The 67,162-nt window shown below is 45.5% G+C and overlaps 3 protein-coding genes across 5 annotated transcripts; 1 reads left to right on the top strand and 2 right to left on the bottom strand.

Annotated features, from left to right (window-relative positions):
- Nucleotides 1–24,705: 24,705 nt before the first annotated feature.
- Nucleotides 24,706–32,752, bottom strand: exoc5 (exocyst complex component 5). Its single transcript, XM_037486298.2, has 18 exons — nt 32,572–32,752; nt 32,141–32,235; nt 30,897–31,044; nt 30,575–30,769; nt 29,117–29,181; nt 28,799–28,827; nt 28,598–28,707; nt 28,430–28,474; nt 28,183–28,323; nt 28,017–28,099; nt 27,731–27,940; nt 27,478–27,625; nt 27,264–27,372; nt 26,432–26,552; nt 26,229–26,315; nt 26,030–26,138; nt 25,654–25,869; nt 24,706–25,216 (listed from the first exon to the last, which is right to left on the bottom strand). The coding sequence occupies exons 1-18, from the start codon at nt 32,596–32,598 to the stop codon at nt 25,028–25,030; spliced, it is 2,127 nt and encodes a 708-aa protein (XP_037342195.1). The 5' UTR covers nt 32,599–32,752; the 3' UTR covers nt 24,706–25,027.
- Nucleotides 32,753–32,817: 65 nt separating this feature from the next.
- On the top strand, nt 32,818–38,567 carry ap5m1 (adaptor related protein complex 5 subunit mu 1). The gene is made up of 8 exons (XM_037486299.2): nt 32,818–33,025; nt 33,165–33,825; nt 33,926–34,153; nt 34,220–34,359; nt 35,189–35,274; nt 35,372–35,484; nt 35,690–35,786; nt 35,875–38,567. The coding sequence occupies exons 1-8, from the start codon at nt 32,958–32,960 to the stop codon at nt 35,955–35,957; spliced, it is 1,476 nt and encodes a 491-aa protein (XP_037342196.2). The 5' UTR covers nt 32,818–32,957; the 3' UTR covers nt 35,958–38,567.
- Nucleotides 38,568–42,214: 3,647 nt separating this feature from the next.
- On the bottom strand, nt 42,215–56,640 carry slc35f4 (solute carrier family 35 member F4). Of its 3 annotated transcripts, none has more exons than XM_037487323.2 (7): nt 56,223–56,640; nt 45,157–45,457; nt 44,496–44,715; nt 44,259–44,384; nt 43,980–44,172; nt 43,442–43,531; nt 42,219–42,950 (listed from the first exon to the last, which is right to left on the bottom strand). In XM_037487323.2, exons 1-7 carry the CDS (start codon nt 56,458–56,460, stop codon nt 42,706–42,708), a joined length of 1,413 nt encoding a protein of 470 aa, XP_037343220.2. In that variant the 5' UTR covers nt 56,461–56,640; the 3' UTR covers nt 42,219–42,705. The 3 variants fall into 3 exon arrangements, with proteins under 3 accessions (XP_062413419.1, XP_037343220.2, XP_037343221.1); XM_037487324.2 differs by lacking the exon at nt 56,223–56,640 and adding an exon at nt 48,694–49,119 and having other exon boundaries at nt 42,220–42,950; XM_062557435.1 differs by lacking the exon at nt 56,223–56,640 and having other exon boundaries at nt 42,215–42,950; nt 45,318–45,455.
- Nucleotides 56,641–67,162: the final 10,522 nt, after the last annotated feature.

Raw genomic sequence — 67,162 nt, 5'->3', positions numbered from 1 at the left:
GGACTGGTGGAACCCCTCCCACACACCAGTGCCGTTGGCACTGCAAGATCCGTGGTAACGGTAAGGAAAGGAAGACTTCCTGTTCGCCTTTGTAATCCTCACCCATACAGTCTGTCCATAGGCCGATACCAGAAGTTGGGGACTATCAGCCAAGTAGAGGAGGCGGACTTGTATGGAAAGGAGAATTTGAGCCTAACACAAGACTCGGAGGGGGTAGTTCAGGTTGGCGTTGTGGAGGCCTCTGAGGTCCCAGAAGGTAAAAATCCAGACTGGTGGGTTAACAATTCGGTTGACCGGCCTGATCTAACTGAGCAGCAACGGGTGGACCTTGGTGTTCTATTAAAGAAGTGGAGTGATGTTTTTGCCGCCAACGACGATGACTTTGGTCGGACTAACATTGTCCAACACAGAATACCTACGGGTGATGCGGCTCCAATTCGAGACCGGTTCCGGCCCTTACCTCCAACTCTGTATAAAGATATGAAGAGTCTGCTAGCAGGTATGCTAAATAACCGTGTCATTCGAGAGAGCTCTAGTCCATGGGCCTCACCTATTGTGCTGGTTCGGAAAAAAGATGGAAGTTTGAGGTTCTGTGTGGATTACAGGAAACTGAACTCTGTGACTCATAAGGATGCGTTTCCCCTCCCCAGAATTGAAGAGACCCTTACCACCCTATATAGGGCTGAGTGGTTTTCAACCTTGGACCTGGCAAGTGGCTACTGGCAGGTGGAAATGGACCCCCAAGATCGCGAGAAGACCGCCTTTACAACACCGCTGGGTCTTTTCGAGTTTGATAGGATGCCATTTGGCCTTTGTAATGCCCCTGCTACTTTTCAGCGCCTTATGCAACGATGCCTTGGCGGGCAACTAACAGAGTCTCTGCTGGTCTACCTGGATGACATCATTGTTTATTCAAAAGATTTCCCCTCTCACTTGCAGCATCTGGAAGAGGTGTTTAAAAGACTGCAGAAGTATGGTCTGAAACTTAAAACCAGCAAATGTAAACTCTTGCAGCAACAGGTGAAGTTTCTAGGCCATGTGGTCGACCAGGAAGGCGTCCGTCCTGATCCTGAGAAGGTGTCTGCAGTCACTGAATGGAGTCCCCCAACGACCACCAAACAGGTTAGAGCCTTCCTAGGGTTGGCAGGTTATTATAGGCGTTTTGTATCAGGGTTCTCAAAGATTGCCCGACCCTTGAATGCGCTTTTAGCAGGTATTCCCACTGATAAAAGGTCAGGGTCTCAGAAGGTGATTTGGACAGAAGAATGCCAATCTGCTTTTGAACAACTGAAGGCTGCCCTAACCCAAGCTCCAATCCTAGCTTATGCAGACTTCACGCTGCCTTTTGTAGTGTATACTGATGCCAGTAACAAAGGACTGGGCGCAGTCCTTGCCCAAGTGCAAGGGGGCCAAGAGCGGGTAATCGCTTATGCTAGCCGTAGCTTGCACCCGGCAGAACAGAATGATTCAAACTATAGCTCTTTCAAGTTAGAACTTTTGGCCCTAAAGTGGGCTGTTGTGGAAAAGTTCAAAGACTACCTCACCGGAGCCAAGTTTGTAGTATTCACAGACAACAACCCAGTGGCTCACTTACAGACTGCTCGTCTGGGCGCTGTGGAGCAGCGGTGGGTTGCACAACTTGCCTCTTTTGATTATACTGTGAAGTACCGCTCTGGAAAGGAGAATGCTAACGCTGATGCCCTGTCCAGGTTCCCCCAAGTGTCCATGTCCACAGGCAGAGCATCGGCTAGGGTCGACCTCACCACTGCTAGGCTCGACCAAGAGGACGGAGTGGCACTGCTATCTGGAGAGTGGGGAAGCTGGCAACAGGATGACCCTGACATTGCCATCGTCAAGAGGTATGTGGGCCAGGGACTTCCTCCACAAGGACCAGAGAAAAGGGCTATGACCGATAAGACCAGAAGGATCCTCCAACAATGGAAGAAATTGGTTATCCGAGAACAGGTCCTCTACCGGGAGGTAATAGACCCTAACACTCACGAGCTACGATCCCAAATTGTGTGTCCAACAGCTAGGTGCCAAGAAGTCTGGCAGAAGTACCATGTGGCAGCTGGACATCCAGGGGTTGAGAGGACCTTGGCCAATATTCGACGCTGTTTCTACTGGCCTTGTATGGAAGAAGAGGTGCAGGGGTTTCATTCGGGGTGTGTCATGTGTAGCTTGAAGAAAGACAAAGTAGAGGCTAAGGCACCCCTGAACCCAATTGTTGTGTCATACCCTCTTGAGGTAGTTGCCCTTGATTTTCTTTCTCTTGGTAGGCCTACAGACGTGTACCAAAATATCCTTGTGATGACTGACATGTTTACCCGTTACGCATGGGCTGTACCAACTCGAGACCAGACAGCGAAGACTACAGTCAAGGCAATATGGACTCATGTCATTCAGACATTCGGCTGCCCAGGTCGTTTCCATTCCGATATGGGCCCAAACTTCGAATCCACTTTGATGCAGCAGCTTTGCGCTATGTATGGAGTAGCGAAGAGTCGAACAACCCCCTATCATCCAGCCGGAAACGGTAGGGTAGAAAGGATGAACCAGACTCTGCTAAACTTATTGCGCACCTTGGAGGGTGAAAGGCAGAATAGGTGGGCAGAGCATGTTCCTGAGTTGTTACAAGCCTACAACAATACTGTCCACAGTTCTACAGGTTTTGCCCCAGCCTACCTTATGTTTGGCCGCCATCTAAGACTCCCAGTAGACGTCGAGCTGGGAGTAGCGCCCCACCAACCCGAGTTGACACTTAGTGGGTGGGTGGAAGACCATCATCATAAGCTAACTTCAGCCTACAAGCTCGCAAGAGGTAGGATGGGTCATGCTGCTGAACGTGATAAGAGAAACTTCGACCGTAAGGCCCAGGCGTTATCCTTCCTCCCAGGTGAACGAGTGTGGGTAAGAGATAGGAACAGACAGGGGCAAGGGAAGCTACGGTCATGGTGGAATCCAGAGCCCTATGTTGTAGTTAGCCTTGTGGGCGATTCTGGAGTGGTGTATAAAGTTAGGCCAGAGCGTGGGGGGGAGGAAAGAACCCAGCACAGGAATGCTTTGAAACTTTGTATAACCCCTGTCCATGTCCCCCCTGAACCAGAAACTAGAATCGAGACAGGGGCGGAAGTAGACCCTGTATGTTTTGGATTTTATGTGGTGCCCCCAGAAGCAGGGGCAGACTTTTTGCCTCAACAACAACAACAACCAGCAGGAGTAGTGGAGAATGTGCTCCGCCGGTCGACACGAACTACCCGTGGACTACCACCAGGCCGATATCGAGACTAGGCTTGTCCAGTGGCAGGGACTGCCTACATTTAAGTGGGGGGGTATGTCACGGGGTGGACAATTGCATGTTTATTGGTTTATTTTATTGATATTACTGCATGGTTTTTGTTGTTTGCTTGCATGATTTGTGTGGCAATTTGTGTTTGCAGTTTTAATTGGCATGGTGTCCTTAATTGACAATCTGCCCCAGTGACACACCAACAATCAGCCGCTAATTGGCAAAGGGACCAATGGACAACTGCCAAGGGCGGGGCTGTTCCCTTTTTAAGACAGGTGGACAGAGACTGGGGGAAGCAGAAAGAACAGAGAGAGGACACGTGGCAGTGTGGAGCTGGAGCTGGAGCTGGAGCTGGAGCTGGAGCTGGAGCTGGAGCTGGAGCTGGAGCTGGAGCTGGAGCGGGAGCTGGAGCTGGAGCTGTGGTGGCAGCAGGAGCAGCAGGAGCAGCAGGAGCAGCAGGAGCAGCACGAGCAGCACGAGCAGCACGAGCAGCACGAGCAGCACGAGCAGCACGAGCAGCAGGAGCAGTAGAGGGCGGCTGTCAACCCAGTGTTGTGGCTGGTGGGAGATCTACGTGCGGGACTCTGCTGTGGTGGCCTTGGATGGACTATTTTAGGGTTTAGGATACATTTTAAGCATTTATATTAAAATAAATACCTTTTTATTAGTATTTCCGCCCTTGTCTCCTTTTGGGTCATTATGTCACTGCTCTCCCCCAAATATAAAGAACCTGGACTTTTGTTTTAGTTGAGTTCCTAGGGCTCTTAGCCTTTACCTAGGTGGCGTTGTTGGCAACATAACTTATTTTTTCTTCACCTCGGCCGCTGACACACACACAACATTTGTGGTACAAATGGCATTTTTTATCCCTAAAAGTTCATCTTCCATTCAGCCCAAGGACATTGCTTGTGTCTCCTCCTCCTCTACCCTTCCCAACAGTGGGCCAATGACAACATAAACACAGAAAAGGCAATTTAGCTCCTTCTTTTAGAACTACTTTGAAAATAAAGGAATTTTAATTATGGACACAATGAAAAAGAAAAAAGGACTAAAAAGGGAGAAAACATTCACGCACAGTAAACAAAGCTGAAACAATTATCTTCTGGTGACCAGTCTGTGTTTTTAGAACAGTCATTTTAATCTTTTATTTACTGCAAAGAGAGAGAGGGGGAGCGAGAGAGACAGAGAGGGGAGAAGAGGGTGTACGAGAGAAAGAGAGAGACAGAGGGAGAGAGAGGGGGGGGGGGTAAAGGGGGGAGACATTCTAGGGTGAAAGAGAGAAAGATAATATGCATATATTTAAAATATCCCCACACTCACAATCAAAAGATGCTTTTTTTTTTTTTATTAGAGAAACCATTTTGCCACACACCCGGTGAGAGGAGGGGGTGGTTTGTCATTTGTTGTTGTTGGAAATTGCTCGCTGTCAACCCCCCAAAGACGACATTGCATTTCTCCGTTCATCAGTGAAAGGGAACAACAGAGTGACATTGTGAGTTTCCTCTGGTGGGATGAAGCCAAACAACAACAACGACACAACAACACAATGCAATGTGATGATGGCAGAGTGATTTTTAGTCACCGGCATAATTGAACCTAGAAGTAGCCTTTTGTTGCCCTGTGTGTGGATTCACAGAGCGGGCCGGCAGGTTATAATAGTCAGGTAATTGACATTCACATTGATTCAGATGACCTAGCAGGCACAATGCATTGCATAATAGTTAATAATGGTCAATTTCAGATGATAAACACCTTCACGCCGCCCGTGCATTACGGAATCACCGCTGTGCCCTGCAGAGGGAAAAGAGGAGGAAGACTGCCGAGGCCTGTTCTGTTCAGCAGTTGGGACACAGTGGAGGAGGTGTGTGGTGGTGGTGGGGGCGCCAGTGTAAGTGAAATATAATGAATCTATCACATCTATTCCAAATGAGCCATTGACACCTTCCCTTTGAAGGCGTGCTGCTGCGTGGATGTAGATGCGTATCAGCTGTGTCTGGCCCCTGGGCGCCTCAGATACAAACATTCCCTCCACCGGATGCTGTTATCCTCCATTGAGTGACACTGATGCTGTTGTGTGGGATTGGCCAAGATAGCAAGGCAAAAGCTACAAATCTCCATTTGCAATGAGGAGAAAATTCCATAGGATTAATTTTCTGTTAAAAGACCCCTGCCCAGACCCCCCCACCCAACCCCCCACCCTGTCCACAACTTCAGCTGTGCAGCCCGGTGTTAAAAGACCCCGAGGAATACTGTCTTTGTCATCCTGCCGTTTGGGGCCGAAGAATAAGAGAAGTTTTAATCCCCATTGTCCGCGAGTCTGGTGGGGGGGGGGGTCGGCGGCTGTAAGATGATCCAACCGGCCACACTAATCCCTCCATACCACTTTCGCCTTCACATCAAACCCCCCCCCCCACGCTCCCACAAAGCAGCGGTCTTGTGCGTTGGACCCCAATGTGCAAATTTCTAAAGAGGAAAATGGAGCAAAGAAAAAAAGTTGCAACAACAGAGCAGAATAGACTTAAAGACAGTTGCACAGAAGATAGGGTGAGCTGTGGGGCGAGGGAGGGGGCACGGTGGGCTCCATCCCCGCAAGAACACACGCTCCCTCCGCTGCCAATCTCCCCTTCAGGGGTCGGGCCCTGATGCCGCTGCAGTTGCTCTTTTATGGGTCTCCTTGGCAACCGAAATGTTTCCCTGAATCCTCCGTGTTTTCCATTTTTCTAAAAAAGACTACAAGCCAGGGGGAAGGGGACAGGTGCCACTCAGCCGAATGCACATGGGCTTACCATTGTAAACAAATACCGACTGTGATACACCATATTGTTTCTTCCTAAATCCTGCTGGATTAGCCAGTAAAACAAAAAGGCAGCCAAATATGAACAAACAGAGAAAAAAAGTGCGGATTGTGGCTTTCGAGGGCTCTCTTTTTCTGGAGGATCAAAAGTGATTTTTGAGAAATCGTCATCAAAATGTGAATCTCATTTCGGGCTCCTTAAACGAGAGTTGCCTACTTGACTGATGCTCACACGGGACAGACTGGTCGCACGCCTTTGTAATCGAGCTGTAGTTATTCATGGTTTTGCACCAAATTGGAATGTTGTTTTAGCCATCTGTAGGAAACACACTGCCTCCGAGATCCCCCCAAAACAACAACGATGATGGTGAGAGTTTAGTGTCATACGAGGCATCGCAGTTAAATGAGATTCACTTCCTCGTGATGGTTGGTGCCCTTAAAACAAGTTTATGGCCTAAGCTCAAGGCCATTGAAGTCATTGAGACAATGCACTGTGTGGCCTCTTAGGGTACACACATCACACACACATCACACACACACACATCGATGAAGTTTGCTGTAGCAGAGAGTGTGTTAGGAGTCAGGGCCGGGGCAGGGAGAGACGACACAGGGGGGTGGTGTGTGTGTGTGGGTGTGTGTGGGTGTGTGTGTGTGAGGGAGCCAGGAGACAGCCGTTTAAAATTCTGTTTCCTGCAAGTGAGGAGGCTAATCCTGCCCCCATAATTCCCTGCAGCCAAAGTACCCCTCCTTCCTCAACACCACCACTCCCTTTTCCCTCTACCTCGCTCTCCCTCCATCTCGCCCATTCTCTCTCCCTCTCTCTCTCTCTCTTAGTGCACACTCCATGAGTGACAGCACAATGCCCGGGCCCTCGCACGCTTATCTAACTCTAGCAGATGGTCGACTTGGATCAATGCGCACACGCCACGATCAATGGCTGCGATAAAGAGCAGCAGGGACGGTACCCTCTCGCTGGCTCCCTCTCTCTCCCCTTCCATCCGCCTCGCCTCATGCCCATCTCTGTTGCCCCCTGTCCAATTGTTTCTCTCCGACGCTCCCGCACCTGCAGCGGCGGGCCCCCCGGCCGGAGCCCCGCGTGCCGTCCGACTCTCGCGACCTCGTCTCTGGGAGAACTCTGAGCCCTCTTTGCGGCAGGCTTCATGGCGAGATGAATGCTTCATCTCCTCAACTTTCCTCACTCTCTCTCTCTCCTCACTGACTCTGGGTGAATCTCACATGTTGAACTTGTCCTCTTTGGCCGTACACGGTGCCGCCGCCTCCGACCCTCCGCGCGGTTCTGGAAATACACCGTTTTTAACATGTAGTTTCCATCCTCCGATGACCCCAACCGCATGTCCTTCGTCTCCCCAAGGAATAGAAGATTTCGCTTCCATATCAATAATTCCTGCAGTTTTGTTTCACCCAATGTGATCAGATGTAGTCCTAATGTGACGCCCGGTGGAGAATGAGATGAATCAAAGTGGGTCAAAGACAGAGCTGTAAGGGGAAAGTGGAGCAGAAGGAACTATGGTTGGAACTGGGCCAGGGTGCACGCTGCTAAACAAATCTAAATACGATCAGCTGAGCTTGTATTCAGAAACACACACGGATTCGCCCACAAGAGTCAAAACACAGGTAACAACAACGTAAAACTGCTGTGGAGATTCAATCAGATTTTTCAGATCTCCACAGGAGATCACGCTGGCAGCCGTGTGTGTGTGTGTGTGTGTGCGTGTCAGTCTGTCCTCATCATCATATACTACTGGACGTGCTTTGTGTTTATATTTAACTCTCCTCATGCAAATGACTGAAACGGAACCGAGCAATAACAATAAACACAAACGTTTATTGGGGTGCTACAGCGATTTAATGGCACCCATAGGACCAATGCCTCCACTTAAACCAAGACCTGTCAACTGCATAAACTTTGCCACAGAGTAAGCTCTCCCTTTCCTCTCGCACGTAAGGAATTTGTAATTTGCCGTTGGTGATGTAATGCGGTTCATAATAAGCCCATTAAAGCCTTTCTCTGTGCTGATGGAAAACGCAGTGGCAATATGGACACCTCCGCTATTTATACCTCCCAAATCCTCATGCATATTCACACGGTGCAGGGACGGGGAGAGAGCAGGCAGACACCCTGACAAATAAGGGCCCGGATCTCATTTCTTTCGGGGCTAAGGGATGATCGGCCTGGAGAGCCTTTGTTCCAACTTTTACCTGTGTGGAGACGTGATGGAGAAATACCCGAGCGGAGAAGGAAGGAAGGAAGTCGCTCACCCTCTGTGTATTTTGTAATCAAAGCCTCTTCTTGCTTTGTTTGCCGATTATTGTGCATATGATCGTGACCCCCCCCCCCCCTGCCCCCCCTGGTGAGCTCGCTGCCGCTCTGAACTGCAGCCAATGAAGCTGATCCTAGTTTGCGCTGTTTTAGCGGCGTTAAAGTCACCGCTTCAGGCTTTGCAACCATAAAAGCTTTTCACGTTCATTTAGACATCAGTGTGTCCTGCAGACCGGGTAAACAATTAAAATGAGAACCTAATTTCTGGAGACCATCATCTTGAAATCACCAAATGTAGTATATTTTAAATTTAAAGCATGGATAAGATTGACACATATCTGCTGGTGATCGTAAGACGACGTACATAACTTAGATTTTTCTATTTCTTCCATAAATAAAAAGGTTGTCAGCTGCACCTAGATTTTTTTTTTTTTTACCGTGTTAATTCAAACTGACGTCAGGGTGGGATTTGTCACCAGCCGCTAATTGGTCGGGACCAAGCAAACTAAAATGGGCCTCCTCACATCCAATGAGGAGCTAACCTGAGCACGTCGGGTTCAGGTTGAATAAAGAAGTTCAGTCTGATCATCAGGTTAGTTTTTTAAAAACCTGCCAAAGTGCATTCCAGCTGCTCTTGCAGCTCTCGGTAGCCCAACACCTCACTTAAACACGACCTTTCATTTTTTCACGACCCTTGTGTGCTCATAGAGGGCAACCTCACAACTCACTGCAGGACTGATCTGGCTGACCACACTCAGCTGCTGTCACATGAGCTGCGGTTCTGAAGAACGCCGGTGTCCCTCTGTGTCCCCCTCCGCCCCCACCCCTCCCTCCCCCCCCCCTCTCCTTAATCCTGCCTAATTTGAGTGCAAAGAAATTCACATGTGCCAGCAAGAACATTTACAGAGTACACTGCCTCTATTTCCCTCCCTAAAATAAAACAGAGCTTAAGCACTAAGCTTTATTGATCTTGCAACTTGATAGTGTGATTAAATAAGTAAACACGTTTAGGTTACAGGCCACGTTGCGCCGCTTTTAACAGGGAATTCAGGAGCATGGCTGCAGATTCTGCATCAAGGACACCTCGGTGTTTTGACGCCTGTATGTGAAAATATGTCTGTGCAGCGTCATGTGCTCTTAGTGTCCAATCACTAACATTGACCTGTCATTGTAGGCGAGGGGGGGGGGTGGGGGTATTTCAGGTGTTTAGGGACAAAGAAACACAGAGAGGGGAGCCGTGGGCTAGAGAGATGCAAAATTTGTCCCAATGGAGATTTGAACACCTCCGTCCTGTGGGTGGGCAAACTCACGGAACGACACGGAGCTAAGGGGCTGCACGGCCACCCGGTAGAAGAAACTCCACACCCTGGCGATGGGAGGCATTAGTTCAGCACCAGCTCTTCGGCTCACACTCACACGCACACACACACACACACACACACACACACACACTAACAAACCCAAAGGGTGCAGAAGTAACAGCTTTGATCACTGAATCACTGGCAGTGACGACATGAACACATCCACCAGTTCCATTTAACCCACTTCCACTGAATCACAAAAACTCAAAAATTCATTTTTTTTTCTCCCTCTCAACATCAAAGTATAACAGAACAAGGCTGTTTCCTCCAGTGAGGTTCCATCTCCATTTAAAAAATGACAAAGCACCATTCAGTGTCCGCATATACAAGTGCCGTTTGGAACTGAAACTTCATCTATTAGATGTACTGACAATTTGAACAAAAGTAAAAACCCACACCAAGAAGCTGAGAAAAAAACTGTTCCATATTTTCCAAAGATTTTGTTCACATTAAGCCAAAAAGGTAACAAAAATGAAACTAAAAATCCTCAGTTGACAATGGCACTATATGTCATTGTTTGCAATACTGAATGTAATGTCTCAGATCTCATTGGCATCTTTCTCTGGCAGCTTCACTCGCTTTCCTTTTTGTATTTTCATTGTGGATTATTGTTTACTGGCTTCGGCGTCTTATATCAGTGCCTCTCTTTCCTCAAAACACCTACTCATTTGAGGAGTGATTCATTCCAGGCTAAGTCATATTCCCGAGGGATTAGAGAAATCTAATTTGGTGATATTTCTGTCATGCACACTGGATGTAGTATTCAAACAGTCTTCCCCTCCCCCTTCGCCACAAGGACAAATACACAAATAAAAAACAAATACACATTGAGTGTTTCTTTCCAAGCTAAGTATGTTCTCATTTTTGTTTTAAGAATATCATGTTCATGTATTTATTAGTCATCTACAATATGGTTTAAAGGAGAAATTAGGGTTCAAAATACACACAGGGAGATAAAGAGACATAAGTATTTCACAAAATGTCATGATGGAGAGGCACATTGGAGCCAATAGACCCAGATAAGAGAGAGAAAGTGAAGGCTGAGAGTTCAACAACCGGACCTGATCAAAAGAAAACACTTTTTTTTTACCTGACAGATGCGGGAAAAACATCTGGTTCAAGATTAATTTCCATGAATTAAAAACATCTTCAGGGCAACGTTGCAGTTCCTTTCATTTAAACTTCAGGTGAACAATGTTCAAGTCTATTGAAATAGAAGACCATTGTGGTCATTATACAGTATATACACATTATATGATCATATTGTTTAACCCAAATTTTTCTCCCATTTTTCCTGAGATTTCGTACATTACCTTTTTTAGTTTTAAATAAGTGAACTTATAATTTCAAGAAAAATATATATTTTTTAGCTTATTATTTAATCATTGTGCCTGACCAAACAATAACCCCACATAACCCCCCCACCCACGTGTGCTGTGGTTATATCATGTTAAATGCTGAATTTAAAGGGATATTTGGTCTTTATGCTAAGCTAGGACAAACATTTGCTGATGATATTTTCACATTTGGGTTTTATTATCATTTTCATCTTCTCATGCAACCCAAGGCAAAAACAAGCATATTTTTCTAACATCTTGAACTACTATGGTTTCGTCATTATACCTTGCTTATTTTATTGTAGGAAATTGTTTGTTTGATCACAATTACTAAAAAGCATGTCCAATGCTACATTTAAATATTTCTACTCATAGCAGTAAGTAAGTAGAGTGATGCCAGTGGGTATCAGGTTAATTATTTTACAACTAATTGGGTTAATCAAACACATATAAAGAAATAAACAATAATTGAATCTAATCTGTAAAGTAACTGTAGCTGTTTTATTGGGCTTTGGGTACTTTTTCAGGTTCAAACTTTGCAGGGTGTTTAAACAAAAAAAAACTCATTTATTTTTTGTTCTGTTACTGTAGCTGCTCCGGGCTATGCATCAAGTTAACGAAACAGTCATATTTTTCTCACTCTAAGAGAGTTGTTTACTTCCAAAATTCCCAGAGAACTCTACAGGCACAGGAAGAGAGAGAGAGAGAGTGTCCAGGTGTAAAGCACCTCCTCCTGGAGCCACTAGAGTGTTGATGCGGTTTCTCCCCGGTGCGCCCTACTTTCCACACGTGACAGTGATGGATAGCTGTGAGCTTTGGTACCAATAAGGGCCTCCGAGTGGTCGATCCGAGGCCCAGGGCTCCGGTACATGGGCCCTCCAGGAGACCCACTCTAAATTAAATCCTCTGCAGTCCGCTGGGCCATTATGACGCCCCCCCCCCTCCCCCCCCCCCCCCTCGTGCCCTCCCTGCGCCCGTCCTCAACCGCCGCCTCCAGCCAGCCTCACTTTTGTTCCCCCATGAACAAGTTTTTCCTGCCTTAATTAATTCAACAGGAAAGTAATTAAACCTTAGCATTTTACCGGCGCCCCCACGAGACACAAAGCAAAGGTGGGATGAAGGGAGAGGGGGCGAAAGAAATTAAGAACACTCAGTGCCAAATGACCGTCGGAAGCAAAACAATATTAGCCCCCCCCCCCATCATAATAAAGGAATAACAAGAGTGGGCATGGAGTCCAGATGAATGCTCTGCGGTGGTGGTGCATGTTGCATTGTTCGGCAGAGTGGGGGGGGGGGCTGAGGTGGACGGCCACGTCCGCACCGGGTCTGCTCTTTAATTTGCTGAGTGTTGTAAGTCCTCGGGGAGGGGGGGGGGGCGGTGTTCGGCCCCCGAGGGCTAATAATGCACTTGGCACCCTCTCCCCTCTCTTAAAAGCTCATAATATATGTATATATTTCGTTTTTGTGTTTTATAAAGAACATCAGAAGTTTGCTTTGGCAATACGTGTCTCCAGTGGTACAAAACAATTTTTTTCAGCATAAGAACAGTAAATATTTATGCATTTTCTGTTCATTGATTGATTGATCAAGGTTAAGGTCAAATGAGTTGTGTCGTCGTTGGTATCTTTTGAATAGTGGTATCAAGGTTGTCTTTAGGAAGCTGATTTCTGACATTTTTAAGATTAAATAATGAATCAGGATAAGAATCTCTGAATGAATCAAGAATGGATTTCGTTCATCAGCCTTTTACAGATCGAAGACACATTGTATGAAGAGAACAAACCAGACCTTAGAGGGGAGATAATATTGCAACATAAAATAATTACGATTTCTTTTTTCCAATAATTGAAAGTTGTGTATGCGTTTGAGTATTTATTTTCTATTTTATTTATTATTTAAGCCTGTTACTCAATTGAAACTGTTACTACTCCTAATATAATATTACCAGAAGTAGAAGAAGCTCTTTAGACAAATAAAGGGTCAATGATCAGAATTATTTTCTTACTAATTGAAAGAATTTTCACATTTCAGAAGTAGGAATTTCACACATTCTTTAACATTGTGGCTCATATTTTCCAACTTCTTTCATCACTGCATAAGGTTTGTGTTTTCCAGCAGTGTGAGCGCTAATCCACAGTATTCTTTATGTTCTTTAAAGCACCATGATAATTACTTAAGACTCAATGCGCCACTAAAAACACCAACACTCGACTTGCATTCTTAGCATTTGAGCTCCAGGTGAAGCATGAGTTCAGATCAGTTACCATTGCCAAACCTTACATGCTATTTGTTTCCTTGCTGGAGGCTCTAAATGATTCATGTTCTGTGTACTGGGTGTGGTCCGGGGACGTCTTGATGGTTTGTCGAGTAAAGAGAAAAGTTGGTTAAGCCCATGTCTTTGAACTGCGATGTTGGGTCAGACAGCCAAGGCAGATATTTGCCCAGCAAATATTTTAATCCCCAACTAATCACTTGGTGAGTCCGGTGGATTGAGGTTTTTTGGGGCTGGGGCGGGTATGAGGGAGGGGGGGGGGCTGGGGGGGGGGGCTTCTGTGGTGGCCTGACACATTCTTCCAGTCAGTGACACGCCCTTTTGTCCAAGGGGATTGTGGGAAGAGTCAAACAGGGCGACCTCCGGAGTGAGCCGCTGCACGGCCTGCAGAAGAAGCCACGTGGGTGGGTGGGCGGGTGGTGCATCCATGCTGGCACCTACAAATCCACCTGAACTCCCCTGAACAATGGACTGTAATCAAGAAGAGATGTGACTCCGTTTAAATGTGAAACCTGAGATAGAAATGAACACCTCTTTCATAAAGAATCGCCCCTCTAGAAGCCCCTCTCTCTCTCTCTCTCTCTCTCTCTCTCTCTCTGTGCTCTGGATTACATTTCCTTTGAGTGAAAACGCTGCGTGTGCACCCTGCTCGCTCTAAACATTTTTTTTTTTCTTCCACTGATGCAGAGGAACACGCTCTCTCTCTCTCTCACTCTGCGGCCCTCCACACTCCTCAGCCGTTTCGGCGACTCTCGGCGTTTGCTTATTATCGGAATATTCTTAATCACAGCGGAGACAGTGCCAGTGGAGACAGCGAGCCTGAGAGAGACACGTCAAAACATCTTCAACCGTAAAGGAACCAGACAGCAAGCGTGATGGGCAAATTAGTCAGAGGCGAAATGCCGAAATGGATGGTGAGGGCACAGGGGGGAGAGAGAGAGAGAGAGGGAGGGAGGGAAGTAAAAGTGTGTGTGTGGAAATCGGCGAGGGAGCAGAAAACAGAAACGTAGGGAACCTTCTCCATTTCACCATTCAGCACTGCCTCCTGTTCCCGGAGCACTTCGCCAGATCCACAACCCACTAACTGATAGAGAAATAAATTAAGGGAAGGCTGCTCAAAAAGATACGATTCTGAAGGAGATTTAAGGAGTGGAACTGATTGTGCATGTCTGATTTTCCTACGCTTCAGAGTCCTCACCCGGGGGGCTTGGCTTTCAAAGCTGAGTGACTTGCACAGAGAAACACTCCATTAACAAAGTTCAGCTCTCCTCCGAGCCCCCCTTTACCCCCCCCCCCCCCCCCACTCCCCTTCCTCCCCCCTCTCCCACCACAGAAGGCCTCTCCCAAGCAGCACGGTTTCTTTTCCTTCTGGTGATGTTTCAGGGTACCCTGCCTGGATAAACAGGAAGAATAAGAGAGCAAGAGTTTGAAAAGAGAAGTGCGGTTGATTTTCACTTTGGTTTTATTTTCTTAGTTTTGTGCATTACTTCTGTCAGGAATCCTAACACTGTACTCGTAGTAGTTGCTGTGATTTGGGAATATCACCGTTGGCATCCCTGTGATGTGTTGTCTGTTGGGTCGAGAAACAGAAGCTGTGAGACGATTATATGGGCGGTTTTGACATCCAATAATTTATCCATGTATGTAAGTGCACCTTAATGCAAATTCAAATAGCCCACACAATAAAACATATCATTCTTCAAACATATTGTTATTGTTATATTTACTCTTTTAAACTTTAAACTGATCATCTTGAAAAGTGAGAGGCTAACTTTGCCCCAGATTTGAGTCACTATGCTAAGCTAAGCTAATGTGGCTACTGCTTTAGCTTCATCTTCATCACATGTTTGATATCCGTGAGAGGAAGAAAAAAAATAATCAGAAAGGTGTAATACTTTGTTCAACCCTATTATTACCAAAAGAAATGACACGTCACCTGGAAAATAAGACCAATATTTGTAATACACCCGTTCTTTAAATTCCTATTTGACTTTCTTTTCTTTTCTTCTTAAGTCCTGTCCACTTGGTTAATGGTAAACAATGCATTCGCATGCCCATTTACTGAATTGTGCTAAAGGGTGAACACTGGCTGAGGTAATCCAGAGAGACAGAGGGGCATTGAGCAGGCAGCATGCAGGAGAGCAGTAGCTCTGGTCCCGAGTCCCAGGATTAGAGTCATGGGACTAGGCAGAGGCAGGACCATTACCTCTAAGTGGAAGGGCTCAAACCCAGTGACTCCTTCTCAGATCTGATGGAGAGAAAAGACTCCAAAAAAAAAGAAGAGAGAAAAAGGAGCAGGGAGGGCTGGAAGGAGGGGGGTGTCATCTGAGAAAAGGATTGCAGAGAAGTGCAGAGCGATTAGGTGTGGTGGGATGGGGAAGATGTGTTTTTATGCTCAGAGGAGAGTCTCGTGATCACGTTGAAAGAGTGTGTCCTTAATCTCTATGCAGGGGTTACTGTGGTGAGAATGATTCTGGTAATGGAGGTCAATTTCTGTCCGGGGAGCCTGGATGGGCCATTGCCACAGAACATAATTTCACTCCGTGCTTCTGAATTCATCTGATAGGACTCTCCTGAAAACCGGTTTCGTAAATCCCTGCATTATTCCAGTGGGGCTGTTGTCATAGGAATGGCGCTGCAACTTTATCACTCAGCTCATGTCTACAACTGAGCTCTTGACCGTTAACCCCTTTAACTTGTCAATATGGCTTTAGAAATATTTGATTTTTTTTTTTTTTTTTTGCATGGGCATGAAGAGGAGGAGAAGAGGAAACTAGGTGAGTGTGGATAATTGAGCAGTCTGCAGGCATGCAGCCCAGAGATAAGTGAAAGAGTCAGAAATTGAGTGTGATGCTGAGGCGAGGGCCCGGGCCCTTTATTTGATGGAGCAAAGAGGAAACAGGGAAAAGAGGAGAGGAGGAAGTCTCTGAGGAGGAGAGATATAGACAGCAGCAGAGCGAGGGACTCGCACACAGAGAAGGAGAAAGATATGGATGGCAGGCAGCAATTACTGAGACTGAGGCTCCATGTGAACACAGCCAAGTGTGTTTCTGTGTGTGTGTGTGACAGTATGTGAGGAAGAGAGAGGCACAGAGCAAGGGAGGAGAGGAAGGGAGGGGGGGGGGGGGCATGAAGAGGGAGGATTGAGATCTCTGCCTGGGCCCCTGCTGACTCTCATAGAGGCAGATCACAGGCTCATCATGTCAGCTCTGTTTGTGGAAATCCTCCCTCATCAAATGACAAATTTGCTACACGTTTACCTTTATCAGATCAGGGGAAGAGAGGCAGAGGAGATGCGCGAGGGAAAGGGGTTTGCCTGTGTGTGTGTGTGTGTGTGTGTGTGTGTGCGTAAGTGCCTCTCTCTCTGTCGCCGCTGCCGTCAAGGGGCCAATTACTTGCTCCTCCGAGAGCGACGCCAGGCGTCTCAGGCCTTTCATTCTGCCTCCCGCCCTCCTCCGCCTGGCCCCTCGGAAACATCTGTCTCTGAATAAGCAATGAGCGCGTCAAAGAGGGTACAACACCGCGTCCTGCACAACGCTAATATTTGCTAACATCAACCCCCGTGCGTTCTGCCTCTAGTGCCGGTGCTGCTGCTGGGGGCCTCTCCTCCTCCAGGCTGTGAGATCAGCAGCCTTGTGGCCTCCTCTTCCTCCCTTCTGCCTCCCCTCTGGCCCTCCTTCCTATTATCCAAACCGCCCCCTTTTTCCTCCACTATCTCTTCTATTAAGGTTTAATCGACTGGACTTGGGCCTCGTCAGCATTCTAGAATAAACAGCAATATTGACCAAAGGTTCATTTGTTTATTGTTATAATGTGTACATTTGCTTACCTGTAGTAAAATTTTAAGTTTCCTTTGATAGTTATTGGCCTAATTAAATATTTTATTATTTCCATAGGTTGTTGTACTTGGAAGTATTTGAAGGAATACAACTACTCTAACCTAATTATTGTTTTTTATGAGTTACATGGCAGTTATTACTCTTATTTTTAACTATATTTAAACACAATTGATAAAAACTCACACATGGTCATCTGTGGCCACAAATTAGCTTGTCAATTTTTTCTAACATTGTTCCAGTCACTTTAGCAGAGTAATCACTACATCCTATTCACAATAAAAAAACAACAGTGTACACACGTCTGTCCAATAATGTGTCAAAGAATGTAAATATGTAGGCGTAGTGGATCCATTCAAAACTCATTCAGCGCTCATATCTTTGTTTTCATTAACGCCAACTTCCACTTCAAATTTTGAATTGTTTTATTCATCACACAACAGACCATTGATACATAAAAAAATAATAAGAATACATGAATATTGGAGTTTGTACAGCTTGGTTTCTGTGTCATCATGTGTAAAAAAACACCTCCTTCTTTCTCAGTGTCACTCGTCAACCCCACCACTTTCCACCCCCACCCTTTTTTTGAACATGACACAGTACTCTATTGGACCCACGAGGGACTGTTTAAAACAAAAAAGACCCGATTCAAACCCCAGTTCTGCTCTTTTATTAATTCCATGCATTATGTGTCTGGTAATGTTTTTTTTCTTTTTCTAACTCCACATGCTAATTTTTGTTTTTAACATGTTTTTCCTCAGCTCCAAACTACACTGACAACAATTTATCAGATTGTGGGCATCTCCGACTGGACAAAGAAATACTTTATTTGACTCTTTTCGGATATGCACTAATACATTTGAACCGTATTTTTTTATTACTGTCGGTGACTGGGCACCTTTGCTGACCTTTAATTTCCCTTTCTAGATTTTAGGAAGCCACACTTTATATTCCAAAAAAAAAAATGACAGCGAGCCAAAGGGGCTATTTTGACACAAGACACTACATCTGTGCTGACTGATGGAGATTAAAGAGTAAAGAAAGAGAGAGAGAGAGAGGGATTAAAGGAGAGCAGAGATCGACTGCTAAAGAGAGAGAGAGAGAAGGAGAGGAAGGGCAAAAATAAAGGCAGGGTGGTAGAGAGAATGGGTGATAGCAAGCGAATAAAGAGGGAGAGAGAGAGAGAGAGAGAGAGAGAGCATTTGCATAATGTCCTCCACCACAGTAAGTCCCTGAGGCTAGCCATGCTGGATAAAAGAGGACCAATACTCTTAATTCAATCTCTTTATTTTTCTAATACTTGGGAAATTAATAATTCGTCCCCATTCCACCCACAGCCGCCCCCACTCGTCCGCAAACCACCGTGAGCGTCGAGATGAGCTGCCTAAGTTTGTAACTTTAACCCAAGAAATTGATGTGAGCGGGCCTTCAGGCAGACCTGCTAATGACTGGATAGAGAGAGGAAGACGAAAGTTAAAAGATGGTCTTTTATAAAGTAATTTAAGAAAATCCGGTTAGCTGAATCAAGTACAAGAGTGTAATTTCTCAAAATGGGAAGAAGAGGAGCTTTTGCGCCTCTCCCGCACACTTAATAACAAAATGAAGGGGGTACAAAGATAAAGAGAGGGAATCAATTAGGACAGGCCTGGTAAACAGCGCTCCGAGGGTGGGATGGCCCACGGAGGTGGAGCGATGGGTGCAACGCTCCAGCGCTCACATCCTCAGGCAGCCCAATTCCACACCGGCACCCTGGAGGAGACCTGCGCTGGGGGAGGAAACTCAGGGCAGGTAGACGCACAGACGATTCTGTCCACACACACGCTCCCATTGTCCTGCTATATATATATATATACTGTATATATATATATTTTTTTTAAATCACAGAAATGCAAGCATACAGCACTTGTTCATTCCATAAGTCAATGTGTGCGTAATATTGTAAAACATTCATTTCTCTGTGCATGAATTGCTCCCTTCACTCTTTCCAGCTCTAATGTGGCCTTCATTCACTGGACCAGAGCTCATGATGACACCATCATCTCCCTGTGGCCGAGGCGTGGAGAGACACCCATCAAGTAGGCCGCCTGTTAACCAGGCACTAAACACACTGCAGATAAGAGGAGATTACCAGGCTGTTTATTGTTCAAAGCGGAGTCCTCTGTCACAGAGACCTGGCTCAGTCGGTCAGAGAGGATGGAAGGAAGGTAGGAAGGAAGGGAGGAAGGAAGGAAGGGAGGATGGTGCAGGTCACTGAGGGAGAAGAGGCTTCCTCTCTGTCGCTTCCTCTGGCAGCGTCGCCTACGGGACTAAAAATCAGATGAATGTAGACGAGGGATATTTTACGGTTGTTTTGTAAATGACACTATTGTTATTAGAGTAATATAAGTTGATGTGTGAATAGGTGCGAAGTGACTGTGCGTTCAGGTCATCTTTTGTTTAATCTTAACTTTACCCCTTAAAATGCAGTTTTTTGCTTTTCTTTCCCTTAAAGTAGAGTGTAATACATAATAATATAAAATTAATTCATCGGCAGGTTTCAACTCTTCACAGGACTATTAATCCCAAAACTTTTTTTTTTTTGCACCATTTCATCAAACATTGTAAATGTCTTGGGCATCATTTTATACACTTTTGGAGCCAAAACCACCAAATATCTATCAAATATCCAATTATAGAATTATCTCGAACTTTGCATCTATATCGTGCAAACTAAAATTATAATATTTTAATTCTTGATAAAAAAAATATATGTATAATTTTAATTTTTACAATATCAAATGAAATGACGTGTATTGGTATAATTCCAAATTTATTTCTTGGAATTTGTATTGTTGTTAAACAATAGATAAAGTGGTGTCATTTATTTACTCATTGTTTAAAAGTAATTTGTGAACTAAATACACTAAATTAAGTCTAAAAGGTGGTAAAGTAAATCAAAAGCAACATATACATCATCATTAAATCGTAATAACTTTAAATAATATTTTGGTATTCAAATTAGATTATATCATTGATACAATGAATCTAACTTTAATTGGTTTCTTTACCTTACCCAGAAAGGTGACCCCTTTGACCTTTTATTCAGTGTTTTTCTCCTGTTCCACTTCCTCAGTAGATAAAAGTGAGGATGAATGCTCTCTGTGGGTATACAAAACACTGAGCATTATTTGAGTTACACTCCCCTGGGTGTTATGACTGGGAAATAATTGTACGCGTTTGTATTTGTTTCTTTTACACTGTGGTGTGCTCTGGGTAATTCTTAATACCTTCTAGAGATTATACGGTAACTCCCAAACTCCCATGATTATAATTAAGCCTGACTTGGTTATAAAATGAGCAAATAGCAATTTAGTTTTGCATCGTGTGAGGGAGCATCTCTGTGTGTTCCTCCGTGTCCCCGCGTCTCCGTTTACGTCTTTGAATATTCTTGTGATTGTACTGGATAGTTTGAATATGCACATACAATTTGGTGTGTGTGTGTGTGTGTGTGTGTGACAGGGAAAAGCGCTGCAGAGGAAAGGGATGTTTGGTGGGCCGAGGCGACTGCTATCATCTCCCTTCTGGCAAAAAGAGGAGAAGAGAAAAAAAGAAGAAGAAAAAACAGAAACATTCCCTCATCCATTCTCTTTTCTCCTCCTCATTCCGTATCTCGCGCTCTGTTCAGCTTTTCCCTCGTTCTGTATCACATACAAAGGCAGCCGTTTCCTCCCCAAAAATGAGGCCACGCATGGAAGGTATGCAAATGAAATCATTGCTCGTGGATTAGAATGGGACACCATATACCCTAAATCATGATTGTCAATCATGGCTTGGGATTAAGGGATATGCGCTCACAGACCTAAAAAGGCAACCCCCCCCCCCTCCCCCACCCGCCATCCCATCCCTCAGGCAGATCCCCATTGTGAGGAGCTCTGAGGAGGAGAGGGCTCCGCAGGGGGAGCGGAGCAACACTGGAGCACGAGTGCCCCCTTCTGTCGGACGCTCACCGCAGCCATTTCATCATCAAACGCCAGGCAGCCTGAGCACAGATCGAGGCTGGCGCACGCTGTTCATTTACATTCAGCGCGGCCCGCAGGCAAAAGCTTGATTAGACAAATGCACATGCTTTGGTGATGCAGTGTTTCATCTTCAGAGGAGGAGAGGGAGACCTCATTTGTTTTCTCTGGCAATGTGTGCAGGCTTGGTTCAACATCAGTGGGTTAGGGGGGCCACAGGCCTTTACAAAACTAACAGATGCTTGTTTGCCCCGTGAGTGAATGTGTTTAGCAGCGAAGTCGCTTAACCGCCACAATCAATTTGTTCTTTGTGCTGTGTGATTTTAATATGTTCCGTATACAGTATGCTTTTTAATGTACTTTTGTACATCGGCCAATTTGTCAGATTATAAGCATCGGGCGTGTATCAAGATAAAAATAGCAATGTTCAATTTTGCACTTTTAATTAATAATTACATTGCGCTAAAATGATAGTCATAGACATTATTAATAATAATAATAATAATTACAAGTAATATCAAACATGATTCATTTTTACAACAATTTATGAAATAGTCTTCATTCGTGGTAAATCGGGACTTGTAGTTCTCGGAAAGAGTGCAGCTCCTCACACAGAGACATGTTTAGTGGATTGTGTGTGCAGACCCTGGAGCCCTCAGCTAGAGTGCCAGTCTGTTCCTGTGGAGCAGTCAACCAGACAGACCCGGCCAAGAGAGAGGGAGCGAGGCACAGGCACCGGGCCAGGAAACACTCCACCACGCCACAGAATTAATAGTGTTCTTATTGCAGAGAAGGCATGGGGGAGGGTGGACCCAAAAAAAAAAAAAGGACAGTAGTTTTGCATCATGGAAAGGACAGTTGTGTATTATTGCAGGAATCAAGGGAGAGTATCAGACTAGACCTCGATGAGGAGGAAAGTGAGCAGAGGAGCAGAGTTGGCAACGTTCACATCCTGCACAGCACAGCTCCCGCCTGCCTGAGACCGAAGGTGGCGCGGCACCTGTGCCGTTTTGGCCCCGGCATCGTATGGGCAGGAGGTCAAGGCCGGGGCAACATCTGCATCCCATCAGAGGACCTGGCTGCGTGCCCACATCGGGAAAGTCTCCTAAAGAATAGATTGAAAAAAGGACAAAGCGCTCTCCGTGGATGCCCGTTTTTTTTTTTTTTCCATTGACGCTGATCACACCTATCGCACGATTTCTAATTCTTTTGTGTCTCGTCACAATTACCTGACCGTCCCTCTCCGTCTGCTACAGTTAAGACCACCGCCGTCAGCTTTGCCGATGGCGGGTAAAACAAACCCCCAAAATCGATGCTAGCCGCCAGCACACTAAAGAGAAAATCATTATGCATCATTAGGTGAAGATTTAGTTTAAACGTGTTTAGCAGGAATTAAGCAAAGCTGTTGTTGACATGGATTGACTGCTGTAATGCTTTTTTGTCAGTGCTCCAGGAGGCAGAGGGAGGGCCGGCCTAGTTGGGGCGGCAGCAATGCGCCGAAAGCGAGGATTTGTGGGATGTTGGAGGACCAGCCTGTTGTAGTGCAGAAAGACTGGAAAGAAAGAGAAAGTATGGTTGATTTGGAAAATGAGACAATGGAGGTGCAGGAAAGAGGGTCAAACAAATGAGGGGCATCAGTGGTCATTAGAAAAAAGGGGCTCGGTTATTTTCAAATGGTGTGTTTTATTAGGATTTATTTGTACCTCATAGCTGAATGTCTTTTCTCAATGACGGATGCATTGCGTCAACATCTTGAGGTCTTAACTTACAGATCCATGGCTCAAAATGACTGTACAGGTCGCTGATTATTGTATTATGATGGTTTCCTAGGATCTGGATTTGGATGTGAAACTAGTAAAAGTAGAATGCTTGTGGAACCTGAACGACTTGCCCACGGTCAGTTCTCCCCCAGATGCATTTCCGTCTCCTCGTGCTCTCCTCTCGTCTTTGTACGCGTTGGCGCCTTCGTGCGTCTGAACGTGCAGGCGAGAGCCGCTCAAAACCGACGAGTTACGAGAGGGCAGTCTTATCCAGCTCGCCAGTATTGACACTATTGCTAATCCCCTCCACCTGCTCAAACACCCCCCCCCCCAAAAAAACCCCCCATCCCTCCGCCTCTTCCATGTGGCTGTGCTGGGAGTCCCTGGGGCCAGGATGCGCATCTGCCTCCGTCTCCACACCAGTTATCGGCCCCGGCCCGGCTGTGCGCCCCCCCCTCCCGCCCCCCCACAAGCCTTCCCTGCATCGTGCACATTAATCGCAGGCGAAAACAAATAGTTTTCAAATGTTTGGAAAGGACACGCTGTTTGCATCAGGGCCTAACAAAATAATTTTTACAAGCTATCCAGTTGTGATTAGGGCTGAGAGAATTGAATTCATGTGGCATTGATAATATTAATATTAGCCTAATTAATTATGTTGTTTGAACTTTGCACAGCACCGTGTGTACATTCTACACAACACTAACCAGCCGGAGCTGGAACTGAGCTCTCAGGCGTCTCTATCGCCCCCGGCTCTCCCCAGTCCATGACTGCGGCACACAATTCATCAACTCCTAGATATCTAATCCCCTGCGGCTCTGCTCACTTCCTGAAGTCTAAGAAATAACTTTACTCTGCAGACTAGAATTCCCATGAATACTTGATGACTTCCATAGAAAAGGGCGACTGTTTCATCTCGCTTTTGTAAAGGGACATTCTTCGAGAGACTGCGGTGCCAACCTTCCATTTGCAGCTCCCCCGTTTATGAAGAATGTTCAGAAAAAAGGGTGATGATCATAAAATGCAACTTTTCTTTTTTAATGAGTCACTAATTAAAGTAAACAGCAGTACAGTTGGAGCAGCATTGCGTCACAGACAGTTTGAGGCAACAAGGACATCTGCCTTCTTTTTTTTTTTTTAAGTGCAGAAGACAGTGACTGAGACCAAATAAGCCCTGTGTGAAGAGGTCCTCGCTCTCTAGGTTGTTCCCTTAATCAGTAAAGGGCAACATTTTAATGTCCCCTGACCCAGAAACACTGCAGATCAAGCCGACCATGTCTTTGGATGAGCAAGTGTTGATCTGTGCAATTACAGGGACACATACTCACTGACCCATCACACCAGTCATCTTAGCCGAAGAGGGGGACCACCCAAACCTCCGGAGAGGTTCTCAGACCTGTTAATAGTTCAGATCACACTTCTCTGTGATGGTCTCTTGACCTCTACTTTGTGGTTAGAGGTCAGAGAGGTGGTCATGTGTCTCTCTTAGCCAGACGGGCCTCTGTGGCTCATGCTTGGTGGGGCTGTCTCCGTCAGGCCCCCCTACACCTCATTACAAAGGGTGGCCGTTTCCAATACACAGTGCTACTGCAGACTTGATGTCTGTCCTTACAGCATGTTAACAAACTCCCTTTACAGCAGCTCCAGGGGTCCATTTCTGTGCACACTTGCAGCAACAGAATTTATATATTTGGCACAATAATAGTTAAAAAAAAAAAAAAAAAAAAAAAAAAAAAAAAAAAAATGTTTTACATGAGCAGAGAAATCCATGTTGTCCATTTACTATAACATGTCAGAAGGTTTAGCCTTGTGATTTGGTGATAGATTAGTATTTAAAAACAAATGAAATATTAAGTCAATTGACAGTTAGATCTCTTCCGCTCGAAGAAATAGACAATGAAAAAAGGTGAAATGCACATTTCCCACATTCAAGGAGCAGTAGCCTTTTGTCTCCCCGGTGTACAAAGCAACCCCGGCGGAGTCCTTGTGCCGGAGCCGGGCCGACGCGTTCTCTGCAGAAGGAGTGGTTTCTTCAAGGTGCATCGTCTCTGCAAAGCGTGGGTTTCTGGACGGAGGGCAGCGAGGTGTTCGAATAGTCGTTAACTGAAGTGTCGGCCCAGCCTGGCCGAGCGGTAGTCCACTCTGAGCTGGACGAAGGCGTGCAGGAGGTTTCGGTCCAGATTGGTCAGCTGCTCACCTGAACAAACCTGCTTCAGGTTGTCAGGGGCAACCACCAGGAGGTTGCAGAGGGCGTGAAGTGTGTCGAAGAGCTGCAGCACCAAAGGAACCTGGAGAACAGTACACTCGGGTATTATATCAGATGAGATGTATTACAGTGTAACCAAGTTTATTTCCCTTTCACACATGCGCAAACCTATCATGACAAATCATAATGAATCATTTTACATAATGAATCTTTTTTATATGGTTTAAAAAAGGTTGCAGGATCTCCCATGTGACAATTGGCATCTTTTCTGCATGATAATATACAAGCAATAATAAAAAGAATTCTTAGTTAGAGGCCTCTTTGTATTTACTGAGCGTGTAAATTAATCCAACACTGATAGAGTTTTCCCCCCCCCCCCCCCCCCCCCTGAATTGACACAACTACTCAATGCGACAACAGACATAACGAGGGTCGTTGTTTGGAGGATGCTCGTTTAGCTCCGTGAACCGTATATCCTGGACCCGCCTCCCCCCCCCCATCTCTCCCCCCCTCGCTCACCTTGAAATCCTTGGCGCATCGTCGGTATTCAGCCACGTCGCAGATGGCCAGCATGCCTCCCATTGAGCTGTAGCTGTACTGCTGTAGGTGCTCGTGGGTGAGCCGGTGAAAACGAACGCCCAACTCGGTCAGCACCGTGTCCACGTTTTTCCCGTCCATGGACTTCCGCACATGCTCCACCTGCCGACTGACGTAGGCGCATACCTTGGTGCAAGCCTGACGAAGTTGGGGGGGGGGTGGGAGGGGGTGGTGAGACACACAGGAAAAACATGCTGACGAATACAGAAAGGTAATTCGAGCAAGAGCAAGGGAACAGATGGAAGTGATTTGCAAGTCACTTTCTGCGGATTTGAAGCAGAGGCCTCGTATGTCTTACTGTGGTGTACTGGATCATGACGTTGTTCTCGTCCTCGGGCTTGAAATCTGTCTTTTTCTGCTCCGTCGCCAAGATGTGCTTCATCTGGCCCACCATGCAGTTTATTGTTCTGTGTGGAGCAGAAAAACCCGTTAGAACAATTACGGGTTTTGGTGACATTTGAAACACGTGACGTGCAGCAGCAGCTTAACAAACTGACCGGTCAATTCCTGTGTCCAGTTTCACTTCCATCTGCTCAATCACCTCTTTCTTCTTGTGCAGGCACTCGGCCAACTTTGGAGAGGAGCTGGAGAAGGAAAGAGGTACAATTTAAAAGTTTCCCTTTTATGTTTTTTAAGAGTATGTGTTGATTGAAGTGGCTGCAATAATCAAATACTGTGCGACATTTAACCTTGAACAGACCTTATGAGAGGCATGAGCTGGTCATTAAACTGCTTGTCAAACAAGTGGAAGATAGAGTTGGCCTGTTGAACGACGTCCAGGAAGTAGAGGTTGGCATTCTTGGCATCCGATGAGGGAATTGCTGTCAACGAGAGAGTGTAGGAGTCCAGGTAAAATAAAAATAAAAATGTGAAATGGTGAATCCTTAGGATTCACAGGATGCCACGTCGCCTTCTCTATATGGGTTATAAACATCAGTGGTGCATTTCTTTCCTTATATTCCTTATAAAGGCAGCACTGGAAGATGAAAGAACATCATTATTTAATCCGGTGTAGCAGACTAAAAATAAACAAATACATCCTACATTCAGCCACAACTCCCTGTATGACAAATCTCAAATGAAAAAGAACAACGCATGATCTAAATAGAAAACCATCTATTGCAAACTCTACCGTTTTTATTGTTAGCAGTCTGGGTTTGATAATCACAGGAATGATCAGACTAAAATACATTGTGTGTGTATTATACATATATTCACCACTGACTCACTATATGACATTCCAGGTGTGCATCATGTGAAACATGATAACTGGGATTAGAATGTAAACTTGCACGAAGTGCACGGACGTTTTCTAATTTCTGTCTCTGAGTCGACATGAACTACCAGAATATCCGGATCGCTGTAGATTCCGCGACGCTGGGCTGCCTGATCTACAAAGCAGAGGCTTTCCTTTGGCCCGCATCCATTCAAAAATGTTATTTCTAAATGTCCCTGCTTTGAACTCAAGTGAGCAGTGTGGCACCGTTCTTCACCCAGAGATCGTGGGTTGGAATGAGCTCAATTGTCTGTACCTGAGAGGCCAATCTCTAGAGCGTAGTCAATGTGATCCACACACAGATGGTCGACCAGCAGCAGGAAGATAGAGAAGGCATTCTTGGGCAGGTCTGAAGGATCTGAAAGCTGTGCCCCAAAAAATTACCCCGAAAGGGAACAACACATTTAGCCCTGCAGTTTTTACTCTTCATACTGCAATCGGCGGAAAAAAAGCAATCCATCGCGCCTCACCCTGTTGCATCGCTCAAAGGCATGACGCGTCTCCTGCAGCAGGTTTACAACTAGCTCTGGAGACAGAAAGGTCTCCCCATGGGTGTCAACCATGGAGCCGAGGGGGAGGTTAGTGCGCTGTCTGATCCGCTCCTTCAGTTCTTGGATACTGTAGAAAGACACAGAAGGGGATTTTTGTTGATGTTACCGTTAAGTCTTACAATTTCGTAAAATAAATAATGAGTCCTAATCCTAAATGAAACCCAAAGCGCACCTGCCGGTGCCAATGGTGCGCTTCTGGTGATTCTTGGAGTCGTAGTAGCGCTGCAGAATCAAGGCCCCTCTAGTGCGAAGGTATTCCTTCTCGATCTCAATGTAGCTTTCGAGGTATGAGGAGAAGATGCTCTTTATCAGCTTAGACAGGAAAGTGTGCTTGTCTGAGCCGAGGTTGAACTCAGCCAGTTTAGTGGCCAATGCGGTGGTCCTGGTGAAAGGAGCAGAAATGTAAACACAACATCACCGTGACAACAGAGAGTGAATCAAAACCAGAGAGGAGATACCTGGTGTAGAGATCATAGAGGTTCTTAAGGTATTGCTCCACGTCCGAGTGTCGCGTTCCATCCAGTTTCTCTCTGACGTGGCTCTGCAGACAGAAAGATGTTAAATATAACAAGCGAGACATGTCTAAATATAGCTACAAAAAAAAGGGAGAAGTAATAGAAATACCTGCAATTTGTTTTCAAAGATGTTCTGAATGAGTTTGGCCATCACCGTCTCTGGACTGCTGAAGACCTCGCCCACCTGCTTGTTGACCCTCTGGCAGAGGGCCGCAGTGTCCTCAAACACATCGTTCCTCAGGTAGGCCCCCTAGACAAAGGCCCCCCCCAAACAAACGGTAAACCAGGAGTCTGAGGGTATTACTGACAAACAAAAAAGTGGAATATTATGTACAAGCGAAACTTTTTGCACTCACTTCCTGACACTGCTTGATATAGACATCCACACAGTGCGCGTAGCCCTACAACAAAAAGATCCACTGCAAGTCAGTACAGTATACACTGAAGCTAGTAACAAACCCCACTATCAAAAACTGAGGGGTTAGACTAAAATGAAAATCTAGTCTTTGATTGGTTCTGGTCACCTTGAAATGTAATAGAACCGCTGCCACCTCCCGCATACGTCCAATCTCCCCCCTGCGCTGTGCAGCTGTGAACTCCTGGATCAACTGCCTCTCCAGGTCGTGGTACTTACCTGGGAAATAACGCAAACAATACTGTCATTTGTACATAACTTCTTCTGTATTTGTAATGGGGACACCATTTTTTTTTCTTCTTTAACTTACTTGCAATTTTTGCCTTGACATCTGCAAATCTGTCAGAGGACAAAAGGAAAAGAAATGTGCTCTTTATCATGTTATTGGTATCACACAGGTTAATAGATGTTTAATTTGTGGACATTGAAACAGAATACTTGATATCTACGGTTGAAATGCACTTATTGCAAGTCGCTTTTAATAAAAACGTCAGCTAAATGACATGTAATGTAATATGATCAGGTGCTGGGCCTACACTGTGGGGAATAATCTACACCACTAATACTCCACCTTCCCCCTCTTTGACACTGCTCTTGTCTACAGCTGCCTCCGGGATGCCTGACTCACCTGTCGAATGGCAGCTCCTGGGCAATGAGATGCAGCTTCTGAATTATATCAGCGGCCTCCTTAATCTGAAGGTGAGGGAGAGAGAGAGAGAACGACAGGACCATTAAAAAAAAAGGTGGACATCCAGACAGAAAGGCGGCAGGCCGCCCGGCGCTGTCCCCACTTGGTGGGGGGGGCTGCCCTTCTCCACCTCCCCATGTTGAACAGGGAGCTGATAACAGACCGGCTGCGCTCACCTGGGCGTCGGCGGCAGCAGTCCTGACTTAGCAGCACATTCGAGGCTATATTGGCATGCCTTTTCTGAATGGCCTGTAATCCCACAGGAGTCTAAATCGCCTTCAATAATCTGTCCGGCCAGGGATGGCTGTCTTAAAAAAAAAAAAAAAAAAAATGGGGGGCCCCGTTGAGAGCCCCCCCCCCACCCCCCTCCCCGACATACACACTGGCTGAAAAAGCCCCGGACCTACGAAAGGCCCGCCGTCCGCAACTCCTCTGTTCCCGCAGATGCCTGCCTCAGCTAACATCATTACTCTGCTCCCGTGAGGAGGATCCAGCCTTTCTGCTCGGCGAAGGTTTTCTAAGTATCTGTCCCCCAGCTAAGATTAGCTAAATCCCATGTAAGTAATGTAGCCGTCTCCCTGCAGTCAGGGTTTAGCAGCACTTGTCTCCACGCTGGCGGCCCAGCCCTCCCTTTCAGAAGGATTAGCAAAGCCATCCCCCTTCAGCTATTCACTTGCAGCTTTCCTCTTTCCCCCTCGTCTGGAGGTATGCTCAGGAAAAGAAGAAGAAAAAAAAAAAAAGGAATCTGACCAGATATTTCTGCATGCCTCTCTGGAAAACTAGCTGCATCTCCGGCTCTCGTCTCTGGGATTGACCCCCCCCCCCCCCCCCAAAGACTCGACGCTTTGCATCCACTAAATGGTGTTACTAACGGGAGTTAATCTGAAGCATCTTTCTGCGGTCACTTAGAAAACTGCAAAAATCAAACTTTAATGGGTTCACTTGTCTTAAATGAAAATGGTCCCTGTGTAGGCAGGAGCTAAGTAAACCTGTGAAAGTCATCTTCCTGCATGCATGCATGTTATCACCGCCCCTACATGCACCACAATGCCACAAGCTCTTTGCTGTTGTAATGCAAAACCAAAGCTGAGGACCAACCAAATTCTCGCTCCCAAAAAGTGTAATTAGGGTTGACATGAGCATGTTGACATGCATACTAGTCAATCATCCAGCCATTGTCAAACAGCAAATGACAGTTGATTAATCCAAATTAGCCCTGGGATCCAACTAAAGGGATAAACTTGACAAATTAATATGGACGGTTTACCTCATAATCCTTTTTATTCTCACCTCCAGCTGTGTCACAGTGAGGGTCCTCGTCAATGCGCGCACACACACACACAAACACAGACACACACCTCCGCTAAAGTTAAAAGAAGGCGTATGCAGAACACTCACCTTGTCGGGGTTATTGAAGACATCGCTGCGTAGGTCCCCGTCCAGGAACTCGTTGAAGTAGGTCATTAGACGCTGAGCCTCCACGGCCCTCTGCCGAGGCGTGTTCACCCCCTCCAGCTGGTCGCCAAGGTGGCAAACCTTTGTCGCCACATAGCTTATGTGCTCATCAAGCTCCTGGAAATGTTGAAAGGCCACCTGCATAGACAAAGAGCCGAGGGAACGCAGAGAAAAGACAAAAAAGGCACGCGATGAATGAAAGAACGCCATAAAGCTCGACGACATTGGAGGTACGCGCGATTGGCGGCGTGACCATACAACCCACCTGGTTGCTTTTTTGCAAGTCTTGCACTTTGTGGGCAAATTCCTTGGCCTCGCGGTGACACTGATGCTCAAGCTTCTCCACTCGCCGCTGGATCTTCTCGTCCAACTGCTTCAGCTCTTCGATGTGGTTCTCGAATTCCTCCAACAGCCTATCACAGAGGAAAAGGAAGACAATCAAGAACTTCACACTGGTCTTATCCACATGCACTACAGGTTGAAACACAAAAGGACGGTATTACTCTGGAGGAGTAATTGGGTACCCCCCAAGGTTAAATCTGTCCCACGGAACACACAGTTGTAGTTCTAGTTAGTTACAGAACAGTGCCGGAGGCTTTACGCCCGGGTCCCCAGGCTTAAGAAGCTCTGAAAACTAGCTACTTCGTCAGCTGCATTATAAAGTGCCATCAGGACTGTACAGCAAATGTTCCAAGTCAGCACCACATTTCACCGACTAGGAAACATCCCAAAATGATGAGTGTATAATCTCTTGACTAATTCCCTCTGCACTGGCTACAGCTTAAAGACATCTCCCATCCCTTCCCAATAGACACTCATTCACTGGCTGGTGAGTCACAGTGTGGTGGCCCTCCACAGATACGTTGTCTCTGGCTCGTCTCTAAGAGCTTCAGAGGAGGTGGTGGCGACCGTTTTGTGGAGGAAGTAGATAAGGCAGGAAGGATCCACAGTATAGTTAAACTGTTATGGCATTTTTACTTGCAAGAAGTAACTGGGCCCTGTGAATATACTATATAACAAAATCTAGGGTCCTGTATTTCTCCAAACCCACACGAAAGCATTTGAGGGACCAAGATGATGGCTTTAGTAAGCGCACAAGGTTTCACTCCGAGGGTTTAGCAAGTTGAGGCCGGCGGCTGAAAATTAGTAAATCTTCATTTATTTATAAGGACTTTAAATTGATCACATATAGAATTATTTTTAAGGCATTAGGTGTTGAAAGCTAAATCCCATTTTTTGGCTCCTGACCCATTCAAACGCTTCATATGCTTTTGGCACGCTGTGGCAAAAGTAACAATATGATCTGAACAGAGATGGTCATTTTTTGGTTTATTAGCATGACCTGACTGAAGACCGAAGAGTTAAATTCAGTGGAAATTGGAATTAAAAAAAAAAGTTCTGAACAAAACCGTTTTAAAGTAAGTAAAGTAAGTACTAATCATATTCTAGTGTTTGACAGACTGATGCTCAGAGGATGTGTACACTAAATATGTTTTGCACCGTCAGTACCTTTTGGGGTCAAATGCCTCAGCTCCTCCTTTGGAGCCTCCCCCAGGTGTCCTCCATGCCAACCTCTCGATGTACTCATCTGCATCAAAGGGCTCCTGAAGGGGCAGAGAAGCTAGTGAGTGCACAGATTGTTGCCTCGCACCACAATAAAATCAGCAAAACACCCGAAACATTAGAAGAACGATGTCATTTTAAGGCTGCACACTTCTGTGACGTTTTACAGCATCCGTCTTCTACTGCACACGAACTGTCAATCACATTGACTCTATATTCCGATCTATTCTCTACATTTAATAACAGCGACGTGGGACCTCGCTAATCCTCTTTTCAAAATCGGGAAAAACGACTCGGTGCCGTTTAACCGTGAACGATAGTTAGCGAGCTTTAGCCTGGCAGCTAACACAGCTTTCCGGTGCAGCAGTCATTTTTACCTCGAACAGCTGAGGTGTTGTCGCCATGTTCCGGATTCAACTTGCACCGCAGGGAAATTAAATTTAGAGGAAGGCTCTCGGAATCCGCAATACCGCCGTATTCCACATGGATTCACCGATTTCGTACAGTTTCGCCCTTTGTTGACAGCTAGCGTTAGCGTTTTAGCAGTCCAGCTTCCTGTATGGGTGGAGAAGGGTGGAAATAAATGCTGGCAACTGCGCAAGCGCGGATGTCGCGTGATTGGGTGATTATTGTCACGTGAGACAGAAGCAGGAAGTAAAATGCTGCGCTGATCAAATTCATACGGAACATTTTATTTTAAAAACTGTACCTATAGGATGCGAATTTTAACGTCGAAGTAGAGGACAGAAGTGCAGCCAGACAAATGAGTGTGCGCGCGTTGTGGATTATTTCTCACGAGAAGGGAGAACATGTGTCAATACGCTTCACAAGGTAACGTCACGTGAGGGGCAATCTGTGTCGTAACCTTGTTTACAATTGTGTTTGGGGCAGTTTAGTATTAATATCTGCTGTTCTCGCTGCTCGCATACCTAATTTCGTATCATAATGCCCCCCCCCCCCCCCCCCACAGGAGGTTTGCTACCGTTGAGCACCGCGCAAAGAGCCTCGCAGGTTCCTCATACGTAGCAGTCCCAGAAGACCACAGTGTGCTGCAGCTCCTGCTCACTGAGCTCGGACTTTCAGACTCGGACAAGTACTATGTGGCTCTCAGAGATGATTGCCTACATCGTCAGCGATCACCAGCCCTGGAGCTGTGTGTTGACGGTCCTGGAAAGGGAATACTTTGGCCAGTTTTGGCCATCTCCCGCGGGCCTCTTACCCTGGCCTGCCTGCCCATAGTGGATGCCCCCGCAGAGCCGCGGCCTCCCCTTGCCAGCCTGCTGTCTGTCTCCCAGGGCCTAACACTCTTGGCAGGCCTGCAGACTTTTCTCCTTGGCTCTGGGGGAAAGCCTGATAACGAGGGGCTGGCCTCTCGCTTGGCCATGCTTCCATCTTTACTCTTACAGGTCTGTCCACTTGGCACGCCGCTGGACGTGCCCGTTTCGGGGGCACCTGCTGCATCCGCGGTGCCCACTCCCGCCGGGAGCCAGAAGCAGCCATTCTGGAAGACGGGGCTCCACCGCGGCCGAGCTGTGGTGAACGTGGCACTCAAAGAAACTGTGCGTTCCATGCAGTATGGTAACCGCAGCAGGCCGGACCTGTGGGATGTTTACGGCACCGTGATGTGCAAAGTAAGAGCCCAGTTGAAAGGAAAGCAAAGAATGCCCGGGACTATTTTCGCATGTTTCCTTATTTTCCTTCATGCTACTCTTTTCGTCTTTATGATAACAGTGTGAAGTGGAAGGCGTGCTCCCAAATGTGACCGTGACCCTCACGCTGCCACCAAATGGTTCGCCACTACAGGACATCCTGGTCCACCCTTGTGTGACCTCTCTGGATTCTTGTATTCTGACTGCCAGCAGTGTGGATAACTGTGACGGCTCTGCTTTCTCTGGACCGTACAAGTTCCCCTTTTCTCCTCCTCTGGAGCCCTTCAGGCTATGCAGCTATACATCCCAGGTATTAAACGTACATACGACTGGTTCGTGTTAATGTCACAAGTGAATTCTATGATATTTTCTTCAGGTACCGGTTCCCCCTATCCTCGGCTCTTACCAACTGAGGGAAGAAGAGAACCAGCTGTATGTGTCCGTGACCCTCAAACTTCACGAGAGTGTGAAGAACAGTTTTGAGTACTGTGAGGCACACATGCCATTCTTTAACAGGTGCGTAGCAAAAGAGGTCATTTATCTTACCCAAGCACCTGCCAGCGTTTGCTTCCTGTTTAAAGGTGTTTGTTTTTTTAAATCAATGCGATATTTGAAGTTCTATCCTATGATCTGTCTAGAAAAAACAGTCAGTTTTAATACTTGAGAATTATACATTCATTAATGTATGATTTGGATAGTTTTCAAATCTAATTAAAAGTTGGCCAAACATTTTTTTTTTCTACTAATGCACATATTTACTAGCTATGCAGATGAGTAATGTAAAGATAATTCAGCTGGCAAAATAATCCATCATTGAGAGAATTGCTTTTTTTTAAAGAAAAATGCTATAAAGATCGAAAACAACACAGTATTGAGTGACATTGATTATAGCTATTGCTGAGAAGCTTTCATTAATACATAATAAATATATTATGGTGTCTCATGTGGGCGTTGCAATATATAAAAGAGGATGCTTTTTTTGCTGTTTTGCAAAACCCCTCATTGGTTTTAATAAATGTCTCACCTTAACTGAATCAATGAGTCATCCAACTTCCATTTAAAGACTGATTAAAAAAAAGTAAACCAGATAACATAATCTACAATTCTCAAAATCAGCTCCATCTTTTGGAATTGTGTGATTAAAATACTCACTTCACACAATTTGCAGAAAAGTTGCACTATCACTCTGTAAAATCTGTTGTCCATGTTTTTTGAGCAAAAATTTCAGTTTTGCTCATAGAGCTGAGAAGATGATACGGTCTGTTTTCTTAAGTGATTGAACCCCACCTCTTTAATCAGTATGTCTGCCCCGAACATGTGAATGTGCTCTCTGCTTCTTGTGCAGGGATCAGATAGGTGTTGTGGAAGTGAAGGTGAGCTCTGGACAAATGGACGTTTCGAAGGAGAAGAACCTCCTGGTCTGGGGCCTGGGTAGGCGCTGTGCTGCTCACCATTGATGTTAATACATAATATCAACTTAAATGCAGCTGTACACTTGAAATGCATTTCCTCTCTCACTGATATTCAGGACAAAAGTTCCCTAAATCTCGTGAGGTCTCGATGGAGGGCAAGATCAGCTTTTCCGGGCCGACGGCAGGACCCACGGACCCTATTTGCACAGAACTTACAGCCTATATCAAAGTAAGTTAATATACGTTTTGCTGTTTAGAAGCCTGAGAGATCTGTGAATTATGTAATTCTTTCCTTTTTACTCCAGTTTGTTTATTTACACCTAGACAAAGTTGCAGCAATTTTTAAACCGCTAATGAGATATGGTAAAAACAGTTATTTATTACTCTATAATCCTTGGATTGCGAAGTGATTTACACTCCTGTTATCTTCACAGTTGTATTTCAAAGTGCCCGACATGACGCTCTCTGGGTGCTGTGTTGACCAGCATTCAGTGCAGGTGTATTCCTCTGCCAAGTCACGGATCATGACGTGTAAGCTCACAATAGTTTAATGATCAACATATTTGATTATGTCCATTTTTTTTAGACTAAAAAAGAGCTTCTGTCTTGTTTTTTTCAGCTAGAGAACTTCAATCCAAAGAGTACTTCATATGGAATTCAAGTGGAACTGCTCCGGTATCGTCTGGGCAGATGATGCTGTAGCATGGACACGTGCTTCAGCAGCTCAGAGGTGCTCTCTTCACTGTGACGTAACAAGACTGAAAACTGTTGAGCAAATAGTTAACAGTGAAACATGTAACTGTTCTGTGGTCACTGCCGAGCTAAACTATTAAAAAAACATTTAGATAAGTCAATGATTAGTAGATATTATAATAATCTCATCATTTTTGCGTTGACTGGCAGAAGTATTCATTTTGTTGATGGAGGGATAAAAAAAAAAAAGCCAAAACAACAACCTGTTCCTGTAGTCCCCAACTTTTATCCCACAACCTTCACCCTCCCTTTCAATTCATCCCGTTGCAAACACAAGGGCCACCCCTCGCTCCGACAGTCCCACTTCAGTGACCCTCTATCAGCCGGATAATTAGCAGCTGGGGTCTTGTCATCAGCTGTTGTGGGCCTGGATGAGAGGGGCGGCTGGGCTGTGAAAGGCCTGTCTGCTCTGGCCAGTGTCTTGGCTACAAAAGACTCCTCTTTTAGAGCTGGCAGGAGTCCATGCCTCCCCCCCCCCACTCCCCCTTTTGACTCCTTCCCCGCCCTGTCAACTAGTGGCTGGTTCAAACACTCAACCCCTCCAGCCAGACTGTGATTGAGCGCTGACCTTCTGGCCCTCTGAGACTTGAAAGCAGCCGGCCCCATTCAGAGAGAAGGGCCGGGCCTAATTGGTGAAAAAGTCACAAGAATGGAAATTGATTGGGGCACCTCTGCAATCATGCTTAATAGTTCATTTTAGAACTTTATGCCATTATAGATCCAAATAAAATACAGTACAGAGATGGTATTTAAATAAGAGCACGTAGTTCAAGACGTTTCTCGCTGTTTATATTTCTTGGAACGACGATGGATTCCATGAAGCTCGGTTACGTTTCTCCTGTGAAAGCTGCGCCTCCCGCTGCGTTTAGGTAAATAAACAGCCGCCCGATGACGGGTTAAATCAAACGGAGGTTGTGCCCCCGCTATTCCGCAGCAGCCAGACTCCTCTGAGGGCCCTCATTGTCCGCTGTTGGCCCCTCGTGCCCCTCGCTGCTCCAAATGCTACATTCTCACGTGGATTTCCACTCAGAAGGCTGACCGTGACCAATCCTCTGTCAATTGGAACCAATTGCTCACACGGCATCCTTCACCTTCTTTTTATGTAGCGGCACGGAGTGGCAGACACAGAGACCGCTCGGCTCCCCCACCCCCCCCACACCATGATTTGGCTTTAAAGCCCAGTTGTGTTTGGCTAGCGAACTGGAAAAGGAGACAGTTTTTTTTTTTTTCAAGAGTTGGGGCACTCTAAATCTCCTCAGTTAGACCCCAATATGTGGTCAGTCTGGCCCCTCCAGTCTGCAGTCAGCAGCCTCTCACGGGCCGACTTTGCTTTGTTGATTGAAAGGCTCGCTAAGTAGTACTCGTTTTAATGTGTTGTTCTGCTCCAGTGCCTTCAGCTCTTACCTTTTTGGGGTCTTTTGTTTAGGTCTTTTGGTTTACTTTCATCCTTGTTTACTCTTACACACACACACACACACACACACACACACACACACACACATTTACAACCAAGGGATGCAAAATAATGATTGAAATAACCCGGTCCAAACTACATTAGTAAAAAATCACGTTATTATGTCGCAATGTTGTAAAGCCTTAAATACTCCAAAATGACCTTTCATTCCAAAATATTTACTTTATTACCGTTATCCACTTAAGTGTGTGACCTTAGTTCTCTATGCCCCTTGACCCTATAATGACACCCAGTGGTAGAATACAATAAAGTTACATTCAAACCCTTCTTTTACACACTTTAATGCTCATTTCATTCACTGAAATAATTCTGTTCAACCATTACCAGACAATCTTTGCATGTTTAATTCCCCCATGTCCCCTTCTGTGTGATGAGGTCCCAGCAATGCTCAGCTCACGCATTGTGCCTCAGGACCAGACTTTTGTTGGCCATTGTGTCCCCAGGTGTTTGATTTGGAGTCCAGTTCTTCTCCGTATCTGGAACCCCTTTAAAAGCCGGCCTCAGGGAGCTTGCTTGCAGTACAATGGTGCAATTATCGGTTTCTTGTTTTCTGACTAATTATTGTTCGAGAGCTACATCTTCACACATAATGGGATGTCGTTATACTGAGGGATTCTTTTTGTTTTTATTTCTATACCAAATGCTTAGTAATAAGGCTGAAGCTTCAAAGCTGATATGAATCGCAACTCTTTGAACTAAATTCATAATGTATTTTCTGATGTTTGCTATCAATACTCTAGTGCGGCTAAATGAGCTTCAGACTCACTGGCTCGACGGCAAGTGTCCTTTCTGCTCCCACCCATAGAGGGCGTCATACACTCAGACATGGAGGAGGTATCCACATCGAGAGGTTTATTCAAATTGCAAGATGGTTTACTCGTTGTCCTTATTTTAGTGTTTTGTCTGAATAACGTCTTTTCTTGGACCAAGACCGTGATCTGATCCCCAGGGCACACCAGCTGTTTGCTTTGCTGGTTGGACTGTCTCTCTTCAACGGGTTGAGGCAGAACTTTTGAGGTCCAAACTTTCTTCTTTGGTGTCATCCCAGAAGATGTCCCTCATGTGGTCCTTTCCCCCAAGTTCCCCCCCCCCCCCCCTGGTGGTTTTGTGTATTTTAGGTGTTAGGGTAGACCACCAACTGGGCGGACCCCCTTATGTCTTTGCTCTATGGCACGTCGGCGGTGAACTTCCCGATGAGCCTTTTGATTCAGGGCTGTCAGGGCCTCCAGGAGTCCTCCCTAGAAACAACACAGTCAAGAACTCAGTGGTGGAAACTCCACATTCTGTGCTTAAGAGAAGTTTTCATTTCTTCTTAATTAAATGTTTCCATTAAGATAATCATAAACTTGTACCATATAATGCATTGTTAAGAACTAAGAACAAACTATTACTATAACTTTTGGGCTTTTGTCCCCTTGAAGAAAAGGTTGAGTGCAATGAGGTTTCAGAGGTCCATCGGTTGTTAGCAGTCCCAATTAAGGGAATCTACCTATGAACCTTTACTTTGGTAGGATGACAGTAGGGCAAAAAACATGTATGTATAAGTATATATATATATTATGGTGAAGGATCTGACTGCTTATTCTACCACTCCAAGAAACCTGCATATTCACATATTCAATGTTTTTTTCTTTCCCTGTACCCTGAGAATAGATCCTTTTGCGGGCCAGTCATGGCTGTAGACCCCCCCCCCCCCCCCCCCCACCCCACCCCCCTCTACTTTCCACCCCACCAACACTGTAATCACATCCACTGGGACTGCAGAAGCTCACTCTCCCGGCTCACAGCTGTCTCTCTCTTCTCCCTCCATCTCTCCCAAGAGCGGCTGCACACCTTCATTTTGCCTCAATATGAAAATGCATGATCTGAGTTATTCATGGTTGGTACTTTGTCATGATGCTTTACCTGGATCATTCCTGTCCGGACGATAGTAGAAAACAGGTGGACACCCCCATCTCTGCAATCCCTGCCCTACAAAAAAAAATCAATGAATTCCTTTTTTTTGTTTTTGAGATAGCATTTGTAAAGTGACGCTAGCACCGTTCCATGGAGGTTTTTTTTGGCGGTTCTTGTGTGAAAGGCCAACGGTTGCAGTGTCTCATGGGAGATAATGACGTGTCTGGGTAAAAATCACAACCATTCAGGAACAATAACGCAGAGTTAAGTCTGCAAGAGTCCCAACACTGGATGGAAAACATTAGAAACGTCTCGTATGAATCAGGCAACACAAATAGTCTGTTGTAGTTAACAAAACTAGGGGATTGTGCCCCGTTGGTCTGGGGTCTTCACGGTGGATGTGGGTGAATGATGCTTGAATTGTTACTTTGGCGAGATATTTTCTCCAGCACACTCACATGTACCAGCACCGGTTATATAGTGTCAGACTCCCTATGACAATAGAGAATGATAAAGAATAATGAGAGCTGAATGCACGGCAGGAGACGCACTGACCTGAGAGCGAGGACGTGGTCACGTCTTGTCTCCGCGGAGGTAACGGCGTCTTCCTCTGTCCCAGAAGTGCTGCTGGCTGCTCCGCAGAGACGGGCAGAGCGGGGAGCGTCCATCGCGGCTGGAGCTGGGGCTCGTCGGCTTGCAGGCTGTCACATGGAGCCACGCTACGCAGCCTCGGTCTGGAGCCCGTGGAGCCCATTGTCTCACAGCCTCCCCCAATGCCGTCCAACTGAAATGCTAAATTCAAATTAGTTCATCTTTCTTCAAGTTTGGTGTTAATTTTCATTTACTAACCCCACCTTTTTTTTTAGTGTCTTCCCATCATGTAGACATGTAGGTCTCCTGTTTTTATTGACTTTTCCCATGAAGTGGTGGATTCTCTTTGCATTCTGGCCTCCCCCATTAAAAACGCTCCGATGAGGAAAGAGACGTTTAAAATCGCGACCTATTTCTTCCCGCTGCTTCCAAACAAACCTGGTGATCTTGACGTCTCCTCTGCCTGAGAGCTCAATGTTTGTCCTGTAGCACATCCGTCTGGTGCCAAAGTATAAAAAAAAACACTTTGGGTTTTGATTAAAAAAAAAAAAAAAGTAGGTGTGCACTTCATCTCTGCCATCATACTTTCCATCATTGTAATGAAATAGGTTTCCATGACAACGCTCCCTACAGATTACTTTCTAACTCAGAAGTTAATGCTTGAAAGAACCTGTTATTTCCCTGCACCCTCTCTCCGCTTTGAAAAGCCCAGGGGGGGAGACGAGACAGTTTCTTTGGGAAATTGTTAACTGAGAGAAAAAAGTAAGTACTTGGAAATTCACCCCCCCCTCCACCCCCAATTGTTTGTTTTTATTTAAGGCTAATTCGCTGAGAAAATGGCCTCATTCGAATGACCCTGTCTAAAATCAGACGCGACGATTAGCAGATGGAGAGGGCAGAGTGACCCGTGACTAACCAGCTTCAAATGTGCAAAAAGAGAGCATTATTTTCCTCACTCTGCCATCAGAGTCATCATATTGCTCTTGTGGGCCAAAAGCTAGGCCTACAAGAGCAATTTATGATTGATTACATTCATGATCGTTATATTATACCATTCAGATTCCAAATGCCAAAACGCTGTCCGTTTAAAAAACATGCTTAACAATAAATGATTTCCTTTCATGGATGTGTTGAAATCAAATGGAAAAAACATCAACGGCTATCATGTATATAAAAAATATATAGAATGTTGGTTTTTTTGTGTGTAAGGATCTAATACGGCCTTGAAAAGTGTGTTTGTTTGGGGGGGGGGCATGTCCCTTGTGTAACCCCGGGAATAAATGCAGAGGCTTATCAGCCTCCAACAGACCTTCCGTATCACAAAACTATGATTTGAACACTACACATTCCTCTGGTTCTTTCTACAGTGGCTTGTTTATTTTAATATGATAAAATGGCTCTGCGGTTATTTAGCTGAAAGTGTCACCTCAGCAAACGCTTCATCAGAGGTTCCGCCTCACCGACTACACACTCCAGTGACCACAACAACGCTGGTGGTTTTCCACTCTGGGGAGTGTGTGTGTGTGTGTGACAAAGGTGCTTCTGAAATACTGAGAAATGATTCTCCTGACACTCCTGATCACTATTTGAACTAAATGTCAACGCAACACTTAGTGAGGTCCTAGAAAGTAGTTTAGTATCTAAAACTAAAAAAAACTGTCGTGCTTTACGGTTAAAACATCTTTACATCGCTAGGCTGTGCAATACCACCAGAGTTTGTGTGAATATGTGAAAGGGGATGAATAATAGTTGAAACAATCATTCTCAATCTTACAGTGCACGGGTGCGTATATGTGTCAGCTAAGTGCGGCACAGAGAAGCGTTGCATAATTTATGATGGTGAGGAGAAGTCATCGCTGCTGAATCAATGCAACGCACTTAACAGATTAACTACTGTGTACGAACCTCGGGTGATGATGGTTGAAATAATTGCTTGCATTATACGAATCTTTACAATGTCATGTTAGTTTTATCTTTAACCTATTTTAAGACTATACTGTGTGTTGGATGGGAGGGAAAATTCAAATTGAATCCAATGGCAAGCCATGTGCAAAAATGTGGAAATAGGCAGTAAAAACTGACAACACCGATAACAAACAATGATTATAAAAGTGTTGTAAAGGAGACTATGACAAAAAGTCATCATTATTGTATCAGACCTTGTCAGTGGTGATTTAGGCAACAGAGAAATAACTTGGTCTTTAGGTAAACAAGTAATACACTGCCAATGAGTTTTAAGTCTTTTATTACAAAACCAATGGAGCCTGTACATTACGCATAATATAATTGCCATTCTTTAATATAATGCTAATCAATGACTTAAAATAATACTCTTATCGATACAAGCAAATATCATTAATACATATGAGATTGAGCCGAATTGGCCCTGTCACTATTAATATTCACAGAATACAGTCCACGGAGCAGGTCAGGGGGGGGGGGGGGGGTCGGCTCGTGCTGTGGGTACGTGCGAGGAACAGGACGGAGCGTGGCAAGTATAACAAGAAAGTAAATAACACTTTCCACCCTTTCGAAAAGCAAACTCCAATGAATGGTTTCCTTTTTGCGCTCCTGCCGTGAAGTGCTGGGACAGAGACGCGTCTCCAGAGAGAGGGTCCACGTGGAGCGATCGTCCCTCCACACCCCCCCCCCCCCCCCCGCCCGGGGTGGACAGGACAACAGCAGGAGGGTGAGCAGCCGGGGGCCTTTCAGACTACTGCCACAGCTCGGCCCGCGTCACGCCAAGGGAATGGAGACGGTGCCGTTGGCCCGGCTGCGGCTCCGGGTGTTGACGCTGGACTCGGTCAGCTCCTCGCCGCCGTGTTCCTCGGGCTTCTTGTCCGCGATGGAGGCCAGGAAGCGCAGAGTGGCCGAGTCCCACTCCTCCGGGAGCAGCAGGAGCAAGAAGCCCAGGCAGATGATGCAGGTGGCCGCCAGGCGCACCACGCTGAAGATCACCTCGTGTTTCAAAACGTCCACAGCTACGGCCGGCGAAAGGGCGGGGGGGCGGGGGGAAGAAACAACAACAGTTTGAGATTAATTACATGAAGCAAGATAAACCTAAGGAGGCCGCGGATGAGTGCAGCAAAACCGGCTTTTAATCAGCACAAGCAATCCTCTTCATCCTCTTTGTCTCTGCGGTCCGGAGCCCCACTGACCTTCATGCGGCCCATCGTGGCTAAAGAAAAGAAGCCGTCTGCAGGCATTTAGTGTCGCCATTTTGCGACCCGATCCTCCCTCGGCGAGAGTGTGGCCGCAGGTTCCGATTGGGTTTCCGGGGCGAGAGGGAGAGGCCCGACCTGCTGCGTAGTCGGTTTGCCACAGGGGGCCCAAAAGTGCTGACCTCTCGACGCGAAAACCGCAGTGTTTGGTGCCGTTTACTCGGATTTGTACGGCGATGGTCATTTTCCACCGTAACGCGCAGGAAGTAAACAGTGAACTGGAGAACTGGAGCCCCGTTGTGAAAGCATACCTGCATTGCCCGGAACACTGAGCAGGGTTCCTATGGAGATGAGGATGGGGTACGTCAGCACCACGCCAACGTGGACCAAGATGTTGAACACTGTGGAGGGCATCAAGGAGGTTTAAATCACTTGAGTACAACTGAACTCGAACCGGTACAATTGGTCAATAATCAATTAGTCGTGACAGAAAATTATTTAGCCTCACCTTTTAAATCCTATTCTGATAATACACTGAGAGTCCTTTTAAAGGTAGGCAAGAGCAAAAGAGGCTACTGGCGACGTGTGCAGGCTACCAATTCAAAGTACACCTCGGAGTTTTTTATATTTGTGATATGGAGAAACTTTTGTAGCCGATATTCTTTTTGAACATGCACACGGAATTCATTGCAATGAGAAACACTAAAAAGCACCTATTTTAAGGCACCTTCAAATTGTAATAATGAATTAACAATTAATTAGCTCTCAGCTGCAGCCCCAAAGTGAACTTAACATTTTTTTTCAGAGAAAAGGACTCTTCTCTCTACACAAATGTTTATGCATTCTCACCCAGCCACAGTCCTGCCAGACCACACAGGTACCCCCAGGGCAGCGAGGACACAGAGCCCCAGTGCTCTACTTTGGTGAAGTAGAGGATGAGGGGCACGCAGGAGATGAAGATGAGATTGAAGAAGCCCATGGTGGAAAGGAAGTGAGCCACTTCTCCAATGTTGGCACTGCCCAGGAACATCTTGAACAGCACCTGGGGGTGAGGAAGGAACTTTTTCACTTTCTACCCAGTGCAAAGGGCGGCCGCACAAGCGACTCAGAGCTGTAATGAGGTCGGACCTTGTAGAGAGCTGACGTGCTGGCGGAGCCCACAGCCAATGCTACGCCCACGAAGGAATCCCCGTGGAAACCGTCCGCGTACGCCATCATCACAATACCTGTGATGGCCATGATGGCCGCCACGATCTGCAGACGGGGGGAGTCAGAGCCATCAGCGGCGTTGATACTCCTCAGGGGAGAGACAAACAATTTCTTTACGTGTTATCGCCCCTTCGGCTGAGTCTTTTTCATACGGACCCGAACTCCCATGAATCGGTCCTTGAGAACGATCCAGGACAGGAGAAAGACGAAGGCCTTGTGGCAGCAGTAGAGGGCGGAGACATCGGTGGCGGTGAGTTTCTTCAAGGCCATGAGGTACAGGTAGTTGGTCAGAGTCCACAGGATGGAGAAAGGGGCTGTTCTCTTTACGAAAAGCTTGAGAGTCATCCCATCCTCCCCAAAGAGCCTGCTGCACTCCCTGCTCCAGAGAACAGACACAGGTGTGAAAAATATGTGCGTCAACCTTTTCCCCTCCTTGATCAGCGTCTTTCTTTTTTTTTTTTTTTTTAAGGCTTTTGGTGTTTCGCTGTCACGAGGGAAATGTTGCTCGCTTGGTTTCCTGTTTCCTTGATGGACCGTCAGGTGCTTTAAAATGTGTTCCAGGTGAGTGTAAAAATCAGCAAGCCCTCTAGGGGTCCACCATTAGAGCTGGTAACTGGTTTACTGTTCTACTAAGTTAACAGTGGGATTATTCCTTTATTTTGCTAAACATAACAACACAACAGGAACTCTATTATTTGTGACTGAACTTCTGAACTAGCAGGAGCAATAACTGTTCTCAGGGATCTATGTGAGCAGATTCCATACGTTGAAGGATGCTGAATTGAAGGATCTTTTTTTTTTTTTTTTTGCAGTTTACCTGAATTTCTGTATGGGCGTCTGCTTCTCACGCGTGGTAACCACAAGTCCGGAGTAATAGATGGGGAAGAAGAATATGTTCCAGTTGCTGCTGAACCAGGAGATGAAGAAGGGACAGGAGAAAGACTGGAAGGTCAGTTTAACCACCTGAGTGGTACCCACCCAGGAGGAGGAGACACACAGCACCAGCAGAAGACCGCCCAGCACCTTCAGAGCTGTGTTGGTACATGTTTGAAAGGACCGGCTCTCGTCGCTGGTCTCGCTGCCCGGTGTCTCTGCGTTGGACTCTGAACCATCTTCTCCTGATGGGAGACAATAGGGGAAAAAAAGACTATAACACAAAATGCATTGCAGCATCGTTATTTACGGCGTTTAGAATCCAATTCCAAGCCCAATACTGCCATGGATGTGCAGACCCTACAGCCCCAAAACCGTGTACCTAAATCATCTAACATTGCATATTCTTTGTACTTTGTATCCCCGTGCATACAGGATGTAGCTTGTGTTGCCCTGGCTGAGCTCCAACACATAAGCATCTATCGATCAGATGCCTCAGTGATCACTATCACAGTTTGCACGTCTTGCTGTAAAGGTGCTGATGCATAAGGCAAAGCTTTGTTCAAAATGTGTGTGGTTAGCATTGTGGCCGTCCATGTCATAAATAGCTTTGACTCCTCGTGATGCAGCGCATAGTGTCGGCCACGCGTTGTGCTCAGGTGTGCACAGAAACCTGATACCCAGAAAGCAAGAGTAAACTGAACCACATGACATTCCACAAGAAAGTCAGGTCAACCTTGGCAGCCACTGTTTGGGCTCTTAGTACATTCCTGCTGTGGAGATGTTGCCTTTGAGAAGCACGGGAGCAATGGAGTAACTGGGGATGAGTCTCACCAGACAAATAACCTCAAACTACGTAAATGTAGATTATTTAAATGGATTCTTTTTTTTTTCCTAATTTCATGCTTGTGACGCGTGGTTGATCCGGTCCCGGTGCCTTAATGGACTCCTCAACTGTGCTGCGTATTATGTGAAGTGCTGCATGTGGGAGCATTTCCGGAGAGAGCTCCGATCCGTTCGTTAACTTTCGACAGGGTGATCCATTTTCACCGGGGGAAGGAATAAAAGATGACATGTGCTGGATGTCTGCTGCCTGTGCTCTCTTTGCCAGGTCAGCACGTGAAGGTCCGCCATTTCCACCATGGCCGTCGGCACTAAAGCCCTGCAAGCCCTGGAAACTGAACTAGTGTGACCCCCTCACAGTAGCTGATGGGATTCCATCCAGCAATGGGGCTATTAGTTTAATTAAAGTGGATTGCACCCACATGTTTTACATGTAGTAAAAAAAACTATAACCAAGTATGTGAAACACTAATTCTTTGCTCAAGTAACCAATGAAAGGAATGATAGGAAACATATCAGTTTTGTTTGTCCGTGTAAAGCATAGAGTGCTAAGATGCCACCTTGTTTCATCCAGCGTCTGCTTGTCCACCCTGAAGCTAAACTGCTAAGTTTCCTGGAGCCATTTCATTCATTCACAAAACAACTCAACAGTCTTGCCAAACTTACTTCATAATCTTATTGAATTAATGAGGTCATCCCTGGTTCCCAGCATCGCTGGCAAGATTACTCATCATCTCTTAGACTACTAATACCAGTATTACTAGTATTCTCTGTAAAGTGGACAGTCATGTTAATTACTTAATTTACTGTCAGGCCACCTGAATGTTCACAAGATAAATCTGACGGGTCACCAGAAGACAATATTTGGTTGAGACGGAAAAAAAATAAACTTCTGCTTTGTGAGATTTTGTTAAATTTCTCTTTGGGCTCAAAAGCTTATTTTGAACTTTAGAGTCAAAGGTCAATGTGTATCATATAAGTCATTTTCTCTAATTCTAAAAGTAACTATTTTCCATTAGATTTAGTTGCATAAAAACTACAATATGAAAGGAATACAAGTGTACGAGTACAAGTGTAAATTAGCATCTAATAACAATGAAACCCTCAGGATCCCAAAGGCGTAAAACTAGTGACGACTCCCACAAGGACTATCACATTATCACATGTTTCACCGTACACTATGTTCCAGCTGAAATCAGATCTACGTTATTTGGTGCAAGCAAAATGTTCAAAACGTTATCTTCTAAAGGGATCATCTTGGGACTTGGTCTACTTACACTCTGCCACTTAATGCGCCCCGTGGTTGCTAATTGGGAAACACATCTGATATTTCTGCAAGAGAGAAGCTGCTTTTTTTTCATTTGATTTTTTCCTCTTTTGTCTTTTGCTCCTCTTCCACCAAGCAGGATGGTTCTTGTTTCAGTGCAGTGACAAGACCTGAAGCTTTTAGTGTTGGATAGGGGCTCTTCTGTTCTGAGATGAGAGCCACTACAGGCTGATCTGCTGCCAAGAATGCAGTAATATTGTAACTCTTATTATTCTCCTGCCTCATAAAAGCAGCACTCGGGGCTAAAATTATATTCTTGGAGTTATTGCTGACAAAGATGGGAACTAAAATGCCTTTTAGCAATGTACTGCAGTGAAATACAAACTGTTATTTTGAGGGTAATTTCACGTGAGTTATTTTTACCCCTGTATCAAACAAGCATGGACAAAATGCTAATTTGATGCAATTGCTAATTAATACTATTCTGAACGCTAGAGAATTTGAAAAAAATAAATATATACATTCATACATGGAATAGCTGACTTTCTCTGTTTGGCAAGAACAACCGCATGCCTTTTCATTACAGGGCATGCACGGGATCGCTCACTACCGGCACCCATCAACGGAGCTCCTCTCTTCTCTAATGACGCAGCATGCTGCTTGAACCTCCCATTCCAATCCATTCTGCGTCTCATTCCCACCACTGCATGCCACGGGGGGACATTGATGGACGGACTTGTGCCGATTCCAGAGTTAAGATCACCGTCACGTCTGCGGCGCCATGCAGGCTAACTGTGGGTCAAACAGCAATATGTCTTTATTGGAAAGATGCAGCATGATCATGATGATACTGATGAAAGGGTGACTATAATCTCTAATATCTATACTAAAAAGACTTGGGTGAAGTTGAACAGATGTAGTACCTGAACACAGATGCTCCTGCTACGACACATTAGGCCTCCCAACTCTCCCTGTAAACTGAACGGATACAAATGTGTTCTTTAAACTGTCCGTAGTTTGAAGCCCATAGTGTGGTTCAGCAGCTGGTCTTTAGATTTGTACTTTTGATATCACGCTTGGAAAGTGAATGCAGCACACCGCCGACTGAAGAAGAAGAACACGGTCACATTTCATATGAATACCTATGCACTCCATATGACACTTCAGCACACAGGATGCCCTATTGAAAATCATTTGTTGTCAATTGTAATCACTGCAAAAGTCCCAAAACACATAACCAAAAGTACTCCTATCTGAGCCGACTATGTAATTAACTGGGGTCCTGCTAACACAAAGCCCACACATGAAGCAACACATAGTTCATATAGTAGAAACGGTCCCTTCGGCCTCTTTGCTTCTTTCGGGGTTTACCTTCAGAGACGGGGCAGGTAAGGACCTGAGTGCTGTACGAGCTGAGAGGAGCCACTCGGGCTGAGTGCTTCTTCATCCTCCACCGGGGGCCCAATGATCTGTCCTTCCTCGGGAGCTCTGTGTGTGTGTGTGTGTGTGTGTGTGAGCAAGTGCGCCCGGGCCGATGCTGCTGCACGCTCAGCAGCTCCTGCTCCTTGCTCCGTGCATCCTTTACACTCTCCAACTTCCTCTGTTTTCTTCTTCACGCTCTTGATCGCCTCCCTGCACCCTCCATCTCCCTCCTCCTCCTCCTCCTCCTCCTCCTCCTCCTCCCAGATGTATGTCAAACTCTTCTGTCTTGGTCCCGGCACTTGGCTTCCTGCCTCTCTGTTGCTCTCCCTGTTACTGCTACTCTGGCTCTCTGTCAGGAATGGTCGCGCAGCCCGGAGCGGAGCCCCCCCCCCCCCCCCCCGGTGGAGTGGAAACTCTTCTGTTGCAGTGTCACGCCGGGATCCACAGCCACCCACCGTCTCCAAGGGAGACTGAGCTTCAAGTGTCTGTGGCACGGCGCAATCACTCGGCTCATCCCTTTCTACCCTCCTCCCCCCCCCCCCCCCGCCGGTCCGTCTCGCTCGCTTTTCCCCTCCTCTTCTTCTTCTCCACAAATCAGCAGCTTTGTTTGGAAGGTAACTAAGCAGCACCGGGATAATTATGCTGCGTTGGTTGCTGTCCCCGTCTCTTCTCCCACCTCCTCCCCTCCCGTCCCCCCTCCACCCAAACGGGCTCTTTTCCATCCTCCCCTCCCCGTCACTCTTGTCCCCTGTCTTTCGATGTCTCTGTCTCTTCTTTGCACATCCCCTGCTCTTCTTCTAATTAGTTGAGCTCTGTAAAATACAACCATCACGTACGTGTGAGTATGTTGAGTTACGGGAGCCTCTACCCACGCGGTACTCAAATCACACCGGGGAATGCTACACACGAGATGTTTCCAGCTTTCAGAGGGCGAGAGATCCAACTTACATTTCAGAAGGAATAATATGTATATTTTATGGTACTGCAGGTTTACACCTAACTATAACATGTTCAAACTTTTAAATCAAGCATCAATCGTTAATATCGTCAATAGTTATCTGATTGTGACACTGTGATGGCCTCTCATGGTTACAACAAAAAGCCATTGATCACAATCTCCTGTCTGTCATTCCTTTCGTTCTGATTATACCTATTAGCATAACTCCATTGTTTTGTGCGTGTTACTTTCTCCATAGCTGTGGTAGAAACAGCACTAGCGTAAGGACATTAAGTTCAATTTATACATGGCTGTAGTGTTTTTACTGTGAGAGAATTTACAGCATTAGTTTGAAGACTAACACTGAAACTGGATGGCTTGGAATATATGATGAATTTCTAGCCAAAAATAGTTTGACCTGCCAGAATCTCAACCACCTGCAACGCCGTGGCCCTCTACTCACTACGCCAACTCGACACTTGGTCCGATATTACTTGGAGTAGGGATTTTGATACTTTGTTTCCATCCCCGTTGCACGGCCAAGGGAAACCCTCTCATCAGCTAAAAGGTGTGGGCCGGAGAAGCTTGAGTCTGGGCCGTGCCGGTCACCCTCGGGACTGTGGTGCGGAGTTTCCATCTCAAGGAAAGCCCCGCGGCCATTTTACCTCCAGCTGTGGTTGATGCGCCTGGAGATCTGATGGAACGTAACACTGCTTGGGCCTTAACGTGAGCAATGTATCAGTGTCTAGTGCTTGCGTAGAAGCCGGGAAAATGGTCTTAATATAACCTGTGCTCTGATATGCTTACCCTCTCGCCGGTACAATCCACACTAGACTAGTAAGAAACAGAAGCACTATGAGCTAGAACTAGAGAACACCCTCAAATGAACGTGCAGGATGGTAAACATCCATTGTTATGAATACTAAATGAGTCATTACATCACATCAGTATCACCATGACCCCCATTTTTCGGGTTTCTTCCGACGCTCATCACCCAAATATCCGGCGCAGGGAGCAGATCAGAGGACTTCTCTGTGTATTCCAGGCTTTGAGAGATAGCACAGGTTTTCTGTTTTGTCTGATTGCTAGTAGCCCAGTAGCCCCAACAGTAAAAACAAAAAACAAAATTAAAAATTGAGGAGACTGTCTGTTAGAAGCTAGAAGGGTTATTTCCCATGGTCCTTGAGCGTGACAGAATGAGTGCAACGCTGATACACTAAGCGATGTTTTGAGAATTAGGCTTGATTAACATTGAAGCAAAATGTTTGGTCAGGGCTAAGCAGGGGATGAGCTGGTAGTATGGATCCACTGAGACGAGAAGGGTTAAACTTAAAAATAGCCGTGCTGATGAGTGGAGCCGACGGCCAGACTGGGAGGGGACAGAAGAACTGTCCGGTCAGCAGAGCCCAGGATGCTAATAGCTATCAGATTAAGAGACATACCTGCAGCATGTGGTTTTTTTTTCTCAAGGCCGCAACTTAATTTCAAATTTATTTAAAAAGAATGCTTTATCCCTTTTAGAAATAGGTAGAAAATACCAGAGAATACCAGGTAATGTTCTGCCTCTTTATCGAATTGTGGCCCAGAAGCCTCGTATCTAACGACAGAAATGGTGCACTTTTTGGTTCAACACAGCAACTGAAACTACTTGACCGTTAAAACAATTTTGAAACAATTCCTTTGTAGAAACATTTTCAACAGAAACCCAACATCGCGACCACAACGCAGCTGTAAATATTGAACAGGAAACTGAGTGCATGTAACACAATGGTACCGATGCATAACAGATCAAAGGACAATTGTGCCCAAACCTCTCTCAGTACCCCCCCCCCCCCCCCCCCCATAGCAACAGTGCAGCTTGTCTGTAGTGATGCACTTTCACCAATTGAGGCTCTTTTGTCATTTAGATGAATTCTCCTCAGTCTATAGCACAGGCCACTTTGGCTGTAGCACGTCTCTTCTGCCCGTCACATCTCAGGGGGAAGTAGGAGCAAAGGAGGAGGACGTGAGATGAGGGACACAGGTGTGAATGATGGTGTTAGCTTTGGTGGAGACTGGACCGACCCTGAATCAGGTCCTGGCTGTTAGGTTTGCCTCATATTGTCGACTCAGCTCAACGTAGTTTGAAAATGGGGACATCTAGTGGTCAATAGGATGGATTTGCGCACCAGATTTGGACATGTTTTTATATATGTCAACATATGTCAATTTTACATATCCACATAACAGGAATAAGTTCAGCCCAGGTTTTCTCATTACTGTTTTTACCTATGTGAAACACTTAAAACACCAAAAATTTGGATAGATTTCAAACCCATTTTATTACTCTCACCAAACTTGCAGGCGAAGGAGACAAAATCCATCACCATGAATTATTCAAGGATAATTAAGTGTTATTATGCAACACACGGTTGCACAACAAAATGCAGTTGCAAGCAAACGTAAAAACCCATTAAAAATAAGTAGTACTATGCTGGACATTCTTTTGAACTTAAATAAGGAGGATTGTAAAAAGCAGCAAAACTGTGGACAATATTGTCGACTTCTTTATAAAAAAACAAGATCAGGGGAACATTGAATTTTGAATAAGTCCTTTCTCAAAACATCACTGATGTGAACCGGGTCAGTCTCCTCCTGTCCCAGGAGGGTCCTGCTCTCCATGCCGGCTCCCTACTAGTGCAGCGTGTACAGCCTGTATATCCGTCACTTCATATTTTGGCTGGCTCCAGCAGTTGATTGATTTGGGATATCAGTAGAAATCCCAGGCATTCACATCTCAAAACAGGTGCTAAAGAAAACAACCGCCAGCAATGTTACATACATGTTTAGGGGAAATAACCCGTTGACTCAGGACACAGCAGATTTAAAATTATTATTATTATCATTTTGTAGAATGTAAGGGGAAGACGGTTGTCCTTTTATTGTTGTTGTTAGACTTTCTGGCCACACGGGGGCAGCAATAGCCTGCTGACAAGAATGCTGGTGTCCTCAGCATGATGGAGAGGCCATCACAGACATTTCACAATGTAGTACTAAACAGTATCAAAAACATATGAACAATATCACAGTGTCACAGTGGCCTACAGGTCATCAGATCTAAAACTCCCATTGAGAAAATATTGCAGCCATAACAGAGGTTTTTGTTCATTCCCAGGAGCGTTTGAGAGTAACAGCACTCCAGAAGTCATTCAAGCAAAGCTCGTATTCCATTTGACGCTAGGCTAGTTATAAATAGCACAGAGTGAGCTAGCCCGGGAACGGGACAGTCCAAAATAAGTGCATGCACATACAGAATGTTTTAGGCCATGTCTGAGGAGGACGGCTGCTGTTAACGCTGGATTCAAAAAACACTAAATGAATTAACAACCAGTACAAGCATGAACTGATTCAAAGGCATCTCTATTTTCGCTTATATCTCTCCGGACTTTCTCTGGGAACTGACATGGCAACACACCACGACGCGATAAATGGTTGAATTTCACGCTCTCCCTCCAAAATGTTCCTGTCAGGGCCTCCGTGTGGTGTGTTGTTGATGTTGTTCTCGTTCTCTTGTTGTGATGCTAACGGTTCACAGGCACTACAGACTTTCTATATTAACTATATCCAAACGTGGTACACAGCAAATGATTGTAATAGTTACCCAGGGGATGCTGAGGACGCGTTTCCTGCACACACACACACATTGTTGTTTGCTGCAGCCGAAGCCAAGTGGGTGCTGTCAGAATATGAGTCCTTACTTTTCCTGATTTTAAGTCAAAATAATAATAATAGTGATTTTTTTTTTTTTTTAGATATAGAGAACCTTGAATGACATTTAGCTTCTTTCTTTTAGTATTACGTTGTGCTTGTCCTGTATGCATCACAGGCCAAAAACTGCCACCAAATGTAGTCCACAACCCCCTTAGAGGCATCTTCTTATTCTAAGCAGATGGCAAGAGTCAATAACAAACTGGCACTAGAATCTTACTAAATATATCAACACCCCATAGGCGGGTTGAGCCCACTGTTCTATTTACGTGCTCCTTTGTCTCACCCTTCATTCATTTTGTATTTAGTCGATTGAGAGAGAGAAGGGTTTTCAACTCAACCTTTACAAATCTTTAACAAAACAAAGTAAACACATGTGACACTTTCAGGCAAAAGCCAGGATTACACAAAAGGGACTTTTCACGTTCTAGTGACTCAGAGTGAAGCAAACCCATTTAAGAGCAATACGGGCATGCACATAAAGAGACGCCTTCGCGCTGGCAGCGCCAGAGACGGCATGTTTAATAGCTGTGCAAGCAGGAAGAATGGTGACACGTATCCCGCCCTGAGGAATACCTTCTGTTGGCGTGCGTTAAATCAGTCGATGGATAGAGGGAGAAAAGATCCAGGTCTACACGTGGCACCTTTTCATCAGAGAAATGAAATGTCCCTCAGTGGCAATAACCCCTCTGATCACAGGTACAGGCGGGCTTTTACAGCCTCGGAGGGGATTCTCTAACTGCTCTTTATTCCTAAAATTACACCAAGGACGACACCCCATCTTTCATTTCAGTCTGATTCAGTTCACTGTAGGCGATGACTTGGGAGAGACAGAGGCCTGGGACTAATAGATGCAACTAACTGCCATTAATTGGGTTACATTATTATTGTTACTATCTTCTACTCTCTTGTTTTGAAGGACCAACAGTCCAAAACACCAAAGAAATTCAGTTTGCTATCATATAGAGGAGCAAATCCTCACATTTGAGAGTCTTGAAACAAAGGATGTTAGGTATTGAAAAATAATCAATTGTCAAAATCGTTTTTTTGTTAATTGTTATTGGACTTAGTGATGCAGGGCTGTTGGTAACAGCAATATCCCTATTGATGATGCACAGTGTTAGTGTGACATTTAGCTACGATAGTTTGTAAACTATTTAGGCCATTGAAAAAAAAAAATTCTGGCTTCAATATTCTTTAGCAGAAATGTACACATACGACTGTATTAGAGGTCCTTATTATCCTAATTACCGCTTTCAGCACCAAAAGGGCCTCTATTACACAATATCAGACTCCATTGAACTGCTAAAGTTGTTCCATCTGTTTTAAATGTATAGTTTTGGGAATCCCTCGTTAATCAGATGGTCTTCTGATAGCTTCATCTGGACAAAGGAGATTTATTCCTGAATCAAAGTGTGTTATCGCATTCATGGTTCATCTACTGCAGCTGACACCTCTGATGAATAGGAGGCAGTTAATGAGAGACAGGCTCATTTCTTTTTCCTCAGCCTCTATCGAGAGAAAAAAAAAACATCATCCAATCATCCAGACAGATTGAATGAGGCCCTATCTGCTTGGTCACTTTTCTTCTCCATTTAACCACGTTTGTCGGAGTAATGGGTTGTGTCACACAGTGCCAGGGTCTGCTACTAAATCGAAGCAGGAACGTGATAACGTTACAAATACATCTCTCATCCTGAGGTGTGTTCGTAAGTCATGAATTTTGTAGTTAAAGCAGAGGAAAGCAGCTTTCATGAAGAGTCATTCATTTGGGGGAGAATTGACCGGCATCTGAACACGAAGAGGTTCATAGAAGGACGGCCCGATTAGACCTTTGGAGATGTATTCAATAATAGCTTCAGCCCTACCTTAATGAACAACGACACAGTGGTGAGTAGTGTCTCTAATGCTAAAGACCCTCACCCTATGATCCTCACCCTGAAGCCTTTTGTAAATCCACTGTTTAGTTATGCACAGAGGATTGCAACGTGTGTTCTTTCCCCTTATTATAATCCCACTGGCAGCACTTCAACAGAACTATAAAGACCATCCCTGAACAAAATGCACCATCAGCTCTCTTCTCCAATCCCGGGCCATTGTCTCCGAGTCAGCAGAATCCGTAGCGTCGCATCTTACCAATCAAAACCGCTTTGACATATGAAAATTATAGAGGAGCTTAAAGTATTGAGGCGCTGCTATATCTCAGAGACAGAAGGCTATATGCTCATGCACCACAAGAAGAGCTGTGCTTGTCATTGGGAAAATGTATTGAGAAATATTTGGAATTCAATACGAGGCTGTCATGTAAATCATTATTTGCAGAGTTCACCAACACGATGTGGACAACATTAGGGGACAGTTTAAACAACTGGCTCTGAAATTGATTTGGAGAATTCCAATGCAATTAGTGCACGACACTTTGCAGTGTAATTGCACAGCCTGATTTGTTTTCTCTCTCTCTCTCTCTCTCTCTTCCCTCTCTCCCAACATTCCCCTCTAATATTGTCCCTCAGAGATGGATGGGCCTCACCCAACCTTGATTGACATCACGCTGCTTTGTAATAACCATAATTAAAACCCCATTAGCTAAGTTTGCAAAAGTGGAATTTGCTAATGCCTAATCATAATAAGAAATGAATGTGCACAGATGGAATGTGCACAAAAATGCATTTAAAACGACAACGGATTTATTTACATCATAACATTACCACCCAATATTTTTACGCCGTCGCAGACCTGCGACAGAGAGGTGGCCTGACCTTCCGATGGCACTTTGTTTTCTCGTGGCACTCACTTCTGTGGCTGCAGTAGCCCGGGCTGTAGCCGTAGTAGCCGGTGATCCTCAGGATCCGGTTCTCCAAGTCGTGCACCCCGTTGGCCGTCACTTTGGAGCCGCCGTCTGCGACGGCAGCGCAGCCGCCGCCGCCGCCGCCGGTCGGCGTCGCCTTCCCCGGCAAGTGCGTGTCTACTAGGGGCTCCGGCCGGATGCACGGCGTCTCCGCGCGCTCCGGAGCCCCCCCGGTGCTTGTCATCGTATAGGATCCGAGCGGACGGAGGTGATGGAGGGGCGGCGGAGGAGGAGGAGGAGGAAGAGGGGGGGGGAGCCCTGATCACCACGCCGGGGACCCTCGGGGCTGCATCGGAGAGAAGCAACAAGAGGAGGACGTCCAGGTGCACGTGCGCATTCCTTCAGTGAGGCTCCCGGGCGCCAGAGACAGGTTATCACGCTGCGGGAGTCTGGCACGCACCGAACGCGAGGGGGCGTGTCGCTACTATCACATGCTTTCAATACGATTCGGAAAGGAGAAAAAAAAAAAAACTTGTCTTATTGTCAGCTGGGAGGAGAACGAGCCAACACTGATTACCGCCTTCATATATGAGGCTTTGTACTTTGGGAGCAATTGTACCACTACTGTTACATCTGCTTCATCTAAAATGAGCTCTATTGATCCAAAAATATAGTTTCTCTCTTTTGGTTTCTAAAAATAAACCAACACAAGTTAATTCGTCTAAAATTATATTCGTTTTTGAAAATAAACATTGGATCTGCAGAGAACGCTTTATTTTTAGCTTTCGGTCCAAAGGACCTCAACTATTCAATATATCTTAGCTTCTCTTTAACCCCACACAAAGATATCCATCATAATCCCTAAGGATTTATTCTTAAGGTAGCCTACTATTTGTTAGCATCCATTCACAGCTTTTTCCTGTACTCTTGTATTTGTGGACTAATTCTCCTCCTCCTCCTCCTCGATCCCTTTGTGATTTCTCCATTTGCTGCTTTGTGTGCTTTGGAGAAGAAAATGTGGGCCACAAATGTTATTTCTTTTTGTTACTTTGTGTGGTATAAAAGTTTGACAGATATTGAAGTTTGTGCCAAAAACATCATGCCATGAAATAGAGTTTTCTTTTTGGATTTTCCAAACGCTTATTTACAACACGAGTTTTATTCTAAAGTTAAACCCAAAACAATCCCTCTCTTTTCCCTGGCCACAGGTTTTCTGGCTGGCTCGGTGAAGCTCAGCTTGAATGGATCCCCCAGCTTGCAGATGCCGTGCAAAAAAAAGAAAAAAGAAAGGGAAAAATACTTCAGAAAACTGGGCTCCAAATCCAATAACACAAGATGCAGTATTTCAGTGCCTTTCCGATCCGCCTCCTTCCAAGTCCTCCACTCTTGTGTGTGAAATCGATTCCCAGTGCGTGGAGAATTTGCGCCCCTGTTGGCATTGTTGTGCAGACACATGCTCGGGTTTATGATGCCCTTGGACTGCAGAAGTGCTTCCTCCCCCTCTCTTACTTACTGAACCAATCTCCACCTCATGTTCTTTTGTTTCAGCTCGTCGGAGCTCCAAAGCACTTATCTCACACGTTCAGTTCAGGGACAGCTTTGTGCCCACAACAATGAAGAGCCGAGGCCCGGAAAGTTTCTCGTTTTTTTATTGGACACTTTCTCACAAGTCTGTGCCACTATACAGTCCTAAAAAGTTGTTTTCAATTGCCCACTTTCTGGGGGCTTTTTTTTTTTTTTTTTACAATTCTTGATATACAAAAATGTAAACAGCGTCATTACAATATTAGGAAATGCTTTAAAGATTAAGCTCGACAGGGAAACTTTCTCTTTGACAGTCATGGGCTCATTAAAAGGCTTTGCTGCCATAACCAACATTCAGTCTTTATGCATGAGGTGTGACATCACCGCCAAATGATCTCAATAGGAACCATTCAATCGTTGGAGCTTAGAAGCTATAACGAGAGGAGGTTTCTCATACCTTCTTTAATACCTTTTCTTATTATCCCCCAGTGATGAGGGTGGAATGAGGTGTCAGACAGCATGATTCACAGCATCCGCAGGCACAAATCCTCTGTGCAGCGTTGTTTCCCCTTTCCTCTGTCTTCTAACCTCCTTTATTGCAGAAAAAAGTGATTCAATCTGAGAGTCTGAGTCTCGCGTTTCCAGTGAAATGTTTTCACATTGTTGTGAGGCAGTCAATCCTACCTTAACTGCACAGCTGTGTTTATGCCACACACGTGGTCTCATTGACTCTTCTCCTGTGGTAGGCATTCAACCATTAAACCCTATACTTTTCCTAAGTGGAATAAAAGGACACTCAGAGGAGACAATATGTCCCATGTGACTTCATCCCAGGCCGACGCCCCCCCCACAGAGACACAGCAAGTCACCTTAGAGATCAGTGACCGACTCCCCAGCCGCCCGCTGTATAAATATTCAATGTGCACTAAAGATAACCTGGCCCGTGCAGAAGGGAGAGAGAGCGGTTCTGATCGGTAGACGGACTTGTGTTTGAACATAGTGAACTCCCCTGTGGCCTGTTCGCCCGCAACGCTCACTGCTGAAAGGGTGGTAAATACTTTGATCAAAGGGTCTCTGTGCCAATGCACGGCTTTGGGGAGAGGAAAGAATGTTTGCATATTTAGGAATACATAATCCTACCAGGGCAGATTTACAGGATCAATGAGCACATTTTATAATAATAATTGATATTTCTCGTCTTCCCACAGAAGCCATTGTCTTCCACAACTACAGAGAGTGTTGATTTGACCTGCTCCCCTGTTTCATTGTGGCTGAGCACAAGATGAAATATCATAATGTCCTTTAGAGCCTCATGTGACCTTTCTTTGTTGTCCCCATGCATAGAAACCGAGTCGCCTGCTTGTGAAGTCTCACTGAGCACCGAGGGGCCTAAAGAGGTTTCCTTCCTGTCTCTCTTCAGCAACAAAAAGCAGAATTGCCTGCAGGAGGCGATTGGCGACTGAGCCGACATGCTCTCTTTCAAGGGTCCCAATTCAAGTATAAATAAAATAGCTTTTTTTTCCTAACAAATGATCGGCTGATTTTGGCCTCTTCTCCGTGCCAATTATCTCCCTGCTATGTTTCATGCCTATTTGAACATGCTTTTGAGTGAAAGACGGTTAAATACTCTGACTGTGTTCCTCGTGGGGGCAAGAGGGTCGTCTCCCTGTGAGTTACAGCGAGTATCACTGTTTGACATCTACAATTTTATTTTATTTAGCTGTTTTCTTCCATGCCACTTTTAAACCTAACAAAGTTTTATACCTAAAGTTGTTTTACTTTGTTTTTCTAATATTCAACCCAACATATTTTGACTTTTTTTTGTTGACATTTTTTGACTTAGTAATTTTTAACTTTTTAACAAAGACATTTTTCAACCTCATATATTTAGATATTTTCCTCCAATCATATTTTGACGTAACATTTTTTCTTGTTTAAAACATTCATAGATCTAATCATTTTTTTTTTAAAGCGTCAGCTAAGCCCACCTGCAGAGCCCCTCCTTGAGCCCCAAAATGAAGAAAGAATAAAATGAAATAAAGATTAAAAGATTAAATTATTAAAAATGTTAATATTTGTGTTTTTTAAATATGAAATGTACCCCTCTGTGCAATCTGAGGTCAAAATGCTTTTGCCCCAAACCCACGCGTTCCCTTGTCAAGGACATTCCTGACTTCAATAAGAAGGTCACTGATAGGTCTGTCCTTCCTCTAAATAATCACAAATAAACATGTTCTGTTATAATATATATATATATATATATATAGAGAGAGAGAGAGAGAGAGAGAGAGAGAGCGATATAATCACCAAGATCCCTTTTTGATAAAAGTGGACAGCGGCTGTGTTGCTCTGGGTAAATTTTAGCTTGATCTCACCTGCAGAATCTGGGAAGAGACGACTGCAGGAGATTTAAGGTTTAAAATGAAATCCCTGCTCTTAGCTTTTTGGCATGCTCCATCCCTCCTCACTGCAGTCAGGATGATGGATTTGGATCAGCAAAGGCAGCAGGGACAGAGCATTTAGTCTGATTGTTCTCGTCAATATCAGCTCACTTCTACCTACTCTGAATATCTATTATTTCCGGATGTTATTGTAGCAGATGCTCTCAGGCAGTTTGTATATTTTATCTCCATCGCAGCATTGGGGCTAGTAGTAAACAAAGGAGCTGAACAATGTTTAGAATTACAATAGAGTATCTGATGCCACTGTCTGTTACCAAGGGTTGTTACATCAAATGCTTATTAATGAATAAATATCTCACCTACGCTTCACATTTTGAAGCCTTTAAGAAAACCAGCCATTATTTTGCCAGGTTGTGAAAAATCCCTTTGGTTTTTGGCATTGGTAATCATTGGTTATCCATTAACACATGCTCAAGCATTTCTCACATTCTAATACAGGAGGCCACCATTGTTTCAGCAGCCTTTACTCCTTATACGGTTTCCTCTCTGATTCATAGGCTTTGGTTCTGTAAGGCTCCTCAAGGATGTAAATATTCCCAACTGGGAGCTGCACATGACAGGAGGTCCATCAAAGGAGAACTATCTTGTGTGATCTTAACTGCATTCATTTGCAAAAAAAGGGTTCAGCGATGCTTTTATTAATGTCTTCATGATATAACGACAAACGACGAAGTTTCACGTTTCCTTGCTTGTATGTTCTGCAGCTTACACTGCACGTATGTTTTTACAAACACAATCACACTGCCATTGGTGGCGAAAGTCATATATTATTTAAAATGTTTCAGACCCAAATGCAGAAAGGATGGCAGTCATTTTTTGTTTTTCTCATATTTAAGTGTTATTAAATCCAATATTTAACTGTAGCAGACTAGACAGCAACAGGATCTTGTTAAATGTAATTTATAATATTTCATTATTGTGAAAGCAAAAAAGAGTTATCAATCCTTTGTTCTCAGGGACACATACGATTAGACACATCATAGTTCTATATCGTAAGTGTACTGTTATCGCTTAATTTGTTCTCCCTTTTTATTACAAAATAGTGCAATGTCTAATTCAACCATCATTTTACAGCTGTCCCCAGACTGCCCCCCGGTGGTCAAACCTCTAATTACATTACCAGGATTATTCCCCCAGGCACCAAAATATAGTGTTTTACGCTTAATTTGGCTCGGACCATACTGGCATCTCCTGACTGCGTACCTGGTATTTATTCATTTTTGTAATATTATTGAGTAGTGATTCGTAATTTACATTTCTCCCTAAAATCAGTGTGCATGCATCATTATTTTTGCGCTTTTTAAAGTCACTCAATAATTTGCACGCCGTGGAAAAACGGATAAAGCCCCTGCCTCCTTATTCACGTGTGTCCACCGGATCCATTCCAATGTTTTGTTTGTATTTCTGTGTTTAAGCTCCCTAATTTTACACAATTGTGACGTCTATGCCATCGGTGAATCATTTAATGGAACTGTGAGACCTTTACCTGGTTTCCTGATGGTTACAATAACTGTTTCCAACTTCCTGGTAATTTTTCTTCCTGCCCAAACTTGTTGTATAAATGCAAAATCCCCTATAATGCTACGCCAGCCAGATGGTGCAAAGTGGTGTAGCAAATCTTCACCTGGAGCATTTATACCTGATTTACCCGTTGACGCGTCCATTTTGTCTTAAGTGAAGGGACCATTAACTGTATCTTCCCTCTCTTCAACAATTCTGTATTTTACATGTGTTCTATGTCTTCCACTTAAACCCTCTTAAACCCTCTCTGTCTTCATTGGACAGTGGCGACTCGAGTGGAGTCAGCTCTCCGCTTTTCTGTTCCTAATGTTCACGTCAGTTGAACTTTTATCTGACTTACCCATGCCTAAAATTCTCATGATAGGGCTATCCCAGGAAGCAAGGCTCTCGCTCCTCAGCCTGCTGAGTTGGCGCTCACTGTGAAGGGACTCCCATGCCAAAAAAAGTCATTGTCTTGGTGGGTCAGGGTGCTCCAGCTGCATCGAAAAAACCCAATTTCCCAACCCGGGAACCGAGATCGGAAGTCATTTCAGATGTCGGCGTGTTTGCCAAGTCTCCCTGTGTCCAACCCAAAGTTAAGCACGTGCTACATGAGCAGATCACTTCAAATTGCCTATATTACTTATGACAGGCTGTGATGAAACGTTATGTTTGCGATGACCCAGATGTGCAGAAGTTTATTAAATGGTCATTTGAGATGGATAAATAGAAAGAGAAGATTGATCGATTGCACGTGTTCTGGAATTGTTCTTGGTGATTTATGTGCAACGGGGAATACGTGTTGACGTCATGAATGACATTCAGTTTTCTGACCTGATGTGTGTCCTGGCTTCAGTTATTCAATATTAGTATGCGTAGCGTGGACCCCATTTTCTTACTTTCCTTGTATGGCATTGATTGATTTTCTCTACTTTACTGACACATCGTCTGACCCCCTTCTGCAATTTATGTTTTCATAAAAAAGACCTTTTTTCTTTTTTGCTGAAATACCATTTACCACTTTTTAATCAACTGAGAGCAGAAAACACCAGCAGTATATCTTCTACCGGCCAGTTACTGGGAAAGACCAATTCTTGTTAATTTGAGGTCTTTCACTTTACTTCAATATCTCAAGAGACTCGTTCTTGGCTCGCGTGCACTACATCCCAGATACCATCTGCTTCGGACAATATAATGAGTTTAGTATTTTAGTTCTTATGTTTGGAAAATGGGCATGTAAGAAAAAGCACAAAAACAGGTAAAGTGCAGATCAATTATATGTTGCTTCTTCATTAGCAAATACAATTAGTTAATTTCGTGTGTGGCAATTCATACCAGCAGTGTGAACTAAAGTTTCACGAGCACTCATTTCCCATGCGGTGTTTTCTGATGCCTCCCAGCTGTTCAACATCTGCAGATTTGTGTTTCCTCCCCAGAGTAAAAAGGTCTGTCTATTCATGAGTGCATTTCCCATGCTCGCGAGCCCAGCGTGATCCTGCTGCTAACCCTGCTCGGTGCCCCGTCTCTCCGAGGCCTGTAATCTGATCCGGCATCCGAGAGAGTGCACAACACAGATCTTGCAGCTCACCAGCGTCCACACTGCCACGGGGCACTCTGCTTATTACGAGACGTGCCGCCCCCCACCCCCCCCGCCCCCCTCCGCTGCAGCAAATCGCCTGTCACTGCAGAGAGAAGACGAACAGCAGTGTGCAGGATCTTCGAGTTAAGTTGGCATTTCCTTCGGTGACTTCTTCACATTGATAAGAGTCCTCCCGGGGGATCCAGGGGGCAGAATGCCAAGAGGAGGAGGAGGGAGGAGGGTGTGTGTGTGTGTGTGTGTGTGTGTGTGTGTGTGTGTGTGGAGTGGGTGCGGGGGGGCTCAGTTTAATTACTGATATCACGAGAGTGTGTAAAAAACACTTGCCAGAACCCATCTGTGAGAGTTTATCTGTTATTTAGAAGACTGTAGAGAGCTGCGTCCCTGGGGACGGCTAGCCCTTTAGCCCCCCCCCCCCCACCCCCCCACCCTCTAACCTCGCCCTCGACAGAGCCATAAAGCTCCTGGGGATGTCTGCGTTGAAAGTAGACAAAGTCACGACAGAGAGGACCCTCGATTAATTCTGGTCACAGTGTGGGAATATGTCCTCTAAGGAAGAAGCAGGAATAATAAAAAAAAAGAGGTGGAACACCGCGGGGAAGAGGACAGGGGGGGGGGCAACTTGTAACCGCACCATCAAAGGCGGTAGATGTGGGACCGCTCCTTCCTCTCGGATCCCCCGGCTAACGGACAAGGGAAGCCCCATTGGTTTTGAGCTCCAGTGTTGAATTCCAAATAATGGCCCATTTAGCCTCCCGTCGCACCATTCAGTCTGCAGGGCCGTCCCGCATATACATCACTGCGTGTTGTGACCACACTGTCACACATCCCCATAAATCACCAGCACGCATCTGCTGCGTGATTAATCTCTCCATCTGCAGCGGGCGGCCTGCGCAGGTGTCTGTGCTGGTGTTCCTTTACAGCCAGGTGTAGTGAAGTGCAAATGAAGGGACCCAAGAGGCTAAGCGCTGGAACATTAGAGCAGTGTGCCGATTGTTTTCGCTTCCAAAATATGTCAAAATGATAGATGGGTCACGTACTAAGTGCATGTTTTTGTATTTTGGGAGAACACCGAATCAGGTGTAAACAAAAGGCGGTGATTCTCCTCTGATCTCTGGCACAAAGACGTCTGATGAATGTCAAGTTCTTGAATTTATGTCAGACAAAGAATAAGCTCCTCCCCCCTGTTGTAGGCAGCTAAAATCTGCCTGGTGCTTGTTCTCTCTGTAACGTTTCAGTGTGATAGCTGATGACTTATTGAAAGTTAGTGAGGAAATAATTGCCCACTAAGTTCGCACACACAACACAACCTTTTTGCAGTGCATTGTGGACAACTTTAGGTCAAACGGGTCGTTTACTACTAAGTTTTACCAGGATCCACTAGAAGTAAGCTAATTTTATCTGGTTCTATGTGTGTTCTTTTTCTTTTTTTTTTTAAATGTATAAAGTATACAAATGATAAATCTAATTAATAAGGGAGGAGAACTTCTGACGGGAACGTGCATACCATTCCAGCAATCAATCCTGCTGATATGAAAGTACTTCCTGAACACAAACTCTCAAACCCTCATCGGCACCACTTTGTCAACTCAGTGTGTCTACCATCAAGCCGACACTAGCCTCCTTTTAATCCCGGGTCTTTCAGGTCTCCTCAAACATGGAGCCGCAGAATGTAAACACAGCCTTATTAACACGGCCAGACTCTAGTAATCTTCCTCAGTAACCTTCAACCATGACTCAGCCCTCAGCCTTCAGATGCGCATTGCGCTCTGCTCGTTACGGCGCCGCTCGAGCAGCCCTGCGGCCAGCGTCTCTTATTTATTGTGTTTGTTTGATTTTTAATTGATGGCGAAATTTAATCAATAACGTTGTTGCAGTCTGGTAATAACACACGCCAGTTGTCACGCGGTATCAACAAGAACACCGTACCGCTGCAATAAGAGCACCATTACCTTGGACCTTCCTTGGACTTACTTTACCCACAATGCAACGCGGCGGCAACCGTTTTGTTCAGAGGTTCGGGTGTTTTTGTGATATTAGGGTTACACATATCTGTTAAGTTGAATGCTTTTTTTACCTTCATTCTCCTTTTTGTACATTTTGTAGCCTTTAGCCAAAACAGACCCATGCGATGCGTCGCTCGAGGCCATTTATCAGGCACATTTTGGGGCTCCATGTTGTGTACATGACATTTGACTTACACCACAAACACCTGAACAGACTGTCATATTATTATAGGTCCACTTTAATTATATCACATTAAACAACTTCAGTGTTAGGCAGTGTAGTAAACAGAATACTTATTTATCCCCAAAGGGGACGTTTACTTGCTCTCCGGGGCTTCAGAAGGGAATCGGTGTCTTTGCTGGAGACACCTCAGGGGGTGAAATTCATGTTGGATTGACCTCAATGTTTCGGTTGAGGGATGATCTTTACAACCCGCCCAGGAATCCCAGTTGCCTAAACAATCTCATACCAAAAACACTATCTTGGATGGTGGCACAGCACCTCGGACATTTAACAGGCACGGATTTAAGCCTTATATCTCAACCCTTTGCCCTGCCGCGTCAGCGTAGTCAGTCAGTCTCATCTCCAGTGGGAGCTCCTGTTCTTCCTCTTCCCGATCTGTTTACAGACCGCGAACAAACACCCGCGGATGGCCCGCGGTTCGTCTCCGTCTGTTTACGCTGTAATTCTGAGCATGCACGTCAGAACAGAGCCACGGGAGCCAAGGGATCGGGCCCCCGGGGGAAGCGAAAGCCGGGGGCCCCCGGAGGAGCTCGCAGGTGCATAAAAGTCACAGTATTTATGGCGAAAGGACCAACTCACGAGGCACGATGAGAAGAAGGGGCGTGGATCCGTCTCTCCAGTCTGATCCCCATGATTCCTCTTCCTCCCCAGAAGTCAGAGGTCACACTTTACATCAGCACTGGGAACATAGTGGGGAAAATAGTGAAGGCAAAGTATTTCTAGTCCACCTAGAAAAGCACCCTGGCCAGTACTTATCCTTCTTCAGTGAAAACCGGTCAGAACATGACGTTCAAACGGCTTGTTTGTGTGTTTCCATGAGAAAGTTGGGAGCTGTTGGACCGGCTCCATGTGCTCGCGGCTCTGTACCTAAAGCAGTGCCTCCCACAAAAAAAAGGGCTCTTTTCGTCATGTCATCGGGTTTGGGGACAGCCACCCTTCCCATGGTGCTCATGTTCCTCCCCACGTCCCCCTGGGGACGATGGGCTCGGTTTGACCGAGGGAGGGAGGCAGAAACAGAGAGTCGGGCCCCGCCGACGGCACGAGAGCAGGAGCAGAAAATGAGACATCTGCTTCTCATCGCGATGGGAAAAGTTCCCCCCTGATCCCGGAGATTAGGACGGAGTCCCCCAGACACGGCGCGCTGGCTCCTCCGAGGCTCACCCTTTGGAGGCGGGCTCCCTCGGGGGGGGCCTTATTGGCCCTGATCCAGAGGGACCCATTTGGGCTAGTGAAGCCCTGCTTGTGACACCCCCAACTGATCCAGAGGGGTAAAAACTAAACCATGGGGTGACGATTCATCAGTCTACCGCACGACTGACATGAATATGTATTTGAATGCTTCATTATGTCGAGGCCTCGCAGTCCTGCAGTCATTCCTCTTGTTGCCATGATGCCCGGAGGGCGCTGCACTGTTTATTTTCTCCTGATTAGAGCTGCACATTTTCGCCGGCTCGGGGTGTCAGGAGTCAGTCAGTGGTCTGTGTTCATTCAACACCAGCTATTTCCTCTGTGGTTCAAAGCTTAAAGCTTATCACGACACCTTCTGAACCCCCCCCCCCCCCCCCCCCCCCCCCCCCCTATTGGACACCCAGAGGAGAACGGCGTTTGGGTTT

Source organism: Pungitius pungitius, chromosome 14 (assembly GCF_949316345.1).
Source record: "Pungitius pungitius chromosome 14, fPunPun2.1, whole genome shotgun sequence".
NCBI lineage: Eukaryota > Metazoa > Chordata > Actinopteri > Perciformes > Gasterosteidae > Pungitius > Pungitius pungitius.
The sequence above is the reverse complement of the archived record's forward strand: the minus strand, read 5'-3'. Positions and strand labels throughout refer to the sequence as shown.

What these genes read in the sequence shown, in the direction of transcription:
- exoc5 (XM_037486298.2), bottom strand. Translation starts at nt 32,598, where the DNA reads ATGGCGACAACACCTCAGCTGTTCGAG. An exon ending in CGGTTCTATTACATTTCAAG is followed by an intron (nt 28,475 to 28,597) that starts GTGACCAGAACC and finishes TTTTTGTTGTAG; the next exon opens with GGCTACGCGCACTGTGTGGA. An exon ending in TCTTTGAAAACAAATTGCAG is followed by an intron (nt 28,100 to 28,182) that starts GTATTTCTATTA and finishes TTCTGTCTGCAG; the next exon opens with AGCCACGTCAGAGAGAAACT.
- ap5m1 (XM_037486299.2), top strand. Translation starts at nt 32,958, where the DNA reads ATGAGTGTGCGCGCGTTGTGGATTATTTCTCACGAGAAGGGAGAACAT. An exon ending in CACATGCCATTCTTTAACAG is followed by an intron (nt 34,360 to 35,188) that starts GTGCGTAGCAAA and finishes CTTCTTGTGCAG; the next exon opens with GGATCAGATAGGTGTTGTGG. An exon ending in CAAGTCACGGATCATGACGT is followed by an intron (nt 35,787 to 35,874) that starts GTAAGCTCACAA and finishes TGTTTTTTTCAG; the next exon opens with CTAGAGAACTTCAATCCAAA.
- slc35f4 (XM_037487323.2), bottom strand. Translation starts at nt 56,460, where the DNA reads ATGACAAGCACCGGGGGGGCTCCGGAGCGCGCGGAGACGCCGTGCATC. An exon ending in ACGCCCATACAGAAATTCAG is followed by an intron (nt 44,716 to 45,156) that starts GTAAACTGCAAA and finishes TCTCTGGAGCAG; the next exon opens with GGAGTGCAGCAGGCTCTTTG. An exon ending in CAGTGTTCCGGGCAATGCAG is followed by an intron (nt 42,951 to 43,441) that starts GTATGCTTTCAC and finishes CGCCGGCCGTAG; the next exon opens with CTGTGGACGTTTTGAAACAC.